The sequence below is a fragment of the Glossina fuscipes genome, unplaced genomic scaffold (genome assembly GCF_014805625.2).
Source record: "Glossina fuscipes isolate IAEA_lab_2018 unplaced genomic scaffold, Yale_Gfus_2 3, whole genome shotgun sequence".
In the NCBI taxonomy this organism is placed as follows: domain Eukaryota; kingdom Metazoa; phylum Arthropoda; class Insecta; order Diptera; family Glossinidae; genus Glossina; species Glossina fuscipes.
Genome location: NW_023998417.1, coordinates 6,323,795 through 6,395,883, shown reverse-complemented (window position 1 = coordinate 6,395,883; position 72,089 = coordinate 6,323,795). Strand labels below are relative to the sequence as shown.

At 31.8% G+C, this 72,089-nt stretch overlaps 3 protein-coding genes across 3 annotated transcripts; all 3 read right to left on the bottom strand.

The window, feature by feature from the left end:
* Positions 1-20,895: 20,895 nt before the first annotated feature.
* Positions 20,896-51,548, bottom strand: LOC119634509. Its single transcript, XM_038028730.1, has 3 exons — positions 51,338-51,548; positions 25,766-25,912; positions 20,896-22,720 (listed from the first exon to the last, which is right to left on the bottom strand). The coding sequence occupies exons 1-3, from the start codon at positions 51,526-51,528 to the stop codon at positions 20,896-20,898; spliced, it is 2,163 nt and encodes a 720-aa protein (XP_037884658.1). The 5' UTR covers positions 51,529-51,548.
* A 12,131-nt stretch (positions 51,549-63,679) lies between these two features.
* On the bottom strand, positions 63,680-64,637 carry LOC119635014 (transmembrane emp24 domain-containing protein 2). Its single transcript, XM_038029512.1, has 3 exons — positions 64,461-64,637; positions 64,059-64,393; positions 63,680-63,998 (listed from the first exon to the last, which is right to left on the bottom strand). The coding sequence occupies exons 1-3, from the start codon at positions 64,597-64,599 to the stop codon at positions 63,849-63,851; spliced, it is 624 nt and encodes a 207-aa protein (XP_037885440.1). The 5' UTR covers positions 64,600-64,637; the 3' UTR covers positions 63,680-63,848.
* Positions 64,638-64,708: 71 nt separating this feature from the next.
* On the bottom strand, positions 64,709-68,183 carry LOC119635013. The gene is made up of 3 exons (XM_038029510.1): positions 67,582-68,183; positions 65,624-65,756; positions 64,709-65,547 (listed from the first exon to the last, which is right to left on the bottom strand). Exons 1-3 carry the CDS (start codon positions 68,174-68,176, stop codon positions 65,286-65,288), a joined length of 990 nt encoding a protein of 329 aa, XP_037885438.1. The 5' UTR covers positions 68,177-68,183; the 3' UTR covers positions 64,709-65,285.
* Positions 68,184-72,089: the final 3,906 nt, after the last annotated feature.

Sequence of the window (72,089 nt, the reverse complement as noted above, 5' to 3'; positions counted from 1 at the left end):
CTTGCCAGTAATATTACCCAACGAGCCACTGTTGAAGGGGTAGTTATGCACTCACAGCGAAAAAGGAAAGAACTAGCGACGCAGGGAATTGCAGCGATGTCTGCAAATTTAGCAATATCCGGTTTAGCAGACAGGATTGAAAGAATAGTAGTATCGATGCGAAAACGACTCGAAAGGAAGGTAAACCTGCAACCCATCCCACACGTAGACCAAACTGTGGAAGGAACACAAGGAAAAGCCAGTTTCTTCCTAAACCCATTTTCACTGGTTGTGGATATTGTTGGAATTGTTTATGGCGTTCCAACTGACGAACAGATAACGCTTGCGGTTTGTGAAACGTTGAGGCTTTTCAAATCTCTGGAATTAGAAATTACCCTACATAACCTACTAGCGGTTATAGTAAACGACACCGAATAATGGAAGAAATGCGCTGGTTTTTGGTAGGACACACTTCGGTATATATCCATACGAACTCCTAATATCCGGCGAAGACAGGAAGGTAGGATGATACAATGAAAATTCCTTATCCGTAACATTTCATCTCGAGGAAATGCGAAAGCGATTCCGAGATGGCCTCCAGCCCAGTGTAGAGCCACTAGCTGGATAAGATATGGACATAAGTAAAGATATGGATATAGATATAGATATAGGTATAGAATAGCATGAGATTGCAATCGTTAGCCTCTCAATGTTTATTCGGCTGTGTACATATATATATATGTTTTTTTTGTTTTTTTTTTTGATGAATGATACGTTTCTGATAAATGTTTCTCGATGTACGAATGTATTAATTAACTTGAACATAACTCGCATTGTATAAATTCATGGGTACTCCCCGAAGTAACGGATCTGACAATTAAGACACAAAACATATACATATACAAATATTTTCACTTAACTATATAATTCACTTTTAGCAGAATATACTATCCCCAGCGATGTTCAATAGCGTCGATATTTTGTTTACGGTGAGAATGATCGAACCATTCAAAATAATCAGCTGTGTTTAATTGCAGACGGGTCGGCTCCTCCACAGTAGAATGCAGGTGGACTGGAGAGCACTCTAAAGTGGTGACTGTCGGACGAACTTCGACCTCTTGAACTTAATTTTTCAAATGATTAGCATGAGCTTTACAAAATGCTTTTTTTCAAATGTTTTTTTTTTCTTTACGTCAAATGTGTGTCCTTTCCATAATCGCTGTTTAGATTTCCTTACGTAAGTCTTTAATTTAATCGTTACAAATTCCTATCGTTGGACCGTGAATTTAAATATTCATTTAAATAGTTTTTTTTTTTTTTTGCTTTTAATTTACCTTGTGGTTCTTCCATGTTTTTCATATGTTTATGTAGAGTGCTTTTATTTAATTCCGCTTACGGAGATGTAAGTGTTTTCGTGTTAATTGCTATTTGTTTTGCAATTCGTAATTTGTTTTTAAATACATGAGCAGCAACAGTTTTTTAAAGCTTTTCCTCGCTTAGCACTTAATATAATTTTTCTCTTCAAATTTTTTCATTGAGCATCGAGCAAATGGATAAATCCGTCTTTTTAGATATATTTGCCAGCTATATAAAACAGTCAAGACATATCAGGTGATGTTGAAAAATTTTTGCGGTTTCGCGTATGTGTATCGGGCAACACTCACCTGGTTGCCTCAAACGAACAAGTGCTTCAAAGATAACATTTCAGCTTATATTTTTTATAAAGATAATTTTCTTACTCTTTGCTCGTGTAAAAGCTTCTATGTGAAGAAATACCGCTTTTTTACTATAAAAAAGATAAAAAGAAAAATTTGTGAAATATGCGGTGAGCATATTATGTGTGAACAAAGGACGCATGAGTGCTTTGCTCGATTCCATTGCGCAAATTTCGGTGAAAAGTCGATGGAATTTTGCAACTGGTGGAGAAAGACCGGCTCGAAACCTGTCAGGATATAGCCGAATCTCTGAACATTAACCACATGACAGTTTGGAATCATTTGAAAGGAGCAGCTTACCAAAGGAAGCTGAAAGCCGTGGGAACTTTTCAATATCTCCCATTCATGTATTCATCGTAAGTAAAATTTCCATGGAAATCAACGGAACAGCTTTTCCTTATGCGTCCAGGCATATGACTGACTATGCATGACTATGAAGAATTAAATTAAATGGGTTACTATAATGCGCAACAAAAGTTTCATTTTTTTTTTATTTAAAACTTTCATTTAATGCAATCAGGTATAGAAAGGTAATCAAGTATTTGTTAATTTATTTATTTAATTACTTCTAATGGAAATTTTTTGCTTAATTAAATTTTACTTATGAAAGATGCAATCATCATTATTTGAAATGTTTTTCAACTATCCCAACATTTTCCTTTTCCGTATGCATTCATGTATGCGAGCACTTAAAGAGATGTATGTATGTACATCGTGTGCAATAGCATATATGACTACTCATATATTAGTGTATGTAGGACTGGGCGCATGTAATGTCATTACAGTCTTTTAAAAATAATATTTATGCAAATATGCAATGTTTTGTGCAACGTAATTTACATAGACAGATTCAATGATGATTGAAAATGTCGAAAGTGCAAGATGAAATAATACATTTAAAGTTCTTTTTTTTTAAAAAAAACTCTCTTTTAAGAATTATGTCTTACTAAGCTTTAAAACTGAAATTGCAATACGTCAACTTCAAATACCTTAGTGTTAAACAAAAAGGTAACAACTTGTTTACAGAATAGCGAAAATAAATTGCAAACCAATTGACGAGAATAAAAAAAAACTTTCTTACCTGTAGCGGAACCGTCTCGCACGTATGGAAAATCAAGCGCATATAAAGGACGCGGTACGCACACAAACATAAAACAACTTTGACTAACAAATACAAAACTAAATTCTTTTTTTATGTAGTTTTTACGTAAGTGAAAATATTTGAAGAAAGACGAACACGCAGTTTACTGTAAATAGCAATGCGTTGATTTAGTTTTACAATAGCGTTTTTTTTTTTTCGTATCGAAACAAATGTGAATAAAAAGACAAAACTTTACAAACTTTTAAACTCATGCTCCAACGTTGAAAGTTTCAGATCAAATCAGCACTTTTCTAATTGCAACGTTTTTGTCAAGAAAATGTTAGGAACGTTACCTCATCTGCAATATTCGCCAACTATTATCTTCGCGGACCAAGTATTCCTTGGATAAAGTAACCAACGGTACCAATTTACCCAGCAAGTGCCGTCATTTCTTTGTGGACATTGATATATATATATGTATAACGACATCAGAACGTTGGTTGCTAACAAAATTTTATGCGCTCTAATATTGTTCATGATAGTGTGTGGGATGTGTACCAATAACGGTACATACGGCATGGCTATTAATCGTCAGTTAGTTTTTTACTTTCTAGGAAAGTGCTCGGCACTTTTGTACAGGCAAAACACTTGCTGATCATGCATACGCCTCTCCATCTCTTTCTACTTAGAGTCGTCAATTAGTCCGCTTAGTCTTGCTGTCGTGACCAAAATTCTAACTCCACCAGCTGCTGGTGTCCATAGGTCTATCGGAATACTGTAGACCAAAAACTCACGATATGTTCGGCACGACACCTCAAAGGAGAAAGAAAGAGGAAATGTTATTGTCATCCCCTCGAAACCTGTCTGTCACGATCGGTGCATTCGAAATCATCTGATATGTTTTCGAATACGATAGCCCATCTGGTTTTCGGTCATCTTACATTCTATAAGCTTTAATGTGAAGGAGTAACTCTAGATATACGATATATGAAAAACGGCTAAAACAATGCGGCTTTAAAAATCACTTCCCTGATGGACTCAAAAACCTCTCCATATGTGATGCATATGTGTGGTAGATAACACCCATCGCGTTACCCTTTATCTATCCTCCCATTACTTATTTGTCTAAGGCGCCAACGTCGAACTGTATGCTAGAGAAAGAAACAATTTTCATTTTTTGATGGTTTTGCCGTTGTAGACATATACTCCTTATGTTATAAAAATATTTATAAATTTTATTTGAAGCTGTAAGCAGTATTAAAAAAAATGTAGCTCTTAGATTCCTAGAATTTTCCTGCATGATCTGTACAAGTGAATTAATTAGCTTTTTAAAGCAATGATTTTTTCTTTCAAAAGTATTTGCAAGCAAGCGACTGTAAGTGCGTTCATCGATTCAAGGCTTCGCAATAATAAAGAGTACAAGATTTTCTGCAAACATGGAAGCGTTATTGGGATGCAATATCCTTCGAGTTAGGAAATTGAAAAATTGATTTATGGATTTAGCATACTTTGTGTGTCTTTTCGTCTGATTTTTGCTTGGTTACAAATATTAAGACAGAAAAGTTACCTTTGGTAATATGTTCTCTTGTCCAGCAGCAAACTATCATTTAATAATAATAATAGTAATAATAATATAAACCGCTGATTACACCACACACAACTACAAGGAGGAAGAAAAAGATCATATATACTGAACGAAATGTGCTTTCACTTTTCACTTTATCCGGTTATAATTTGTAGGTAATAGCCTTTAATTATACAAAAAAAAATTTACTAACTTGCATCTGTTATAATTCGCATACATTACAAAACTACGTTAATGGGCTTTAAAGAATATTCTTTTATATTTATTCATTCTTACTTTTATTTCATTAACATTCACACAGATATTACCATAGCTACGATAAGTACACTCACTCTCTTACCATAACTTTGTACTAAAATGCAATTACGAATGTTTTCTTTTAAAGCACAGCAATCAAGTGAGTTTTATGTACTAGACGAAGGTATGCTATCTGCGTTAGTTTGTTTGCAATTACAAGAGAACATACCATAAAGTACAAACGTACTTTTATTCAGTATGAAGTTCTGTGAGAACCATACCAGCTTCTGTTCATTTGCTCGCAGTTGAAGTTTACGAAATAGTGAATACCTTAGCTGGTCATTAGAATAATCACAAAAGAATAAAAGGATAAGGTTACAAACTGGGCATTAGTCGGTAATAGTTCGTGACAGAATTCGAATAATTTTCGGGTGTCGTCGAAAGAGATTCGACGCAATTATCAATTCGGGCCAAGTCAAAATTTTTGATGATAGGAACCATGATCAATTTTTATACTCTCATAACTAACAAACACAATTAGATATCTGCACATATCTGCGTAAAACGTATAAGGCGTAGAAGACAGTCTTAATTGATCCCATATACGAAGGTAAACGCGTGAATTGAATAAATGAAATATAAATATGACCTCTTGAAGGCTCGATACAAATTTCCACATAGTGTCTCCTTGAGATGATTTAAAATATATGTATCTCTCTTCTTTATTATTGCCCTTTCTTTTTTGTCTTTTCCTTGTGTAACTTAACTATTTACTCTCTACGCCATATGCGGCAACGGTATGTCAACTGTAATCATACGTAATATCCAGAGGAAAGCAAAGTGGACTCATCGTCTTATTTACGAATTGATTTAAAATAATCTCCCTAGTCAATTGTCCGTCCATTCGTTCATTTAAAAGTATAGAATTTATTCGCTCATTTTCATGTTCGCAGTTCTATTATTAATACATTTCGACAAGGATGAATAAAAAATATGATCTTGAGAGTCCCCTCCCATCTAATCATTTTTACGAAAAATTTTCTTTTATATGACGATCAGGTTTAATTTCAAGCATTTTATGAAAAATTGCTAATCGAAGAGACTAATTTGTCGTATATACGTCACTTCTTCTAAATTTGAAAGACATAGGTCTATCTTTTCTATCATTGAGGAAAAATGATACTAGACGAAGTAATAAATGAAATTTAATGGTCGCCATATTTGTTTGTTTGTAAGTGAATTCAACATTTTGCCAAAAGTCATTGCATTCGCTAACCAAAAATTTTCATTTATCTTTAGGACATTTAGTATTTAAATTAACTTGTGTTTAACATCGAAATGATTTATAGAAGCAGCTGTGCACTTCTGTCTCTGCATTTAAGTTGATAATCTATGCAGTCGTGTATAACATTTAGACTTTGCAATTCGGTTTGTATCGCAAGTAATTCTACAAAATGAACACAAATCTTTACCAAGATAATGCAATTTGAAAACGGAAAATGAATTTATACAGAGAGGACATTGAAGTACAATTTACACTTAACAAAGAGAATATTATACCTAAAATTATCTTTAATGAATGAATGGTACGTACATCTTAAACAACCTTTGAAGCATTTATAAAAACACTTCATTTAACTTTAATATTTTGCTAAAGTTAACAGAATTTCATATTTCTTAACTAACGTTGTCCGTATGCGTATATATAACTTAAACCTAAACAATTTTATTAAAACACTGAAATGTAATTGCCTATATAAATAATACTAAGGTAGAATTTAATCTAAAAGTTGAATTTATTTATACGACATGTTAATGTAAAATTAACCTTTAAAAAATTTAAAAGTCTAAGTTTTCTTGGATAGTAAGGTATTCATTCAGTTTATATGCGAAGAATATATGATTCACGAATACGAAGATGGTGTTATAAGGAGTGCTCAGTTGGTAAAGATACAACTCTTACCGCTTAGGCGACCACAGTGAATCCCTTCGTCCTTTTCCCCGCTTAATTCTGATCATTGAAATGACTAACAAAGCAAAAGTTCCATATAAGACTTTTGGATAGCAATTAATAAAAAAAAAATCATATTTCATTTGTCCGAAATTATAGCTTACATATTAAAACTCATTTCCTAACCTTTTGTTTACCTTTACAATTTTAATTCATTTAATTTGGATTTGATAGGAACCGATTAACGATTACTAATAAAAAAAAGAAGAGGAGCAATATAAGAAGTCTTTACCTAAAAAAGAAGGTATATAAGAAGTCTTTAACCTAAAAAATAAAAATCCGACTTTTTAGCTCACCTTTGCAAATTTTCGACCTCAGTCAGCGCCTTAATGCGCCTTATCACCTTTCTGACATTACAATAAATTCTTATGCGTACCATTACTTAATCAATATCTACCTTATTTTTCTTCTATATATATATAATCAACATAATACGATAAGAGATAACAGGCCGCGTTGTAAAAAAAGGTCATTCACTCTTCTTCTTTTTATTGCTTTCATTATTTGAAATGAAGTGAAATGATCTGCGATATAAGATTTTCCTTTCAATTACTTTCAACATAAGTTTTATTTATTTATTTATTTGTTGGTCAGCAGTCAATTAGTATATAACTGAATAACACTAAAAAAAAGGAAAAAACGGTCTATCCTAGAATGCTTATTAGTTTAATGGTTAAGAGTTTTAATTGCCTTAGAGATTTTCTGCGAGAGCAAATTGTTTTGAGGGGCAAGACCGCTGTAACCGCATAAAAAACAAAGTTTTTCTACCATTTTTTTTTTTTTTTGCAATAGAAGGAAAGTTAATAGAAAAATAATATTTGCATAGCTTTAAAAAACACCAATTGTTTGAATTGTTTTAGAAAAACGTTGAAAAACAACAACACAAGAACTACTTCCACAAGGCATTTTCAATTAAAGGAACTCCGCGGTCTATTTATTTTTTTGAATAAAAACAAATTATTTAACCTACATGCCTTTAGGCAAACAAGTGCTTAGGCGTTTTCAAAAATATTCAGCTTTTTATGATTGGTGAGCACTTGAGCGAGAAAAAACTCCTTTCGACCAAAAAAAAAAACGCCAGCCTTGTCGTAGGACTCTTTCGTACTTCGCCGGAGAAGTGTATTTTAGAAATATGGTTAAAAACATTTTTCAAGTCGCCGTATACTGCCTTAAAATTATGTTCTAAAAATCATTTTTGCTTGAACGTTTAAATAATTTTGACACATCCACAATTATTTCTGCATGTGACTCTTGATTATTTAAGGATTCACTTAAGTCGAAAAAAAACATTAATTTTTTGAAAAATTTACTATGATATTTACCCTTTAACAGCAAGTCGAGCAATGTGCAGTTGAAACGAAATTCTCTTTCTGTTTAAGTTCTCGGGCAAAGACATAAAGTGCTTTCAAGGATCTATGTTCTAATCGGAAATAATATACATTATATATTATGGTAATATGAAAATCAGAAAAACATTTATATGACTATTTTATAAATATTTACGGTTGTATTTATAAAAGATTTCCAGGCGGCAAAGGAAACTCAGATGCACTAAAAGCATAAAATTCTAAACTAACCTTGAATGTTTTCTTGAAATGAAAATTGAATAACCACGTTGTTGCTGTGATTCGCTTCAAGACGAAATTTGCACACATGAGCATATATGTGTATATGTGTAGCACTTACGAAGGCATAGAAGATGCTATTATTGAAAAACAAAAATCCTTAAAAAAAAAAATAATAAAAATCAATAAATTGATGAATGAATTAATAATAGCACCAACAATGCCCAAGAGAATATTTAAAAATTGTTAAGAATTTTGCAAGCTGACGTTGTATTAAATGCTTGATCCCTATGATAGGTTGCAAGATTGACGAAATATTCACTTCTTAAATGAATATTTTTCAACGACTATAATAACAAAACTCATACGCATACGAACGTACATATGAACTTAGAATCTGTATAGGCTGTGGCTTTATGCTGACGTTTATAAATATACGAATCCTTCCTTAGGTGTAAATGCATTAATTTAATTAATTCTTCATCTCTAGCTAGACTCTTTCATGTACTTAGAAAAGAAGGGAAGTTATAATAGCGTACTCTGTGCATAAGGTGAGCTGATATTTGCCCTATGAGATCGCAATCTATGGCCTAGGAAAAAACTCAACAAGTAGACAAGCAAAATGTATTGATACTGAATCTCTATGGAAGCATAGGGATAAATGAAATTTTTGCTTTCGTTTCTAAAATTCATACCATCAATGCAGTCTAAGAAGTTCGTGTTGCTTTCGTTTGAAAAGCTCCTTGCCGCAAAAATAGGGATAAAAAGCTCGAACTACCTTATACATTTACATATATATATACATACACATCATAAAATATTTATCAAAACGATACTAATCAATTGCACACTTTAAGTATTAGTTTACATGTAGCGCCACTGTGAGAAAAATATTTTCAATAAGCAATTATTGCTTAGTCATATCTTTCATATCTGAGGCAATTATAAAAATATTTGGTTCGTTTTATTTTTACAAATATTCATTTTATTAATTTAAAAATAATAAAAGTAAGACCGAAAAGACAACTCAGTCACTCGTAAATGATGAGACACATACTGATTTGACATTTGCAATTCAAGTCTTAGGGACTCGACGCTGTGCTAGGCAGAATAATTTTTTCTCTTCTTAACCATTATCTGCTTTACTATCGAACCATTCAAGACTATCGCCCTCTGAACTGTTTCGATCCCCAGATGTTGTTCTTTTAAGGCAATGATTTTCATATATTTTGGTAAGAAGTTAAATGCGCTTCAAGAAGCGCGTACCCCGTCGTTGCAAACATCAAATAGAATCGAATCGAGGCAACTGTTGTTTGGTGAGTAACCAGTATATTCTAGCACTTCAGACAGTTGTGTCCTTCTAACATATCGCGAAACGGTTTTACTGTAGAGGCAGATGGACAGATGACATATAAAGAAATGACCATGGGCTCCCTTTTTTAAGGTTTTGCTCGTCTTTTGAGCAGCGAATGGCTCAAATCGAGTAAATATTGTCGGCAACTTTCGGTACTAATCGTTGCGCCAGACTTTAGAAACCATTCACGCTCATCAAACAGAGAATATTGTCCGCGACTGAAAGCCATGCAGTCTCGCGGCCAATGTAAATGGTAATGCTTAGATCTATCCATAAATTTTTATCCTTGGGATTCTTCAAACTCTTTGCAATTCTATTGCGTTGACAATTTGAATTTTCCAGAGGCTCAACAAACACTTATCAAAATACTTTTTTACGAACAAATGTTTCCTTTCTTACTTTAATTAGGTTAATGAAAAAAGGAAATGTTCATTTAGCTTTACATTTTTAAAATTTTTAGTTTTTTTTTATTTAATTTTGAGGTTTTTCAAAATTTTTGTCTTTTCTGAAGTATGTTAGCCTAACTCAATTTATTCCTTCTTTCAATAATATTTACGTAAGAGAAAAGTTTATCATGTGAAAACTTGTACGATGTAACTTTTCCTTCTGTAAATTTTTTTTTTTTTCTTTCATACAAAAAGAAAATAATATAATATCATAAAATGTAACCAAATTGTTTTAAAAATACAAAAAAAAAAAAATTCCTAAGAAATTTTCCCCAAACATATGTATGTATGCTAAAAAGTAACTTATTCAAACTTATTTTAAGGGAAAAAAATTGAATGAACTTTTTTAACAAATATGTTAGTGTTTGTGAGGTATTGTGAAAGACATGCATACTTTTGCAATTGTTAGAAAATCTTTTAAACTCAATATTGCGTTATTTAAATAACAAAATATACATACAAGTGTACCGTGGTATGTCTTTAGCGTATCGCAGTCAATATGAGACACAATGTATGCCTTGTGATATATCACTGCATGTACATATGTACATGCATACGTAAAAGACATGCATGTCATTATTATTGCGATATGCATACATGCGTGAGATTACAGTATCGCATAAAAGAAATGAGCCAAGTTTTGCAGCAAAGAAAGTATAATAGTTAAGATAGATTAAAAAACATTTTCATATGGAAAAGAATTTTTTTTTTTTTTATAACAAGAATTTTATGCATTCGTGCACAAAAAAAAAGTGCATTTTTTTTTTTTGACGAAAAATTAAATGATTTTTATTGCAACACACTGTATGTATATTGTTAAATATAAAAGGTATTGATTGATTCTATTTTTTTTAGGTTTTTTTTACTATTTTTACTAAGCATGCTGGAGTACAAAAAATTGTAGAAAGAATTTGTTAAAGAATTTTGTAAAAATGCTTTTAAAAAGAATGAACTTATTGAGCATAGAAAAAAAAAAAATGAGCAAAATTTCTTCTTTACATATGAGAATTAAGTCTTTATATAAGGGTTACTTAAGTGCGTTTCAAGTGGACTTTTATCTCATTTATGTTTTTTGCTTTGTCAACAAGTGCTGACTTTAATCCAAAATTTGAACTATTTTATGATGCTCTGCTCTTAGATCGACTATTCCTCGATTATCTAACAAACTTCAAGCGTTCATACACATATGTAAATTTATTTTTGTTTTCAACTCTCTTTGACTGAGTAAAGTGAATTTATGCGAAATAAAGTATTTCCCGTTCGCTAACTATAAACTAAACTTAACTTTTGCAACTTTCATACTAATCGCATTAACTTGATATAATATTCCGTGTATGGCAATGTTGTTCATACAGATATATTTACGGTGTACAATCATTAAGCTGAAATCCTTTCCACACTCATGCGACATAGTAATTGAATTTTGTACACCATTGCGATTAAATCCCTTATCGTACGATTGAATGTTTAGTAAAAGTGCACTCTAATCATACTTTATGAGTGGGCGTTAATTGGAAACGTGTCATTCTCCGCATCTATATAATGGTAACATTGATTACCAGGCAAGCGTATTGAGCGTATTAGCTACGTAAAGATCAAGGGAATTGTAAGCGAATGCAATTAACATTCAATAACATTCACTTTAAGCTACATTTTATCTCTTTATAAAGTCATTAGCAAAGAATCGAGATAAACTGCAATTTTTAAGTTATTTATAAAATTAAGAAAGAGATACATTAAGCATAAAATTCGTATTTGCTGATTGGAAATGCAAAATCAAACAATGAAGCATATGTTGATACACGTTTGATTCTCCTCCGTATTAAAAGGCGACAAATCACACATGTTCATAAGCTCTGCTCCCTAAATAGTGCTACATAAGCATAATTTCTACACTCTCGATTTTTTGATTTTTTAAAACTATATCGAAGAAATTGTGCCGAGTTGAAAATGAAAAACATGTTAAGTGAACGTAATAAGCTCGCCATATATTAGGTTTTATACTATTGAAGCCTGTCCGCTTAAGATTTCATTTGAAGTCTATTTTCTTTTAAATTTTGTGTGTCGCGTAGAGGGTATACAACTTTCGTACTAACACGCTCACCTACTATCTCGCTCACCCTATCTGCAAGAAATTGTTTTTGAAAGGATTCTTTGCCTTCATTTATTTATGTATTTAACATGACATAGTGGCGTACATATTATATAAAAACTTCTCTTTTCCTTTTAAAATATTACTATTGTAACATATTTAAATATTCTTGCAATGGAATATAAATCTAGTAATTACTGCGAAATGTTTTAAAGAGAGAGAGAGAGAGAGAGAGAGGGAGCTAGCGTGAGAGAATTAAATTCAATATAAAAGCATAATAAAAATGCGTCCCGATCATAAACGGAAGGAAATTAGATTCATGTAAAATTTTTCAAATGTTAATCATTTTAAAATAATTTTATTAAAAATTTTAATAAAACTCTTTGGTCAGCAGCCACTAGACGAGAACCAAATAAAAGTGAGAGTAATTTAAAAAGAAAATTTTCCTCTTAACAAAATTTAAAGTAAACTTAATAGGATTTGATAGCAAAATGTGTAGTAATTCGAAGTTATTTGCCAGGGAAATGTAGAAAACATGCAACAAAGAGTTCAACTAACTCTGAAATTTTTTTTTAGTTTTCTAGAAATTATTGCAAACAATATTGACTTCAAATTGAGTTAAGATCTTGGAAGAAGAAGAATTGGAGAATTGGAAGAATTGTTAAGAATTGGAAACCAATGAACAATTTTAATAACAAATAAGTAAAAAGTTTTATTCATTTTAATAGAGAGGACCGTCATAATCGAGACGTTTTCTTACTTTCTTGTACTACAAAAAAACGCGGAGGCATACCAGTACAATACTAAGATCCGTATTTCCTCTTTTGATTGCTGCTATTGCTTGGTATGAAACGGATTGATCGATGACCCAGGGGTTTATCTCAATTTCTTTTACCACAAGAGCTATTAGTTTATTTGTTAGCCAGCAGTCACATAATTTGACCGAAGAACAGAAAAAAAATAGTCGACAATTCATTATTTTTAAGTTTAGGAATTTTCAATACTTTAGAGACTTCTCCAAGTTTAGTTTGCGTTAAGGGAGAAGACAAGACTGTAATAGTCTAAAAACAAGGGCTTTTGGACAATGTTCCTTCAATTTTTATTAGACATAAATTGAAATATTAAAAAAAAAAATTGTTTTGGGAAATTGTTCAGTAATGGTAACTCCAACGATATCTTCAAAGCCAAGTGCTCTGCTATCTAACTGAAAACAAGCCACTTAACCTACATGCTTTATGATAGCCAAGCTCCTAGAGTTCCTACAGAGATATTCGCTGGCAATTTATACCTGTTGTTACGACCCAACCTGACTATGATCTGTTTTTTACTTCAATTTTACTTTCGTTTTGGACTTAATTTTTGTCTTGGAAAACAAACGCAAAGACGGTTAAAAGAAAGATCAGGTTAAAGAAAGGAAGGAAAAGCCACGGAGACGAAAGAAAAAAGCAACAATAAATCGTGATACGCGCAAAAGAAAACGGGCGAATTGAAATATCAAATTAAGAAGGAGTTGAAACAAAAAATCATCGCAAGGAAAAGAAAAATTTACTGAAAAAACAGACAGAGAGACAAACAATGTGAACGAAATGAAAAGGAACTTATTGACAGTGAAACCTTAAAAGAGTTATATGTTTTTCGTAGTAGTGATGTCAATAGGCAGACATACCTAAATTGATTCACTCATTCTGTTCATATATATAATTACTATGGGATATCCTAAGCAAGTCTACGTAGAAAAGTCTAAATAGAAACATTTTTTTCACAGTTAGCGCAGCTATTGTATGCACGGTTTGCTTTTTAAATGACATGAGTCTAAATTTTAATCAAAACTGAAAAACGCATTTCATATACGTGTAACATGGTGACAGTCACAAAAGAGTAGGGAAGAAGAAAAAGATAGAGACTGGATGTCACTGATAATCGGTAAATGTTGTGCCTTTACCGACTGAGCATTCGCTGTGACGACGGTGAAGGACATGCATATGCATAAAGGATTTATAATGCACACTGTAAACTGTTCCTTTTTTACTGTATACAAAAACCTTCCTTCCGACTCCGAGCATCTTAGTAACCTATATACGACCTCAAGCTGAAACGAGTAAACGTACTTTTAAAAAAAAAAAAAAAAAAACACTTTTATAAATATAAGCCTACGTATGTATAGGTATTTGTGTATGTGTTAACAAGCAAGTAAGAAAGCACATTTACTCAGCAACATTTCCATAAAATCCAGAGTGTTCTTACCGTCATGTATTCACACAATAACCTTCCGGGTAGTTAATGATACTACAGTTTCACCACAAGACGAAAAGCTACAAATTGATGACATAGTCTGTGAAGCGTTACAATGATATAACACATATATATATATATATATATATATGTCTGAATGAGTATTCGTGTGTGTGTATGTGTGTGTGTGTGTGTGTTAGAATTGCAAGTCTACGGGGAGTATGTAATAAAATTGTTTCCGCAAGAAAGCAAACAAACGCAATATGCAGTATATAAAAAGTCTTCCAAAATGTTATTACAAAGTACAAAAAAAAAAAACACAACCAAAAGAAGCCAATAGGGAATGCGTAAAGTAAAAGCATACAACATATCCCGGAAATCTTTCTACTTATTGCGTACTTTTCTCAACGTGTTTCCTTTAATAAATTCTTTCCAACGGTACAAAGCAAATTGTATCATATCTTAACACTATTACTAAAGATTTTCTCAGATATTGTCTTGCATAATAGTTTGACTATTGACTGAACATGTTTGGTAAAATATAATTTCTCATTCTTGATCTATCAATATGTTTAAATATTGTATAATAGGAAACGTTGACCAAGAAGAAAATTACCATATAATTGTAATAAAATCCTTCAAATTCTCTTCATCTCTTATATATGATAATTTAAAGCAACCGTTTGCCTAACCACTATGAAACCAAAACCTCTCTCTGCGGTTTTTGCTTTAATTTTCCATTTTATTTTCTTTTCTTTTCTTCACTTATTTTTTTTTTTTGCTTTTTTTTATTGTGTTTTTGTTTTTTATTATAATCATTTTAAATGAACAAATGTTTACGGTTGACTTCATCTTTTTCTGTTCTGGCTGTTGCTATTATGACATTAGATTTAACTCACACTGCAATGAAATGTTTATGGAACTAGTTTACATATAATTCACTCAACTCAAGGGAAGTTTCTGTGTGGCAACTATTTACTTTATAATGTTTCCGTTTTGCTATTCTCCTTCTTCTTCCTACATTTTTCAACTACAAGCACATGTTTCTCCTTATTTTCTTCCTTTCAGTTTAATCTATATTAACGCCTGCTATTCTTCGTTTCCCAGCCCAAGTGCTTGAGATTCCTTTCAATGTAATCGCATATTTGTTGAATATATTTATATCCAGAGTCAAAGCATGGAGTATACTAGATATGTCCTTCTCTTTGTAATAATTTATAATAAGCGATCATTTAAAGGATCAATATTTTTTAATCGACGCCAGAGTCATAATCGGTTTGTGCATATCCGTGCCTGTCAGTACACCGCAATTGATATTCTTACGCTTTGCAAAAATGATGATAGAAAGCCTAGACACATACGCTGGACGTGTAGTGCGCCCACAACCATGCCCACAATAGCAGAAAGTGGAATTTATTTCTTATAAAACATATTAATATTAATAAGTAAGTAAGTAAAAGTCAGTTGAAAGGCAAGTGTACAGATTGTCTCGACCGACCAATTAGCGCGTTTACTGTCAATGAAATATTCAGTAAGGATAGTGATTTAGTGGCATCAAAGAATTACCATAAAGACAATATAACTTGCTTACCTCTTTAATACTCTTTCGGACAATACCTAAGATTTTGTTTTTTTTGATTCGTTTCGTAATGATACAACGAAGGAGAGATTACATCTTGATTACATTTAACTTAACATTGAATCTAAAGATAACTTATTGCTGTGTTCGTCTACCGGCTACAATTGCAAATGTAGGGAATGAAAAATAAAGCTGGAGCAAAACGGACTAATAATAATTTTTTACATTCCGCGCCAAATTAAGCTCGATCTTGCAGCAGACCCTGATGCAAACGCAAGAATATGTGACTAATATAAATATTTTCCTAATATTTAAACCTTTTTCTCCTTTGCCATAGTGCAAAACCTCTGCAATGTATTTCAAGTTTTTATCATTAGCTGCTCGACTAAACCAAATAATAACTGACACACTTAATGAAACTTTTATAGCTTGGCAATGTCGAAGAAAGATATTGTCAATGGTAGGCGCTATTATGAACTAATTAAAAATTAAAACTTTTTCTGAACGACTTACTGTTCATGAGAAATCTTATATAGATTGGCGTCCAAAAAATGGATCCGTAGTCTGCTTAATTGTTACTTTCATGAACAAGTTTTCATTAGAAAAACCTTAACAATCCTTACACATACAGTTTACGTTTCTTGGAAATCCTTATAGGCTGTGCTATCCAGAAAATAAACCGCAGCCGAACCAAATTTTCCGTGTCCCTATACAATGTGGCAATCGTACTATTAATACTCAGCGTGTTTTGTCGAGAAATTTTGAAAATCGCAATTTTTTCAATACAAGGCGTTATATAGGCAGTGTTTTAAAAATTGGACTGATCGGAACCATTTACAATAGCGTTCGTCCTTGGGTCAAAACAAGTCAGTAAAGATAAATTTCATCAAAATATTAAATAAATGACATAATGAAACGGGGGTCTATCTTAAGCCCTTGTGAGTGCTACATGCGTCCGCACAAACTTAATATAACTTGTACCCTGTAAGTGATCTAATTATGTTTTATATTAATTCACGCAAATTAGAGGCTTATCTCTGTAGCATTTTTTAATTCAAGTCAATCGTGGCTTAGCTATTTTCAAATGCATACATAATTAAAACTTTACTCTTTCACTAATTACAATACGTAAAGGTGTTTAATACGAATTTTCAAATTTACATTTCTCTTAAATAACATTTTTTTTTTTTTTTTTGTATTACTAACAAATGCTCCATGTTACATTCACACTGCTGCTACCGTATTACGATTATTTTATTAAATTTAATACTATTCGTTTGTCTGTGTATGCGTTTCTGAATTAATGACTACTCTTGATCATCCCGTCCGGTAGACAAGTATCCGTCCGTCCGCCTTGGTAAGAGTTTCTGCGCGTATTACTTGAGTGTAGCAGTCTGTAAAATGTTTGTCGGAGAAAAAGTGAACCCCTCTAACTATCGAACTGCGTAGCTTTATAATGCCACGTACGTTTATCCTTTACAACCTTCAACAGTCTAACCTTTTGACCACATTAATGTAATATTGCGTTACATAAAGGTTTCTGGCTTTGACTAGATAATTAAATATATTACTTCTGTTTTAGATATCTGTTTTAATGTGTGTGTGTGTGTGTGTCTGTGAGCACCAATAAATTAAGGAAGAGAGTTTCAATGTTTTGTAATCCATTCACTGGATTAATTAGTTTTACATTCATTTACATATAGTAATTTCATCATAATACAATAAATTGCAGTGTCCACGGACTTAACAATATGTTTTTAATTAACTGATAAGTACGTAATCGAACAATAATAGAACGGATTAATATATATGTATGTATTTATATATTATTATATATTGTTATGCAATATATATGTATGTATCTGTAGAACACCGAACTAAATCATTTACATGTTGGTTCATCTCGAGCAAATTTGTTAACCAATTTGATGAAATTTTTCTTCGAATTTAAGCCTGGATTCAATTCTTTAGATAGGCCTTCAGTTACAAAATTTTACGATTCTCTTCAATCAAAAATATAGTTGAACAAGCCTTTTACTTACGTATTTCTTTACAAGCTGAACGTTATGAACACATATATTATGCTAAAGGACTTCATTGTAATGTAAAGAAAAAAAAAAAAAAAAAAATGTACATTCGTTGCATTTATTTCAAAATGTTGCAAAAGTAAAGGAACTTTTTTTATATATTCGCAGTGTGAAATATGTTCAGTGTAAACGTTAGCGGAATTAAATAGAATTGCATTAAAATAATACACTTATCTCTCTGGTCGTCACACACCATGCCGTCCTGCCACATTTTGAAACACACTCTTTGCACACACTTAAAAGTTTTTGTTCCGTCTCCTTGGCATTCCATTGCTTTGAAAGCTTTTAATACAAGCATTTACACTGAATTTAATTTGAATTTATTCCATTTACATTTCCTTCAGCACAATGGAAAAAGGAAATAAACATACTGGCAAAAGCAAAAAAAAAAAAACAACAACAACAACAACAATGAAATAAAGCTACCTTTTATATAAATATTCCTTACGCTGAATGAGAAAGAAAAAAAAGGAAGTTTTTTTTATTTTCTTTTGATTTCTTTTTTTTTTTTGTTGTTTTTGTTTTTTTTCACTACTAACTTATGTATTATTCACATCGTATAACAGCAAGAGACATAATTCATTGGACTATTTGCCCTTTTATCCTTTGACATGGATTTATTAGGAATTGGTGACATTTACATAGATACGCTAAAATATACTTATTTACAATTTCCCGTCCCGGCTAAAGAAAATATATTTTATTTTACTTGTTTTTTTTTTCATTTCACATAATTTCGATTTTTTGCATCAGCAATGCAATACTAACGACAAGTTATAACAAGTAGAAGATGATGAATGCATGTAATTGTATATTTCTAGATTTGTTCAAAATTATATATATGTATATAAATATATATAACAAAATATCACACCAAGGATCAGAGCAGGGATAATAAGCGCATTGTAAAAATATGAATTAAATTTAAATTAAATTTTATTAAAAATTGCTTTTACGGATGTTATTTACCGTAGTAGGTTCGCATGTTTACGCTCACGTTTTGAAAATATCCGCGTGATACATATTTTTCAGGCAATGGACAAAAGTTATGATAATTAATTCAAAAAAAAAATTAGAGTAAATCATGATAATTGATAAAAATTGATCGTTTTCAAGTTTAACTGTTGCTTCGTAAATTTTTTACAATAACTTTTGCTTGTTGCGTCATAATCAGCCAGAGTATATTAATGCATTGTGCAAGTCTAGGGATTGGAAACTTTTCATTTCGTTTCCATTTTTCTCCAATGAACTCTACATTATGATAGCAAAATCGTCCGAGATTATGATTATTATTATAGTATTTCGATTACGTCCGCATGAATAGCAGAGCAGGTAAGAATCTTGACTGCCAAGTCTGTCTTGGCGGAATCATATCTCAATGCGGTAAATAGAGTTCACTTTGTTCGTAGTTAAAGTAAGTGCTCCGTTGGTAGCCACTTCCTTGTCTCTTTCTCTTACCTCATTTCTTTTTGGCCATCAAAATATTACACGAATAATGAAGTGATTGATTCATATTAGAAAAAAAAAAATGTGCGATGATGATTTTCTGGATATAATTTACATTAAATGCTTCACTTTCTGAACAACGCACAAACTGTATGCCTTTCTATGTTTTATCTATTATGTTTTAACGCAACTCTCTAATAATACTTCTTTCCACAAATCTAGATCCCACTCCGTAATACTTGTTTCATCTTTGGTGTGGGCCCCAGACTTGCCATTTTTTTAATTCATATATATATTTCAAAAATATATCTTTATTGATTTTTAAAAATTATACGCTGAATAATCCATCTGTGTGCTATTATTACATCATCTTCCTTCCCATTCCAGGAAAAAATTGTCAAAAATACGATTTTTTCAGGACGTTTCTCTTTAAGTAAATAACATTTTCCTTTACTAATTTTCTGTCAACATAAACGAAAGCTTCTTGGAGCACTTTCCAACAGAATAGCTTACCTCTATCAAATCTACTAAACGAACCTGCTATTGCTTTAAATTGATTGATTACAAAATTTTTTTTTTTTTTTTTGTTTTCTTAAGAGAGATTTTTGCATTTGTTACATGAGGCAAACATTATAATCATTGCACTGAACAAGGACTGGTTGCTTCCTTCCATTCTAAAGATAATCGACTGATTATTAATAAATATGGTTTTGACAATCCATCCTTAATTTTGTAACATTTAAATTTACAACAAGCGAGCAAACGCTCCTCTTCACTTTACAAATAAAGCAATTGATCCAACATGACCAGAATTAAGCCTAATGTAATCGAATTTTATCTGCACTGAAGCACTCCAATGCGTTTTAAAAGGTTAAGTAGAAAGCCGCTGTAAATGAAAATAGATCCCGTTATAATTTCACTATGATCAGATTTTAAGCCGCAGTTAGATGCATTTTCATTTATGATAATTTTATGCTTAACCCAAATGGATTTGTATAACATTGTTCAACCTTGTAATTATATCCCATTGCAGACATCGCCAATCTTCCAAAACCTATGCGTTATATTTCCTTAAAAATATAAATAAATATTTAAAAGATTCTTGAGTTTATCGCTGATGTTAAGTAGAACTTACTTACACGAACTTATTTTCACGACAATATTTTCAGTTAATATTTAATTAAATTAAACTTTAATTTCAAGGTAAATTTATATTTATATTAACCGTTTATCATAGAGAAGAAAATATTCATATAGTTCATGAAATTGAAATCTTATATATTCTTGCAATCATAATGGTTTTCGCTTTACTGAATTAACCCTTAAACCCGATGACTCTATACACATAAGGAGTAGATAATTTAATATTACATATTATATTACATATATATAAATATGTATATATATACTATATACACATGCACGGATATCGTAATGCATTGTACGCAGATGAAGCAAATACTTTACTTTAATTAAAATAAATTTATTACGGTTGCACGTAACCATTCCATAGAACTTGTTGCGTAGGTGAATAACAAAGTGATTGTGAATGCAAAGGTGATACTTTTCGCACCGTTAATGGTCCCGGAATATCACTAATCGCTTGGTGTTCCTGCTGCTGCATGCTTTGCTCATGATGGCTATGATGTTCATAGCAATGCTGTTGTTGTTGGCCTTCCATTCCATACATTGAACACAATTGGTCTTGCTGGTGTGCGCTTAGTGTATGTATTGTTGTTGCCGTTGCTTTTGTTGTCGCCGCCGTTAAAGTCGCATGGGTATGCTGTGATATTGAATAGAGGCAATTGAAATTGTCACTGCCGTGCGAAGGTGCGACTATTGGTGAATGATTTGCAATACTATTACATTTTAACGATGATGTCAAGGACGGCTCAACCAATGCCTTCGCTTGTAGTCCTGTAGTTTCTGATGATGGTAACATGTGTGTGTTATGGTGAATTTTATGCTGTAGCGACGATTTTGCGGAATTAGTTATATTTGCGGAGCCAGATGTTGATAACGTTGAAGCTAATGTAGTCATCGCCCTCGTGGAAGCATTCGTAGGTGTAGTATTTAACATTGTTGTAGTGGTTGCAATATTTCTATGTTCTATATGATTATTGTTCGGTACTGATGGTATTATTTGTTCCATAAAGTATTGTTCATCTATATCAACTTCAATGTCTTCATCATGCGTAGTGGTTGTGGTTTGAAGAGAGGCCGCCATCGGCGCCAAATAATCATTTCCATGTTCTGCGGTTGTATGTACTACCACGCGTTCGCTACTCTTTGTTGTTATCGGAGAGGGCATGTTAAAGTAATTTATCGGTTCGATGGTGTGTGACGTAGGCGATGAGCCACACTCAACATTGCTAAATATAACGGACGAAGAAACAGACGGTAAAGCATAACCACAACTTGAGCCATACGGTTGAAATTCTAAGGAATTTTGCGGTATATATGAACGATTTGCGGAAAATTGCATTGAATAGGAAGGTAGCTCGTCAGTCAATCTTTCAGACGATGATGCATTTATGCTTGAACCAAACTGACAATCATCCAATGTTATAAATTCTCGTCCCTCAATATTTAGCAAATTGTATTCAGCAGTTGAACTATCAACTATTTGCGGCATATGTGTCGTACGTCCCACCGACGTTTGACCTAAAAGGGAACGGGCATATGGTGTAGCTGGTGGGGTTAAAGGTTGACCATCTGTGGCGCTGGCACCTGTCGAGGGCAATGAACTTGTCGTTGAACAGGGAGAATCTAAACGTTTCGCCGCATAATCGCAACGTTTCCCAGTGGAATCTAAGCTTTCAGCGTTACCGCATTTTGGTAAAGCCATTAATACGTCATGCAAATCATGATTCTGCGTAAGTAAAGTGGCTTTACATGCACTACTTAAGTTTTCCATTAATGCTTCATTGTTAAGTGCACTTATCTCTGCATGTAATACATTTGTATTTCTATTCACATGTTGTTGTTGCAATTGTGTTTGCTGTCGCTGTTGTTTGGCATTTAATCGATTGCTAAGCAAGTGACTATCAGAAGTTCTTGTTCGAACATTTGTGCTATTACTACATTTATCCTCAACAATGGCTGCATTTTCTGTCACTGTTGCGTTTAATGTGTTTTGTGGCATTAAACTTGACTTTGAGCCGCCATTGCATTGAGCTGTAGTCGTCGCTAAATTACGACCTTTCTTCCTTCTTGGCTGGTATTTATAATCAGGATGTTCTTGCTTATGAGTTTTTCGTAGTTTTTCCGCAACATCCATAAAAGGTTGTTTGTCCGTATCCTTGAGATTTCTGCAAGTGCATAATAAAAGGTAGTAATAAAATACTTTGAATACTGTTTCGCAACTTTATTCGATATATATACAAAACATTTAAAACTCTTCTTAAACTTTTTTTTTTGATTATTTGTTAGCTTAGCGTAAATGTAACTTAACAATAACTTAAAGGTTTGTTAGTTTGTATTACATCATTATTTCTAGGATGTACTAGGGATTTACTCAATTTCCGAGATGTGTGATACATCAACCAAATCAAAAAAGGCTACCATTTATTCCATTATAATCATGGCAGATTTATTTTCTGATTCAATTTAACCACGAAATTTGATATACAAAATTATTTGGCGGACATTATTGACAATGCGATTGAATTGGATAAGTTTTATGATCACTCCCCCATTACCATGAAATTACCAAAAATTTTTTTAATAAAAAATCGACACAAATAGTGAGACGGACGCATCAAGTTATACAAAGTATGACAAGCTCGGACCCTGTAAGTATATTTTCTGAACTCCTATGATCCCCATGAAAGCTAAGCTTTTATAACAGGACTGTCCTGGCCAAAGAGATATCATAATCAACTTTCTTCGACAATAACGTTTTAATTTAATGTTCTATTAATTGAATTATTTTTCTGGCGAACGATTTAGTAGCGGAAAGAATTGTAAGAGAACACGCAGATCCCCAACGTCAATCGGCAGCCACCTCCTATATTTATTGAATTATATTAACATGATCAATAGTTTTGATAATTTTGAAATTTTCTCTAAGAATTTTATGAAAGCAAAGTACATTGCCCTTCGAAACTGCTTTTAAATAGCGAAACGGCACAACAGTGCCGAGTGAGTTTGGAAAAAACACACACAATAGATTTCTAAAATTAACAAATGATTAGATTCGCAGTCATGAAAAACTGTGAGTCTTACATGCTAGTGATTTAGTGTTAGGTCCGAAATTATCATCCCAGATATTCGTACAGAATCGAAAGAGAAAATCAAAGGAGTAAAACTATTTTCGGTTTGAATGTAAACTTCTTTGATATTTACCGTTAGGTTTTGTTAAAACCATAAACCCTTGAATGAGTTACAAAACTGATATGTAATGAATATAAACAAGTTATCGGTCACTTACAAATGAGGAGCCGAGCGTTTCTTGACGGTTTCAAATGCTGCTAAATCCCTCATTAAGTGAACTCTTTAACTTCCTTCAACGCATTTGCTCATTTTGAGTTTCAAAGTTCCCTTTAACAACTAGGCAATAATTGTATTGTATATATATATGTATAAAAAGGATTAGGAATTTTTTTTTATAAATTTGAGAACATATAAAAAATCTTTCTCTCTTTTTAAGGGTTAAGAGCACTGTAACAGAGCCAAAAAAAAGGGATTTTTAAAAAATTTTTTTGGGATGAAAAGAAAAGGAAAGATAATGGAATAATGTATTTTGACGGAGATATTAGGATTATATATGTATGTATTAAAAAAGCAAATTTTTTCTAAAAAATATTAAAAGTTTAGAATATCGGAGCCATTATCGCGGGGCATCATCAATGGAACGAATACAATATATGTCCGACAACATTGTTCGAAAGTAAAGGCGAACCAGGTTATATTTTATAAGATTTTGCATTAAAAACATTCGGCAGCTATAATATATATCCGCTACAATGCGTATAAAGCACACAGTTGCGATATACCACCAGCTGGGTAAACAGAATTCAAGAAATCAAATATCTATCATTCATGTTAAACGTCATTAGTTCATTGCAAGATTTCCAGTGCCATAGAGCGTCGTTGTAAAAGTAAATATAAGCCGATCTGAATGACTGCTAGGTGTGGAGAAATTGTTCTATTGAAAGCGTTGAATTTTGTTTTGTTTAAAGGTATTCAAGTAATTTCTTTCGCTGCCTCTCTCTCTCTCTCTCTCTCTCTCTCTCTCTCTCCCCTTCATCACTTTTTCACACTCGCTCTCGCTCCCCTTTCCTAGTACAGTATATATACGTATATACATTGCATATATATATATATATATATATGTATATTACTTTCATCACTTCTATGCACATCAGCCAACCTGATCGAAAATTTGCTTTCATCTTCTTTCACATTATATTTCCAGAAACCTTTAAACTTTACTTTTGACTGCAGCTTTTTCAGTTAATTAAGGAAAAGTATGCAAAAAAAAAAGTAGGTTGTTTGGTTAATTAAAAGAGTGCTATGCCTTCCTAGGCGTTTATTTACTTCCCTTGTGTAGATGAGCAAAAAAAAAACAAAAAAAAAAACAAACAAACAAATAAACAAGGAAGTAGCACTTCCCTTCAACGTACTCAGGTTTTTTGGGTCATTATATATATATATATATATATGAAGTGGATAGATATACTGTAGTGTGCTTAAGTATATGCACGCGCTTTCAAGAGCGTATATATATTTATGTAAATTACGAAATGGCAGGAAAGCGAGTATAATTTTGGGTCAATTTAATCTGAACAATTTTTAAAATTTACAAGCCATCGAAAATTGTAGTTTGACCTTTCAAGGAAATTGCTACAGCGCGGTGTAATAAAAAAAAAAAAAAAAAAAAAAAACACGTATATTTTTATGCATATATATATTTAAATATAAGCATACCAGCGATCTCCAATATGTTTACAAAAGGCATAATTCAAAAATGAATAAAATTAGTAATCAAAAGAAAAACGAAAAAAAAAACTAGAGAATCACTGATATAAAGATAGGCAACTTATCTTTCGTATAAATTTTAAATGAAGCGTTCGAATATATAGACACACGATTAACATATTCAAAATGTCTTATCTCCTTTGTTATGAACTGAACCATAAAATTTTAATTTTTTGAAAATGTCACGGGAAATAAAATAAATGTTTGCATAGAACACACAATATACCAAGACATTAAAAAAAAAAATAAATAAATAAATAAATAAAAAAATTTAAAGCAAAAACAAAAAAAAACCAAACAAACAAACAAATATCTAATTAAAAAGAAAGAAAGAAAGAAATAAAGAAAGAATAAATGTATGACTTCATACTTACTTCCATAATTTGCCTAAAGATTTACTCAGCTCAGAATTTTGTAAATGTGGATGTTGTTGAGACATTACTCGTCTGGCTGCCTGCGCCCATACCATAAACGCATTCATGGGACGTTTTATATGATCCTTTTTACGATCTGAAGGTTGTCTGCGTATCAAAGAAAAATAACAAAACAATCAAATAATTTTTTATAAAAAATCTTTTGTTTAAAAGAATTTTGCGGGTTGTAGGTGTTAACGAATCAAATGTTGACAACAAGAATTTTTTAAATAAATTACATTTCGAGCACTTATGCAGCTGTATAACACTTCAATAATTTTTACAACAATACACAAACTCACGTACACAAGTAATGCAACGCACTTAACAATAATAGTATGAGTGTTAAGCAACAACAAATTCCATAACCGCTCTTGAACACGTTAACTGTTTGACTTTGTTTATGATGTGCATACAAAACAACTTTTGCTTTCCCCTCTTTATTTATTATTATAATTATTGCTGTTTTATTTTCACAAAAAAAAAAAAAAAAAAATATAAAGCGAAAAACTCAGACAATTATTTTCATAATTGTTCCTTTTCCCTGCCATTTGTTCTCAATAGACAAAAGGGAAGAAAGACAAAATAAATAAATATAAAGTAACTTGCAGAAGTAAAAATCCTTTTAATTATCTACCAGTTTCACTCAAGTCGTTGCGATAATAAAAAAAAGATAATTACTATGAAAGTTTCCCGCTATCCTGATCACTGCGAACTGGCAAAATTATTGCCCTTATTCACAATTTGAATAAATTAGTTTCCAACTAATCCTGAATCAAGTCATAAAATTTTAGCAAGTCTTCTTCTTCTTCTTTTTTTTGTTATTTCTAAAAGCAAGCTTAAGAAGAAGAAGAAGGACCAGTAAGATCCTGCCTTCGCATTTAATAATAATTGAAATTCTCAGTTTCGCGAAAATGAACCCGGTCCCGGTCCACGATCTTTCATAGATCGTAGTACCAAACAGGCCTGATTAGTCGGCAAAGCCACAGACAATGAAATATTTTTGCGAAAAATTCGAAATATTTTTATCGATAACTTATCGATTATAACAAACTAAAGCAATGCCTAGTTTGAAAAACAAGCATAAGAAACTTGCCCTTTACCTACCGTTCCTCCTCTTCCCAGTAGCTTCGAACTCCCAAAGATTTGAAGCATAAAGTAAAGCTTTCTTTAATTACAGCAAAATGTCAAGTTGAAAAAAAGATGTAAGATACCATATGTCAACTACAGAATTCAAAATACTTTAAGAAATTGTTTTTGTTTTGTTTTTTTTCTTTTTTTTTATTTCATATTGAACTTACAAACTTTCTAAAAAGATAATAAATAAGTATTAAGGTAAGCTGAGAAAAGTAACAGAAGTTATTGTCCCCCATTGAAACAATATAACAATACAGATATGATGTTTAAATAAATAGTAAAAAGAAATTACAAGAAACTTAAACAAGTAAAGAAACTATAGAGGTTTACAACGTACAATCAAATACCCTGCACCGTTTCGCTTAAGACAACACTTTTTAAAACAAAGTTTTATATGCCAAGTTGTAAAGTAAATGTGTGATCCGATTAAAAGCATTTTCAAATCATGTCGGTGTGTCCACTTTCAAGTCAAATATCTCAAAAATTGCGAACTGTAGAGTGAATACAAGAAAACAAGACGGATAGATGTGTCATGCAATTGTCAGAAAGTAATTTTGAATAGATCGGTACAATAAAAGGTGCGTCTATCGCAAGTCTTTCTGCGTCTTGCAAGCATCCACACAAATTTTAGTAGACCTTTACACCACAAGTGATGCGGGGCACAACAATTCATTGAAATGATTTGAAGAACAAAAATCGATTGATTTTTAAATTGAAGACTACTCAGTACATGGTGCCTTTTCAATCTTCTTGATTCGTTGGATTCATCAACAGGAGATATTGTCAAGGGTGGTGATGATGGGCGTGATTAATCAGTCTGACAAGATATTTTGAAGAAGTTTTGCAATATTTTACGAGTTGCAAATAATATTATTTATCAGATCAAGGCAATCAGATAGAATTCGTCATATGGGTGCGTATATATAGTGCATCTCTCGTAGGATACAAGAGGACTACTTTCATCAGTTAGTTGGGACGTGCAGAGTGAAAAACATGACAGTAGATAAGATTTACTTAAGATATTACATTACATGTGAGCTCCACAAAAGGGAGCAATGCATCTCTTCCTTGCAAAAACCTATGTTACATGTTGGGTAAAATTTAAAAAATGTGGACCTGCCAAACTTGCGATTTTATTCTCAATCTTCTCGGTCATTATTGGAGAGCAACTCACATCTAAACACTAGAGCAACTGCAAAGGAGCTGGGCGTCGACCATTCGAGTAGGAGGACGTCAAACAGCTTGGAATTTTTTTTTTTTTTTTTTGTTTAGGAAATGGGGAACTTTCCTGCCAATATCACAGATTTTTAATAAGTGGAAAATTCAGGTCATCATAAATAGTCTTAGATTGACATTTTTTAAGTATTTCAGCATTAGAATTACTATGGTTTGGAATGTATTTGTTTAGCTGAAATTCTGGACGAATTGAAAAATGTTTTTTTTTTGAAATACTTGCACTTTTATTCGAAATACGCCCATGTTTACCAGAACTACTTATAAGTTTACTATACAACTTAGTACGATTTTTGCACACTTAGCAAAGCTTGCAGAAGTTGTTGTTATTTTGTCTTTATACCCAGTAACGAGGGATGGGAGCAAATTCGTATTGTCAAAACGTTTGCAACACACATTCTCCTGGTCGCAAAAACAAAAATATCGCCTTCAAATTGATTGGAAGTTCTCTTACGCAGCTTGATATTAAAGTTGGGCAAACAGGCCAGAAACCATGCCAGCAGTAAAACACAAACTGAGCACCCAGCTGCCTTCAGAAGCACAGGAAAAAAATGGTTTTTACTCGTTACTCGTGCACTACAACAACAACAATTTATATATTCTTTTTTAATTTAAGAGTAGCGTGCGTAGAAAATTCGGCCAAAGACGAATGCAATTTTCTTCTTTGTTGTTGTATAAATCATATTTCCTGTGCAGGCGAGCTATGTTTTTTAAATTGTTTGTTCATCGCAATCGAAGCTTATCAATACTTTTCGCAAAGAATTCATTTGTCATTTATCCGTACGTCCATCATTCATGCTGGCAATGTAAATCTAAAATCTGAAGGTCAACAGCGTAGGACCGTTTACAAACGTTAAGAATAACTTGAAATTTGCTCAACAGATTGTAGTAAAGTTATTTTTTATTGGAATACGATTTATCAACATCTTCTAATGAATTAACAAGTTTGCAAGGAGCATATAGAAAGAGGGGAGCTTACACTCAGATCAAACAAGAAATTTATTTACTATCGTGCCATTTGGCTTATTTTAGAAAACAGGGAAAAGATAGTGTTGCAAAAACTGAAAATCAAAGACTGAGAAGAATATTGAGAAAAATCTCTAGACACGATCAGCTATTAAGATAGCGAAAGTGATTTCAATTTGCAGTCAGACAAGATCTAATTTATTATGCTATTATGAAGAATACATACATTTGAAGAAATATTCTTTGCCTATATTCTCATGCGTTAACAAAAATAGAAAAATTTAATATACTTACGATATGACGAGTAGAGATAAAAAAAGCTATATATGTGCATAACATCATACATTTTGATGTTCTTGCAGGATTGCAGGATTTACAGTAATAAATGAAATTTAAGTTGAAAACGTGATGGATAATGGTTACCGAAAGTACCCTCAAAACGAAAATAAATTTCGTTGCTTTTCTATAAAATGTGTTGTTCGTTTGCAACTACATAAACAATTCAATTCATATATATATATATATATATATATATATTAAACTCAGAAGGGTCTTATAAATGAATTGAAGATCCAATTGGGAAACATTTTATTTGTTTGAAATTAAATTTTTATGCGTCGTCTGCGTTGGACGTGAAAACCATAGGAAAAAAATCTCTACAACGCGTAATAATTTTTACAAAATAAATTTTTTTTTTTTTCATAAATCTACTACAAAAGTTTGGAGTATAATTGCTTTACAATGCAAATGATCACATCCAATAATACGTTTAAGACATACATAGAGATCAACACAAGGTTAGAAGTCGTTGTCAAAATTTTCGTCTATTAGGTCCATCAGGTTGCAAAAATGAAGGAAAAAATTGCTTATGTTCATATATTAATGTAACTAATCAGCTTTAGCTGCAATAGAAACGTTCGCTTAGAACTTATAGCAAATGGTCACGATCGACTATCTGCCAACTACATCGAAATTGACAAAATAGGTATACGTTAATAAAGTCGATAAGTATCCGAGATTCGTCTCCTTGCCTTATCTAAGTTGACTTTTCCCATTGGCTTTCGACGATATCAAGGTTAATGTTGATACTGCTTTGCGTAGGTTTATGTGCTTTTGTGGATGGCAAACCACTCATATTTTGCTTTTGGGTTTATTAAATTAGAAAAGTTTCAAGTAAAGTTATTAAAAATTTGTATTTTATATGTAAAGGAAAAAAATTTCTGCTTTTTTTTTCCTCTCTCTCTTTCTTTTTAGTGGCCAGTAATAATTGAACTAAAGCAGAACATTATTAAAAAAAAAAAAAATTCGACAAAAAATTCATATATATATATATGCATTTACACTCCTCTGAGAAATAATTTAATGAAATTTTTTTAATGAAATCTTTAATAGTATGCAAAATATATCTTTTTACGAATATGAGATGGCAGATGTGTATGTGGCTTGAACAGAATCCCTCATTACTCGCGCCAATCGCTTATTAAGTGATAAACGAAATCATCTAAAGATAAAGAAAAGGAAAGACAAAAAGAAATTAAAATTCCCTCATAATACAAAAAATCCAAATAAATTTAAAATAAAAAAAAAAAAAAAAAAAAAAAAAAAAACATTTCTTCCGTTGTGCTCGCATTGGTCATTTTCTGCGATATGCAATTATAATGTGGTTCTCTTCAAAGATTTTATACATACACAACACAACACACACACACACACACACACACACGCACACGAATACACACACATATGCCCATAACTTGATTTTTCTCATTTCAATCTGCTCTTACAAAAACTGCTAAAGCAGAAGTCCGGGCTAAGTTGACGGACGGACAGACGGATTGACTGACTGACTGAATGACTGTCTGACTGCCTAACTACTTAAACAACTAGCAGACATATGACAAGCGAAGTGCATCATCATCATCGTCATCGTCATCATCATCATCATCATCATCATCATCATCATCATCATGATTTGCACAACTCGTCTTTCCATCTATTCCGGTACGAAGAGCTCGACAGAACGTCATATTAAATCCATTCGTATTTTACAAGCATCAACTCAAAGTAAATGTGTTACCCTCACATTGAATATAAGCTTGTGTGTGTAGTGCACGCTTGGTCTCATCCTAATCAGAGTCCATATAGTCGTCACTTTGTATGGCTGATGCTAGTCTTGTTCTTATTTTTTTAATGTATTTCTCAGTATGTTTTTCTTGTTTTTTTTGCTTTTTTTCTTTTCTTTTTTTTTTTGCTTTTTTTCTTTGTTACATTTGTTTTATTATAGCAATTATTCTGGTTGTTGTTATTTGTAGTAAATGAGACGAAAAGAAAATCTTATTAAACTGATATCTTTAAGTGCGATTGCTGTTACTCTTTTTGAGGTTGGGTACGCGTGCATTTACATATTTAAAGAAAAAAAAAAAAAAATTAAAAAATAATTTTTACCAATTTTTATTTTTTTTTTTTAATGGTCATTCATCCACTTGTTTATCTCTAGAATTGAATTTGTTAAAAAAAATTTAAAACAGGGGAGAGAATCTACTACAAACATCATATGTTTGACGCGTTCAGTTCAAATTATCTTTTGATAGTTTCTCAAGTAATTTAAATTACAATTGTCATTCACAATCTTATCAAAACTTTTAATTAGAAGGAGAAACGGATTCTGCAAGAAAATCTTTTTTGCTTTCCAACAGTTAATAAAATATTAGCAACTGAATAATTATATATGTGCTTGGCTTAAACGAGATAGCGATAATTTTAGATATGTAGCCAACTGCCTGAAAGAAGTAATTTTTCTAATTTTCTACATTTTTCTAAATTTTCTACTACACATAAAGTATCTATCTATCTTAACACAAATCAGTTTTTATAACGAATAATATTCGTGGCAGTGCACTTCACACAGGCTTACAGTTCGAAAAGAATGCCGAGTCTTGAATGAGGAAAACTGTGTGATAGGGGCAACTGTGCATACAATTCCGGATCTATAATTTCAGTATCTTAGTGTGTAGTAACTTCTTTATAAGCCATGAACTGAGCGAAGTTTTTCTTATATAAACTAATAAGAACCGTCAAAAACTCAAAGAAAATCTCTTTAGTAAATCAAGTTCCGCATAAACAGATTATTGCGAGGTCTTAAGAATCTGAAAAATAAGCAATAAAGAACAAGCATCATCTTATCGTTTCAGTTTTTATAACACCAGTACTTTCTGTGTTTACCGATCTGAAACACAAACTGGAAAAGTCCTATTAAGGACTTTCTAAAAAATACTCTTTGCTTGAATGGTAAATGAATGGAAATTCTCGCAAGATTTTTTCAGATGATATTCGTTTACATTACACTTATCTGTATATCTTTCTTTAAAGTCTATAAAAGCAATTTGGCTTAATATGCGCGATTTACGTATGTCGTACTTGAACTAAAATTTCATTCTTAATATACCATTTTTTACATAAAATAATATTGTGTTGTTAACGTGTCGTTTGCCGAGCTTATGCATGTTTGCAATGGTTTACAGGTTCACTTGCAACCTGGATCTATTCTTGTTGCGAGCGTGCTTCTGTGCTAGCTGTTTACATGTTTTTTTTATTTTTTCTTTTTTTTTTCTCTCTTTCTCTCTCTCTCTCTCTCTTTTTATTTATTTATACATGAATTATTATTTTTAACTTTTTTAATTTATTTTCAACTTACTTCCTTTCTATTGTAAAGTAGTTTTTAAAACAATTAGCATAAGATTTTCTCTTAAGATGCACTGAATTCAACTGTAAATTTTCTTTAGTTGAATTTCATATATAAATGGGTAAATAAATAAATAAATAAATAAATATCTCTTCTAACTTCGTCATTAAACAATAGATACTAGACTTTAATTTTTATTCCAGAATTATTTTTACCCATCAATCTTTAGTTTTTGTAAATTTTTAAGTAACTAATACTTGTAAGCAACAATATTGTTTTACTTTACTTTTTTGGATAATAAATTTGCCTCATCTTTGCATAACCGCTGAATATGGTCTGTAAAAATTCCTCTTTACCAAAAATATTTTGAAAAATGGAAATAATAAATTCCTCTATAAATACCCTAAACGGAAATTTACTAATTCTGTTCCTAGCAATATTTACGAGCGGAAATACACTTCAGAAAATCAATTTAATATGCAAAGTATTTTATATCCTTTGATTTCTTTTTTTTTATCTGCTCATTGTTTTGTTGATGTACAGAAAATAACAAAACAATGGAGAGTCCGTATTTTAAAGACTAGATTACACAACACATTTTGCATAAATCGTTTGATTTAACCAGCAATCATGCTATCTTCATATGTATACAATAAATATTTTCATATCCTGCGCCGCTTGCTTAATAGACTCACTTTTTCTTATACCGATCGATTGCGAATTATTTTCTGAATCGATCAAAGTTTTTCTGGTCATCTTTCGCTCTAAGTTTTTCTGTTCATCTTTTCGTCTTCTTTTTCTGCGTTCAACCTACAGGTCGCAATTTGCGGAAAATTTTCATAAAGTCGTTGTGTACGGTATTCAATGATGCGCCGTATCGTGCCGTAATCTTTTTATGTATTTTTTGATTCAATGAGGTTTCAAAGAGTTGAAAAAAAACAATTTTTTTTTTCATTTTTAAATATAATAAAATAATTATTCGAAGCAAACCTTTAAGCATCAGAAAGGGCAACATTCAAAAATTATTTTATAAAATTTTCATATAAAAATTTTAACAATTCAATCCTCGATATATGATTTTTGGCTACCTCTTAGAAAACGTAGCCTCGCACCCTGACCAGGACAAGTTTGGAATTCAAGAGTTCAATGCTTTCGATTGTTAGGCGGATTTAGAAAGAATTAAATCTTATATCTTAAGCGGGGATTGTATGTAAAAAAACTATAATATTTGATAAAATAGAAAGAGTTTTGGGGTAAAAGCAATTTAAGTTCAAAGTAGTACTAAATTGATGTACTAATGGAAGTAATAAGACTTCCGAAAAAATTTCCCACCTAAAGTTTTACTCTGATTGACGCGATACTTTGGAAATATATATTTGACCTGCTGTGCTACTAGATAAAAATATTTTTTAAAAAAAATTGATTTTTTCTGGCTACTATCCTATCTGTCTATGGCTCTATCTGCCCATCTATCTTCGGTCTCCCGTTTATATACCTATCTGTCCAATCGTCTGATCTCTGTCCATGTGTTTTTGCATTTCTCTTATTGGCCACAAAAATCGATTTATTTTGCTGACCCACTTACCATACGACGCCGTATTTTAAAAAATCCGTTATATGAGAAAAAATTTGCCATTTTCTCAACAGCCAGCGATAAATGGAACTACCATAGCATTCAATTTTTTATTTAATATGAGACTTTTATTATGGAGTGTAGTACAAGAAGCTTGCCTAAGAGGGTCGGCTATGCCCAATTATAACGGTTTACCGTTCCTCACCTTCTTCTACGTTTCCCCCAAGTATACTAATCTACATAAATAAATGTTCACAAATTCTAGTCAGATTTACTAGAGCTAGCATTCCATACCAGAGGATGGTCTGACTTTGTGGCATTTACTTTCAGAACTCAAAAAACTGTAGAATGTAACTTACAACGAAGAATGCCGATCTAAAATTTTGCGACAACTTGTAGAGAAAGAAATTATTTTAAAAATCTCTTAGACATCGTTGTCATCCAAGATTCGTTACGAATTGAATATTAGTCTCTTGTAGATCGTTATTTGTTTTCTGCTATTACAACGAGTCTGGCTTTTCAAGCTTTCACACATGAGAAACTTAATAAAATCCATTTATTCTTGTGGCTTATAATAAAATTTTCATACGACAGGTACATGTTGCCATTTTTATATACATGTCAAGAAAGTTATATTAATTCTTGTATTAGGTAGGAATATGTATATATAGATATCGATATAGAAGTTTTGCTTGATAACACAGAAAATATTGAGCCCAATACCAATAAAAACTTTTATTCAACTATTGATTATATTGACTCGAGTATTTTGGTATATCGTGAATGGCTTAAAAATTCTACATGAAAAGGTTATATATTATCCAGCCTTTAATTTAAAAATTAAGAAAGAAATCGGAAACATTACATTTTACTTTATTCATGTCCAATATTTGAGGAAGTATATACAGTGCAAAAATCTACACAAAAGTCTTACGTAAGGAAATGATAGAAAACTCTTCTATTCAGAAAAACTTTCCCTAAATTGCTCAAGCATGGAGTAAACTAAAAGAAACTGAGATAATAAAAAGAAAGTCGACTTAAACTGAATATAATGCTCTTTCAGTTTTTTTCTTTTTTTCTTCTTTTACCATAAATATAATAAAAACGGCCACTACGTAAGTTCATGAATAAATAAAAAAAAAAAATTATATTTGTAAGCTGTGACATTAAATTATAGGCGACAAAGTATCAGCAGCAACAGTAGTAAAAGAAAATACCGTAACTAAAGTGTTTACATATTTACATGGTTGAACACATCTGCTACCGTATGAACAAATTGAACTAAAGTGGTAGTAATAATGTGAAAGAAAGAAATTCTTATTACACTCACATGAACGGTACATAAACGAAAAGTATTTATCCGTTGGTTAACTTCTGTCTTTTCATGTATAATATTTTTATTTGAATTGACTAAAGATTTAATTTTTTTTTTTTTTTTTTATGTAGATTTTATTACTTATTATATTTTATTTTTTTTTACTATTTCTTTATTTAAGAGATTTAGAAGAGATTACTCGACTGGGTCGAGGGTAATGTCAACAAAGACATTCTTTTAGAGATTTATGAATAATGAACTCTGCTGTCAAAACGCATCAGCTCAGCATATCTGCTTGGACTTAGCAGGCCGTGAAACCCAACACAGTCTGAATGCTTACAAGACCTCAATCCATACTGTTTAAAAAAAATAATGACAAATTCAAAAGCGAATTCTGAGCCGTAACACATGCTATTATACCACCCTTTATATTGATCTATACTTTGCCTTACTTGATAAATGGCTTAAAAACAAATTATGTTTTGTTCTAGTCTCTGCCTTCTAAAGTCAAGTTTATGTTGTACATATGTCTCGGCTTCTAGATAAGGAAATTTTTTAGCAATATCCTTAGTTGACTTTAAACCTAAAGACCCGAAAACATTGCATCTTTTATCTGCTATTATAATTATTATAGGGTGAAATGTAGGGCTATCTAGTCAGTCATTCCCTGCTTGCACATAATGATATCCTTTCTCGAAAAAGAATTCTTAATATTTCATTGTACCATCTCTATGTCTGCTTCTTTTACTTTAAGCATCATCTTGAGAATTCTTAACTTTATCCCATAAGGAGAGAACAACAATTCCTTTATTCTATTATTACGATTACAAGGTGAACGGGTAGCAAATGTTTGCACCGAAAAATGTTCAACAATAAGTGTACAAAGTTTACCTACACATATGCAGGTACATTCAATCCCTGACTTACATGGATAATATATATATTCTTAGGAAACTTTTCAATAGACGAAAAAAAAATGTTAAGTAAATAAAGAAAAATATTCAACAAGGAGAGGTAGAGATGATGCTCACGAAGATCATATAAAAGCAAACAAGAGCTTCAAAGACAAAAAACAAAATGTAATTTATTAGTTTTTATATTCATAATTACCACAAGACTATCAAGTAAGTCATTTTGATTCTTTTTAATTCGCAAAATTCCAAAAAAAATTGTTCTAAGATGTTCGGCCCAAAATCTGATCGGTTGATCGGTTCGCTAGTACGCCAAAAGGCAACCTTGACGGGCGCCGTAAAGGAACTTGCTCCAAATAGTCCCTGTCGAGGGACAGACGGGTCCGTTCGAATAGAGTAATCAGAAAAAAGGTGTATCAGAACAAGAGTGAGTCAAGTATGGTCTACGCATAAGTTAATTAGTTAAGTTTAGGCTATGAGAGAGTGAAGACGAATATGCTGATTATGATGAATCAATCGTTTTGGTCGGCTTAACTTTCAATCAGCAATATTACCAAGCGCTTAAAATTTAAAATGAAATTTAATTAAAACGCAAATTGTTATTATAAAATTTGAAATTGCTAATTATATTTCTTGAGATAGTGCAAAATAATTTTAAAAATAAATTATTGTGAGCTTTCGTTCGTTTTTCCATAAAATATGAAATTCTTGTGAGTCAAAGGCTGGCGCCGCTGAGCATACCCCAGCACCAGGGGGGAATGGGCGGAAGCTCTCACAGTACGTAATAACATACTATGTATACATTATGTAATATATATACATTATTGTTCCTTCTTCTTCTTATTCTCCATATTAAATCAAATCACAAATTGTTTTTTGACTTACAATTGAAGCGATATATGTTAGACGACTTAAAACTACATAGATAATTTTTTACAGTGGTGACCAGTGGTGGACCAAATAAAAAATGTTTGCCTAATTTTCTCACAAATGACAGAAAAATAACACTAGTTGTAGGCGTGGGAATGCTTAGTACATGAATACTTGGTTACACGCACTTCAATGTATGACATAAATATATGAAAATAGCTTATGGCAAATGTTTAAGTTTTTATAGTTAAATGTTTATGAAAAAGACATATTAGAGGATAAAAGTAGTCTAGTTTTTAAACAAAACTAATTATGAATTAATAAATATTTGTTTTATAAATTATGTATAATTTTATATAAACATTATTTGCTCTTATAACTAAAAGTTTAAAAAGTGTTTCGATATATTTGAATATAAATTAATAAATTAGACTATGCTTTAGCGTATTTGAAAGGAAAAATGATTAAAATTCTATCAATAAAATAATAATTTTCCCCTCTCTTAGGAAAGCTTTTATTATTATTGTTATTATTACTAATTTCGCCAGAGATTAAGTCGTAAGATTCAAGTTTTTAAAGCACTAGCAACTAAGGCTTTACCGAAAACTCTACCGTACATGAGATTTGACCTCACGACCATTGAATTGCTAGTCGAGCCGAAAGGCTTAGATGCTAGTTCTTTAAGACTTTAGTCTTAGAATTTATTCTCTGGCTAAATTTATAATAATAACTATAATAATAGAATTTTTTTTTAAATCTTTCGAAAGTAAGGTAAAAAAGCGAACAAATGTATTTATTAAAAGTAATTTAAAATGTTGGCTAGAAAATCGCGTAATTCGTCGAGTTACGTAAATCCCGAAAATCGTAATTCGAATTTTAAAGGTAATCCGTTTCAAATGGAAAGAACCAAAGCAGCAATGAATTCGCAAATTCCGAAAATACACTTTCAACACGAATCCTTTTAAAATCTGAAATTAAAATGTTGAAGAAATTTTTCTTTACCAGCAATTAGCTTATTAGCTTCAAACAATTTTAGAGGCGTGGCAGAATTTGCAATGCTCGCCAAGTTCGTCTCAATGGCTGTATTCGGAAAATCGAGCATTTAAAACGTTTCGGTCCTCGTTAATCCTGACAAAATAAACCGCTTTTAACACCATTTTTCAATTTGGAGAATATTGAAAGAGACAAAAAATAAGTCGCGGAGGGTATTAAAAATTCGCTTAAAACCTTTTAAAACTTGTTAGAATAGATTTCCGCAAAACAAAAAAAAAAAAACCATAAAACTCTCGCAGTTGTATAGATAGAAAATTAATTGCTTTTATTGCATATCACTCAATTCACTTTGGCCTTTAGGTTAAATAGAGGACACAAGATAAGTAACTGGACATAAGGATAAACGTTTAATAACAATATATTTTGGTAAATTTGCAAACGTTAGGTGTGAGCATACATACGCAGAATTTGCTTTATCTAGCAAAAATTATTTGCTTGTCTTTGCATTTCCATTCATTTTTTCCCTGGGGGACAATAAGGAGGACTGCACATATAATGTACACATTGATTATGATAAATCAAAAATGTGTACAAAAAAAAAAAAATACTATCATGAATACTGAAATAATATTTATACATATACAATACAATGTTATCATTTTAACAACAACAACAACAACAACAACTATGAAATGAAAGTTTACAAAGTAAATATCATCAACAATGAATTGATTTTATGAATTTATTTAATCTACAATCTTCTTGTAAGTACCAAGGGGCCATTTTCACTTAATTCAAATGAATTTTTCTTGAGAAATTAATGTTTTATCTAAGTGAACCAACCCAACATGTAATTATATAGTAAATGTTTTTATTACCACTTCTAGAACAAAAAGATACTAATTAATAATAGAAGATATATAGATCGATTTATTTAATTTCGAAATGCAGGCATAAAAAATTTTATTCAAAAAAATTGCTATTGTTGAGAATGCTTTATATGTAAATATACCAGATATACTCAAAGCTGAATCTATATAAAAATGTAAATAAATAAACTAATATCGATTGCGCTTTATTTTCAGAAAGAATCCCACTAACGTGGATATAAAGTTATTCCAATTAATTCCAAAGTGAATGTACTTGACAAATAAAATAATTGAATAAACGCAGCCCAGACTAGACTAGAATTTGTTCGGTTTCGAGATAATATCTGCGAACAGCTCACCGGTGTTTTCCACGGGTTACTATGAAAACGTAAGCTTATCGTGTTAGTTATCACCGTTCAATATTTATATGTCGATGAGATTACTTTACCCTGAACTTTATTGAACTATAAGTTTTATTGTCACGTATCAACATAACGGACTTCTTGCTTTCTTTTTAATCCAGGGCCATACATATTGAAGACATTTTCGATGAGATCGCTCATATATAGCCGAGCTGGGAGAAACGTTTTTCTTTACGTGCGTATCTCGTTATAGAATAGAAGATTATATGAGTAATAGTGATCAAAAGACTCGGCCTAAGAGCAGCATAAAAACTATTACATCTTGAAATTCTAGTAAACACTGTTTACATCAATGAACATAAATTTTTGTGCCTTTCTTTATAACTTTAACACACACAAAATGTTTAATAAATAATGTCAACCATAAGTTTTTGAGTAAACTTCGAAATGAAAGAAAATCAAAAAAAAAGAGAAAGAAAATCTATGAAACATTCGACTAGACACATATAGGTATACAGCAGGTGATAAATGTACATAAAAGTATTTTAAAAACAGATTGTTTACACAATTGTTCTATGCATATGTGCCACGTATGCAAGTTTGTCTGTTGTTAAACATATCAAACCTTTTTATTAGAACGTTTTGGCAGATTTAAGTAATATAGCTCCGATTACACATATGTAAACATAATGTCACGCCAGCAATGGAAGAAAAAAATTATGATTATCATAAGTAATTGTGCACAAACAAATATTCACGGCACACACGCAACAATGATAATAGCATTAAACATCCTAGTAAGCTAAGTTTTGCCATAGGTTTAATTATGGTCTGTTTGTTTTGATGTTAAGCATCAGTTTTAACATTTTCAATATGTTACAATACAAAAATGCCTTCCTTTACGTTTACTCTTGACAAAATTCTTGAATTACTTGAAAGAGAAGACTCAAAGAAATGTTAGCTAAGTCACGAACACCAACTACTTACCCCAATTATACAAGACTTTATGTTTCTGCTAACTTTAAAATGATCAGAAAATTAGAAAATCAATTCCACATTAAGGTTTTATACCCTACCACTACCACTTGCGGTGCAAGTGTTTATTAGATCCGTGCGGATATAAGCAACACCCCGAAGGATATGAAATAGATCCCTATTTTATTATACCAATCGTTGCAAAAAATGTTTCTAATCTAGTTTTTGCCTCTGTGTGGCTTGTTTTCTTTTAACGTGCTATCAAAATGGTCCGGATTGGAACACTCTTTCGATCACTTTTAATTTCTTGCAGTGAAAAGTCGTTATGTAAATTACGGTACACTGGTTTAGGGTATTTAGTGGTGAACGGAGAGACGAATAAACCAATGCATGACCTAATAGATAAACAGATGAATGTCCGAATACGTTTAGGATTTGTACAATGCTACTTGCGTGAATTCTTAAAATTGTGATACGTAAGTCACATGATTTAAGTTTTACGCCAGCTTTTAAAGAACATAGTTTCATGTGGTGAGGAGGGGGATTTATTATGTTAAGAGTAAACGCTTACACCCTTGCTTTGTGTCGACTGTAATGGAGTATTGCAATGCATTCGAAAGTCTGCCTGATGCAAGAGCTGTTCCTAATATCAGACCACAATAAAAAGCCTGGATAGTTTTTCTAATCAGATTTTGTAGCCAACGACTTTTAAATGCATTCAAATTTGGATGGATGCCCATAAAATGTAAGTAAGTCTGTGTTGAAATAACTAAGGGAAGACGGAAACATACTAATGAAGCTGTGAAAACGATTTTAATGCTATCCAATGCGAATGTAGGTACATTTTTGGAGCAAACAACAAGCAAAGTAATACTATTACTGCTTTCGTACTGAATATGAGAAAATAAACAAATGACAATTGCTTTACTATTAAAAAACAGTTTTCGTTCAGTTTCAAGTATTGTAAGTATATTTAAGCGAAATACTACTGTTTAAATATACATTCATTTCTTTATACTGTTAGCAACATGACAAAGTCAGGCATAGAGAACTAACTCGATTTTTGATTAATACAATGTATGTCTGTAATAAACCAAACTTAAGGAAATCCTTGGAGTCTTCGAAAATTTAAAACATTAGCTGGAGATTTTTGCATATCATTCGTGAAATGGTGTGAAATCACACAACCTTAATGGGAAAAAAGTATTTTGAAAATTTTTTCGTTGCTAAGGTTTACTTTGAAAATTTTATCACGCCCTCAATTATGCAAAGAACTTAAAGCAATTTCGCCTTAATTAGCTGATGTATTCCGTTGAAGGGACAGCAATGCTTTTTTATTTGTTTTATCATAATACGCTTGAATTATTTCGCAATAACGCTTTGAATTCGAATGCTAAACTTATTCTATATTATATCATAAGCAACGATTCTCTGTTTCTGCCTAACTGTCAGATTATGTGAATTAAGTGTGCACATAGCTACGGAATATGTACATATAAATATATATGCGTACATGGAATCATTATTATATATATGTATATATATATATATATGGAACTATTATTGTATATATATATATATATATATATATACAATATAAATATATATATATATATATATACACGTATATTTGCGCATTTGTAATTTTTTTATGATTCTCCCTTTTTAACATCAATTTACACTTTGACAGTTTATGTACTCTTGCGGTGGTGGGTATATTTATGTTTAACTGTTTGTTGATCTTTGCGTCAATTCCTTCTTGTGGTTAACAAAGTTTTTGTAAAGCATTCAGTATTTGTATATATTTTTATATGTATATATATACAGATTTACTTCATCGCGCAAGATTTGTCAGTTAGTTATCATATTCGATTATTATAAGAGAAACAAAACTGACGTTAATTACCTGCCAAACGAATGTGTAAACAATGATTGAATGACGGCGTTAGTCATTGTTTGATTTTCAAATTAGAACAAATAACTGATAAACAGAAGACAAGAAAAAAAAAAAACGAGAAAATTTGAAAATAGACGGGAAGAGTCTTACGTCAGGAGGAGTCTTCTACACTTTATCCGCATACGGAGTATATTAAGTCATTAAAAATATCAATAATATATGGGAATAAATTCTTGATGTAGGCGCCAAAGTTTTTTTGTTCTTGAAAAATTCCCCTCATTGTGATCAGAGTGCATTTGAATTGGTTTTTAGTTTCGCCTATAAACATGAAAATATTAATTGATGGAAATGGCGACACTACACTTCATGTATAATTATATCACACAATTCAATCGCCATAGTTGACATAGCATAGTCAAGCTGACCAAGGGGCCAACAAAAAAAAAATCTAGCATACCTCATTTTTCAGTAGTGATTACATCCCATACAAATATGCACATATAGTGTCCCTACAACTCATACGCGCTTAAAACCTTAAAAAAACGTGACGACGTATTTCTTTATATAATGTAAAGGTATTTTATTCGCAATGAGTATCCATATCTGGTTCTGCATTCATACGCGTGCCGTAAATGCAATTTCGATGGACGCGCAATCAGATGGGAACTTTATTCCATTTTTTATACGTCCCACCGAAGGATGAGCGTACAATCATTTTATTAAAACATTTTCAACGTGCAAAAGAACGCTACGTAGATGTATGTGTGCATTCTTCATAAGTACCAGGGGGTACGTCTGTCCACGTGTCCCCCTCTCTCTGAAATGGCTGTGGCATATATTTTTCTAGTCATAAATGTGCAGACATCGATAAGAACTTTGGAAGGGCGGTATTGCAAATGGACCAAATTTGTTAAAGGACTAGAGGCTCCAGTACAACCTAAACGTAGTTTTTTGAATAAGCAAAAAAGGGAATTGGGTTTTTTCTTGTTAAACTAAAGCAAAGGAAAATTTGTTTATTCTATTTTAAGATAAATATGGCCGGGTAGAGAAGATTCGGCCCAAGCTGAATACAATTTTTTTAAATGTTTTTTTTTTTCTTTTTATTTTTCATTGCAGTTTTTCCAGAATTTCTTCCTACAACTGCCGGAGTGAGTGCAAGGATGAATTTTTTGAAAACAATGCATGGATAAGCAATTTGCGTATGCAAGTACTAAGTAAACGTAAGTTGTAACATGTACGCTTAACTACGTGAATATTTTATTTTGTTCTCTACCATCGATAACTGTACTTGTGTACAATACGAATATATTTATATAAATAAAAAAACAAAAAAAAAATAATTAAATTTCATAACTGAATGAAACTTTTGCATATGCACGTGAAGAGGTTACGTTACGAATGCATTTATTTATCCAATTTTTTGTATATTGAAAGTTTTCTAAAAAAAATATGTTTTAGTTATTGAAGTTTCCCGATATGGTTTACCGATCTTTTAAAATGTACGCCTCGACGTTGACACATACGATACCATAAAACTATGTATGTACTGAGACATTTCATAATTCATTGTTACATTTTCTTGCAAAAGCATGTCTTCAAATAATTCATCCATTGGTTAAAATCATTTCTTATTTTTTTTCAAATATTTCCCACTCACCCAAACAAAGGTCGTTAATAATTATGTTATTCACCTATCATAGCAAAGCAAGTTGAATTATGTCGAAAACATGCACATAACTGACATTGAACAATCAAATCATCCTTAATTCGGTTTCCAAAATGGGTTTCAAAATCCTCTTTGAATTCACTCATACAGCCGCGCCGCCACTACTACTACTACACAAATACTGCTAAAATTTTATTGACGATATGAGTTTTTCGTTTATATGCCCAGCACATACCCGCATCGATTCATTTTTCACTCAATTGCCCACAAAGTGTTGTGTTCCTTCGGACTTGTTTTGTTTATTGACGCTTCATAAAAAAGGCAAATACAAGCTCACTTTAAGCAATCGAGCTTTCGCACGATTTTTATACCCACCACCGCACCATGAGGGATACATTCATTTTGTCAGAACATGTGCAGCACCCCCAAGAAGGCTTCAGTCACTCATCAAGTATATATATTTATTATTGTCCGTCTGTCCATCTATATAATGTCGGTTGTAAACGTTCTCAATGAAGTTATCGGCTTCAGATTTAGTACAAACATGGAAGTTCTTCACATTAGCATGTGAAGTGGGAATGGCTCCGTCTTCCAAAAAGAATTGGAAATTAGTCTGTTGGTTATTACTCATAAACTACAGCAAATAAACCTATAAAAATTTGAACTCATATCCTATGAGCGATGCTACAATACCTGTGCAAAAATGGAAAAAATCGGCCAAGGCTACCTAATTTTATTTATAATTTCAATTTTTTTTTTTTACAACATATTTATTGCGCATAGAAGCAAAGTGTATAAATTCTTGGCTAGTTTCAAATTCGAAATGCACTTAAGCATGTCCGTCGGTCCGTGTGCTCAACCCCGTAGTATCTGTGGTATAGATTCTCCCGTTAGCGCAATTCAAGATATCGGCTAAGAATATGCGAAGTAATTTGAAAATAGTGCAAGCTGATCAAAGGAGACGCTTACAACACCCACTCGACTATGCAACAGACATTGAAAACATCTTTGCTTTCCATGTTTTTTGGATACTTATTCGTAAAATACAACAACAACTACAACTATAATTTCTAGTTTTATTCTAAAAAATAGAATGTCGGCCACACACACCCAACATTATGAAAGCCATACATACTCTCCATTTTTCAAATGAATTTTGTATAAACAAACTTAAGTCCAAATAAAAGTAAACTTAAAAACTTAAGAAAACTTGAAATATATTTATAGTTCAATTGACATATTACGCCATTTATCAAGGGACTGCACAATTGCTTATATATATATATGCCTTATATTATATTAAATTTCTATTGCACATTTTAAGCCTCTCGAATACTTAATACTTAATAGTGTTCGACTGTACCTACGGTGCTAAATTAAAGGAGACTTGAAATAAGTGAAGCAAAAAGCGAACCAGGTATTTTGTAGTTTAATGTGCACAATAATGGACACCTAATAATGTACATGTTGATGCAGTGAATACCCAAAATCCCACAACAACAATGTACGTGTGCAATTCCGTTTGATGAACATTTCTCCCCTTCGCTATTATTGATTGTTGTCGTTGCCAATCGGCGGTTCGATACCTTTCCAAATGTTAGCCATGTGAAAGTGTCTATGTGTTTCATATAAAGTGTTTCCTATCGTAAAACATTATTAAACTTTCCGTTATGGATGAAATGCTAACGTAAGGTTCAATAGCCGAAATAGTGTTTATATGCATTTTAAGTATATTCACACGCGTACTTTTATATACACAAAATCAATGATAGGAGTAGTGTGTGGAGATGATCGCTATTCCACAACAATATGTTTTTCAACCCCCCCCCCCCACCGAGAAGGACAGTAGAGAAAAGTTTAGATTTCCAATTTCTAATATAATAATGATGTCACACACAATGAACGTGAACGTGTATGCAATTTGTAAAATTGCCAGCTGAGTACTTCACGTTAAATGTCATGTTTTTCCAAAGAACATTTTTTCTCCCTTTTTTTTTTTTTTAATCGAGAATTAAATGCAAGAACAATAATAATATATTATACTGTTTATATATTTTCTTTTCAAACAAACGAACACTAAAGGACATTTAGATGCGCTTTAAATAACAATTACTTACGTGAACTATTTATTTTAAAATGGATTAAGTCTACATATTTGAATCAATATTTCAAAGGTTAAGCCTTTAGGTGTTACATGAAAAATATACGCCATTAGTTATTAAATATTATCGAAAGATAATTTTTAATTAAAATCAATCCTTATCCACGTTGTCCAAGAGAAATAACTGATCATTTCAACCTATGACGTTTGACGAAGAAATTGAAGAGAAATACCTAAGCCTAGATCAATAGACCAAAAGATTTCAGCACCTTTAACGTATTGCTTCAGATCGTCTTTGGAACATTCCATCGCGATCTCACGTCGAAAACGTACTCAAGTGCTTGTAGAAAACACTACAATTTCATAACAAATTTTTCGTGCAAATTAGAGTTAATATCGAAATTTCCTGCACTATCGATATATGGAGGCGTGTTCAAAAAAAAAAATGCGACTTTTTATTTTTCTCAAAAAATATTTATTTATTTATCAATGTCTAGTTTGTACCCTTCAAAGTAATCCCTCTTAGACATAACCCACTTGCGCCAGCTCGTGTTTCAATCTGCGAAGCCCTTCTGATATGGGCTTCTTAGTATGGCCTTAAGCTCTTCCCGCGGTGACCACTTTATCTCCTTAATCGTGGAAAACCTTCGTCCTTTCACGGGTCTTCCCAGACAAGGAAAAAGTCGCAGGAGACCAAGTTGGTTAAATACGGCGGCTGAGGCCTTGATTACGTTATTGTATTTGTTCTACAATTCCAAGCATTTTTTTCAATTTGCTTCGCGCAAACCGTGCACAATTTCAAGATAATCTACCTTTTTGAGTTCCGCGCGGCTTTCTGTCAAAAATTCACGATGCACCACTCCATTGTACTCGAAGAAAACATTGAGCAAAACAATTATATTTGATCGAACTTGTCGTGTGGTTTTCGGTTTTGTCTCTTCTGGTCACTTCCGCTAGAATGATTGTGGTTCGTAGCGACGTCATAACCATTCTCTTTCGAGCAAATGTGGATCGTCATTGACATCATTCAATATCTCCCCACCCATGATCATGCGACGGATTTTTTAATCAAAATTTGACAATTTCAGAACAAACTTTGCTGCCACAGGATTTATGCCCAAAACGTCAGAAGAAATTGCATGGCATGAGCCGTCCTCAGTAACTTCTTTAATAGTGATTCGACAAGTCTTCGCAACAATTTTCTTCACCGTTTCAACATTTTCATCGGTTGTTAACTTGTTGGGGTGTACAAGGCAGACAATTTGCCATTAAGATTTTCTCGACTTTTGTGAAGAACTTGTACCTGTAGCCATATTTTTTGCCCAAAGTCAACTCACCAAATGTCGCAGTTAACATTTTAAGTGAATTGTATTTTTCGCACAAAATTTAATACAAATTCTTTGAACAATTTATTTCGATAGGAGAAGAGCGCCACGCAAACCAAAACACATTTAACCTCTATATCTGTCAAAAACAAACAACAAAAATAAAAAATGGTTGATAATGTCAAGGTATGTCAGGATTATTGGTGTGCGCACCAACACCATAGTCCATGAAATTTGAAAAGTCACTTTTTTTTTTTTTACCACACCTCGTGTTGTTGCCTTTTCACTAAAATTAGATAAACACATCCTGTGGTTTTTACTAACATTTGAAATAAATGCCTTAAAAGGGCCAAAGCCGAAAACATTTTTAAACAATAAACTTAGGTCTCTTTTAAGGCAATCGATCGGCTTACAAAAAAAACCTTTAAATAATATCTATTATTAAACGATGAATAGATGCAAGCGATTTTTAGACTACTACACACAAACATAAATCATGTTCTTAATCTCTATACCAATTAACGTAGTATTATGTGCATGTGTATGTACCTTATGATTAGCCCTTTTTTGTTTATTGCATTAAAAGAAATCAATAGAACGCAACTCTGAACTGTATGTGTATTCATTAAGCATATCTCATTGCCTTTGTAAATTTATTCAATGAAGTACTTAATCACAAACAAATTCTGTAAAATAAGCACGAAATTTATATAACGGTTTAGTATACATTTTCATGCAACAGAGCAGAATTTATGAAATTCGCTGTTTTTTTTTTGCATTCAAAGTGAAAGCTAAACAAGAGTTTTTGTGAAAATTCGTAAAATGGCCTTGAACGATATCGAGCAAATATGACTGACTAATTATTATCGAAAAATGTTTTAAAAAATTTTGGATTTAACAAAATCTTTTTTCAATTTTCTAACTATTAAGGGATTTTGGGAATTAATTAAGATACTAGTAAATGTGCCAGAGTTTCACCTTAAGAAATAACACTGCCTTCTATGAATAATTTTCGTCGAGTTTATTTACGAAAGATCAATCAATGCATTGAAATAAATCTTTTACAGATGTTTTCCACTTTTTTTCCACAATTTTTGAACAGTTATTTAAGCTAACGACATAGCTGGTGCAACAAAGATTCTTTAACAACATTTTGGCTACACTTTTACAAATCGTAAAAATTCTTTCTAAGACAAGAAAATTCAAATAATTCTTAAATTCTAAAGGTAAAGAAAAGTGATGTCGATCTTATTTCTTAACTTTTTCAAAAAAAAAAAAAAAAATCAATTAAAAATAATCAATCAATCAGTTACAACGAAATTGCAGCTAAAAGATGAAGTCATTTTATTGAGAATTGAAAGCACTCGAAAAATGTAAATTAGACTTTTTGAATCATATAAGACATTCGACTCGCTATAAATCCTTTTAGATATCGTTCTTTAATGTGTAAAACAATTTTCCAAAAAAAAAAGAAAAAGAGGAGACAAGTAAAAAGACTGACTTGGTACATAGCCCACGGTTACTTACTCTAAACAGTGATTCACATAACGACTTTTCAACATATGGCGTCATAAGCGGAGTTGTCGAAAAAGTGTTCCGATTCTAACTATTGTCAATAGTCATTCGTTCTTGGGTTAAAATCCGCCAATGTATCAAATTTCATCAAAATATCTCTAAAATTGCGGCAGTAGATTGAACAAAAGTATAACAGACAGACGGACGGACAGATAAGCTTAGCTAATAAAAAAGGCGGATCTATCTCAAGTCCTTCTGGATATCGTTTGCGTTCAGTCCGTAGTCATTTAATTGAAAAAGTTCGTCCAAGAGCAAATGAAGAGATTCCTTAAAATGATCAATGGCCGTAATAATGGAAAAATCCTTTGAAATATTTTGAACTTGATAAGAATATTGATTTTTTAATTTTCAAATTATGTGCATCTCAAAGGCATTAGAATTTGTGAACAAACTATAACATTATTACTACACACATTACATTAGCTGCGGAGTAAAGCTAACTTGTGTGCATTGATTTGCTTTCTAGGAATCAAAACACTTTGATTTCAAGTGCGTGCTTTCAATCACTGATGATTTATAAGAGAACAAAAAAAAACAGAACGCGTGCCGGTCTTTTGTGAACTTGCACTAATAATGTTGCGTACCTCATTCTGCTACTGCGTACTCGCACCATCTGATTACATTTTAATTAAAAGTTTGCAAAACTCTTGAATTAGTAAAATTTTCTTCAATAACAATAAACTGAAATCGCCTTTAGGGCGTTGCTTTACAAATAAAATCTAGCACAGGAAAAACAGGTAACAATAGTGTCATCTGTCATTGGATGCCCTACAGTGCCATTACCAAATTAAACACTGCACTGATTTTAATAATAATATATGAAAAAATTATACCTTTTTATTATGTAATAGCTTACGTCTCATAAGAATCCTTATGCAGATCGACATTGTTCAAATTAAGTCATCATAAAATAATAAAAAATTAAATAAAAAAAAAAACACAGGAACTGACATGAGATGGGCAGGCAATCGGAAAGACAAGGAGACAGAAAGACAAACGGACAGACAGACATATAGAGAGATAGATAAACAAATGTAAATCCCATCAGGAGATTGTTCCGTATCGGCTGGTAAGTTGATCCATCTCAAACACTGTTGGGTGTTGCACATATCCACTCTCGCTCGCTATGCTTCGTACTACAAGTGATGTGAAGTGAAATAATTAGCTAAAATTACAATTTTATTTTTCATATTTAGCCTGCAGGGCAAAAAAAAAGCAAATGGAAAGAGTTTTTGAAAAAAAAACGTTTATCTTGAAATTTACGCTGAAAAGTTACGTTAAGCTAATTTTACAAAGAAATTAATTAATTTTACAATTTAATGTTTAGAAAATAACTTAAAAAATTGCATGAATTTATTGCGAGTCACTTTCACGATAAATAACTTTATTTATGCTAGACTGTAGCTGCCTAAACCATTAATTAATGCTTTGTAATGAACTCACATAAATTATTTATCTAATTAACGCATGGCTTACGAGGTCGCAGAAACCTTTTTTGTGCATACAATGCATGAGAGGAATACTGTTAGTATTTAAAAATTCTCAAATGCATTACTTTCTGACAAAATAATTAATACAATAAATAGCGGTCATTAGCACACCAAAAAAAAAAAAAAAAAAAAAAAAAAACAAGAAAACGAAAACAAAACAAAATAATTTTTAATTAACTCCTGTCCACTGCAATGTTACAATTTCTTGTAGTTTATTAGTAAACGCAATAAGCCAAAGTAGCACAAAAACAAAACAATTTTCATATTAAAGGATTATTTTTATACAAGTTAAATTCCTTCTTTTTTTCACTAGCGATCAAATTAGTAGAATACATCGCAAATTTTACATACGTTACGATATAAACAAAATTGTCCAAAATATAAACAAAATCGTACAAAACAACCGCATCCGTTAATCCTGTGTAAAACAAGCAAATATTCTCTCCTCATGGCTGAATGGTATACAATCAGTCATAAGCACACATATATACATACATACAACACATACAACACATACATACATACATACATAAATTGAGGATATATGTATGCATGGTGAATAGGTTGGAGGATATGTCATGTTTTGCACTTACTTGGCGGATGCCTGAACTAAATTCCAGTCATATCCTTCTAAAACTTTCATAACCGCAGTCGTAATCCTTTCATCTTCTTTGCGACCGGCACTGTTGTCACCATTCAAACGTTTTTGTTCCGCTTTAAATGCAATATTTGCCAAAACCAGTGTTTCAACCGGTTTAATGCGGTCTGATTTTTTTGCTGCCATTGCAGTTTTGGTTGCTGATACGTTTATGTTTGCCGACATTGAAAGCTATTTTTTTTTTTCCTTTTTTTTTTTTTTTTCTTTTTTTTTCTTTTTTTGCTTTTCCTGTGGCCACACTAATGTGATCTCTCGCAATGGAAAATTTCTTTTAAATATTTCTCTATTATAAAATTTTAATTTAAAAAAAAAAAAACCGAAATGAATAAATGAATAAATAAACACTAAACTCTTCAAAAAAAAAATGAATTTCAAAAACCGTACGATCGAGAATCTTAAAGCAGACTGTTTTCTTAGCGATCCCGCAAATCAAAATTTTGTCTTCACTTAACAAACCGATAAACTCAAATACTATGACACGAACATAAAAACGATGTTAAGATTTTAAAGTTTACTTAAGCCGAGTATTCTATGAGGCTCATGATAAGAAACGCATACAATCAACCGTAGTAGACGACGATTAGGGAAAATATCGTTTTAACTTCAGCAGCAGGCTCAATAGCAGATAAAAAGAGAATCATATTTTCAAAGGGTTCACAAACACACACATACACACATACACACATGCACACATGCGCACGCACATGCACATTTATGCATGCACGTTTAATACGACAGAAACACATTGACAACGCACACACTTGCGAGCATAGCAATTTGCGATTGTATTTGTTAGAGAATTTCTGATTTAAAGAGAAATTAAAATCACTTTACAACCACATGTTGACTTTTCAATATATATGTATTTCAAACTTTATGCACTTTATGCAATAACTTTAGAGCAAATTGTTGTTGTCACCTTACATTAGTTTTCGATTCTACTTATAACAAACAGCAAAGGAGAAGATTAAAATTGAAAAACTTCTGAACAAGTTCAGTAGTATTCTTTAAGTGAGTCCACAAAAAAACAAAAAAAAAATTTTACAATTTTAAACACTTGCTTATGTATGTGTAATGAATCAATTCTTGTCTTCGAGATAGTGGTTATAAACTTATGCTATATTCTATCTAAGACTTAGCACTAACTATAACTAATTAAAAGAAATAGTGCAAGGCGATACAAAAAAGTCTTCACTGCCTTCTTGCCCTGATTCCGGTCTTGAAAATACAGTTGATTTCCTGATACTCAATTCTTCCAAGCTATTACTAGTAACTATTTATTTTCTAAAAACGGGATAAGTACTGAGAGGGCGCACTAAATTTCCGAAATTGAAAGCAAATGTACGAAGAGTTATTTTGTCTACTCCCTCTTTGGGTCTGACGTGACAATAGATATGTGCGCCATTCACTGGAAGAATGCAAAGAAAAGCTCACCTGAAAATTCTCGAATGGCAACAAAACCAAGATACTATGCTAAATGAAACCCAGCCAACCGATAACGTGGACGATCCCATTAGAAGAGCGTAATATATGATCAACCGACCTTCCATGACAACTACTATTGCTAGTGAATCGAACATCAAAACATGCAGAAACCCAGACTGTCCGCCTATCTATTCGTCTGAAGCTTATTCATGTACTATATTTCTATATTTAACCTAAAGGTGAAATATTTTCACCAAATTTTGCTACACTGACAACTTACCCTTGCTACAAAGAGGTTTGAAAGTCCGAACAAAAGATATCTAAAATTCCATAGAGTTTAAACCGTGTGATTTTATAGTCACTTATCTTAAGACCTATTTATAGGTAGCGACTGCAACTACCGACACGAGGCAAGACCAGTAGTTTAGCAAGACATACCGGTGTAGTCGTTTTCATAACAAACAACAGACCATTCCAGTAAATGTGCGCAAGCTTCTTATATTTTACAAAGAATTTTGAAACTTTGTGTTTTTAGAAAGAAATTGCCAGAGCTTACCAACGCAGTATCAGCAAAAGTGGTTGCTTCACCCTACAAAGGTTAGTTAAACACTTTAGCTTTTCTTAGCTATCTTCTAGTGTTAGTCTGTGAGTCTTTTGGTCGTGTTTGTCTTTCTTTAACCAGGATCGCAAAACTTGAGTTCCTTGCAAGTACAGCCCCAAGTACAGTCTGCAAAATCGCTCTCTGTAAATTTACACAATCGATAAAATAACTTCTAATAAAAGGTCATTGACATTGTCGCTTTCTAATCATGCCGGACCAGCAGTTTTGATAAAGTATTAGTAAATTTTGAATATGCATATAATCTAACGATTGAAAGATTGTGAACCAAAACACTCGATATCGGGAACTGTGAACTGGCGTAAGTTTTCAAATTGTTTATTCTTTCCGAAACACATATTATTACAAACTTTCATTGGATTGTAGTTCAAGTCCATGATTAGCTCAAATTTATGTTAAAAAAAACTTTTAAAAAAATATTCTCGTTCAACAGAATCTTGGAGGAAAGAAAAAAAAAAAAAAAAAATCCGCATTTCATAGGAGAAAGTGAAAATTTTTACTCAGTTATTGTAAAGTAATTTGATGCGCATATTACTAATTATACCTTCAATTGACCAAACACTCTCGAAGCATATCTTGTTTCACAAATAATTTCAATTCGAAGAAATTTTAAATAATGTAAAATTACTTATGTAATATTGTTGCATAGTGCTTTACAAGCTATTATTTATGTTTGAAGTAAATCGTTAATTACGTATAACAATTATTATTAACATATGTTTGCATTGCGATGGGTACAAATTTCTACATTTTACTACATCGGAAACCTTTGATCTTTAACGCATCATTAAAAATTATATTTTTATGTCTTTTTGCCGTTTTATAATTTATATATAAAAAGATTTACATATAAAACTCGTGATATTTTCTGTCAAATCAAATACAAAATACGTAAAAGTAATTGCAGTCGCTTAAAATACGAACGAAAGAACATCGTGTATACGTAAGTGTGTGTGCGTGTGTGTGTGTTTATATATGTTTGCTTTTTTTTTTTTTTTTTTTTTTTTTTTTTTTTTGTTTAATTTTATGTACACAGCACATAAAACATATTTGATTTACATTAAAAATATTGAGAAATTGGAAAGATTTCATAACGAATACTAATAAATGGAAAAATGTTTGAAATTAAATCCGATATGAATTTTAATGCCACTGCATGTAACTTGCCCGACGCTATGGAAGTATCATCATTCGTACAAATGTACACGTTTCCTAACACAGAAGCTCTTCATAAAGGTTTAAATGGCTTATATAAATATATATACATATTTATATATAAATATATATACATATAAAATATAAATATATATGTATAAATATATGTATATATATAAATATATATACATATAAATATACTCTTTTTTTTTTTTTTTATTTTGTAATATCAGACGTTTGTAGACTGTGGGCGCTGACTTATTCAGTAGAAATTACAAACATTTAGTATAAAAAGTCAAACCTAACATCACCCCTTAGAGTGTACAGTGCTCTTTAGCGAGATCGACAAACTCATCGCTTTATATTACATATTTCAGACATATATTGATCCTCCCAAAAGGCCTTGAATTTTAAAAGTGTGTCTACAAACAGATAGATAAGACTTGTAAAGCATTTGAAAAGTATAAATTTTCCAAAATTTTAATTTTTAAAAAAGTTATTACCAGAAATGAAACCATTTAATCGACTCTCCACTATATGCATACATGTGTGCGTTTGTTTTTGTAAACATTTGCATATTTGTATTTATGTATATATGCATATAACTACTGCAAGGGTCAGGCACAGAGCTCCATCCTTGCTTCCTTTCTTTAAGAAATCTCATATCGTGAAATCTTAACGGGATGCCTCCGAGTACCAGGCGAGCATGATCATGAGAATTCGATAAGTGATGCTATATTATTCAAATTTTCCACATTCTTTAAATATGCCAAAGAAGCTTTAAACTGAAAATTTTTTCATTTAACGCCTTCTTTCCATTAAGATCTTATATGCGAAGTAGCTGTAAAAGGGATACGATTCCAAACTGTTTTCACAGAAGCGAAACATTCAGTGCACCAGGCTTCGCAAAAGTGGTTAGTTGTAGATTGAACACAAAGGATATATGGATAGAATACAACCGTACTCTGAGGGACAAATAAACTTAAGTCATTTCAGGAAATGATTTTTAATTGGTTAGTATACTAAGGAGCGACTCTGTCTCAAGTGCTTTTTAGAGTTGCACACGTCCGCACATTTGTGATGTAGCCTATAACTGATCTAGGGTGTAAAAATGGCATATTAGATGCGGAATATTGCAAAATAGTTACTTAAAAAAATCGAATTTTTTTTGTTTTTTTATTAAGTCCTCTATGATCAGAGAAGAGGACAACAAGACTGACTAACATCTCTAATACAAACATTAAGATTAACAATAGTATTTCAATAAAATGCCTGCCGCTTCACTTCAAAGCCTATACATCGGAAAGCGCAAATACTTAACGCACGCACACACATACGAATTCAAATCTAACAACAATTTGTCGAACACATATTGAAACGTTTATCAGTAAATAAAGATTTCTTTTCCTCTTGTTCTTCCATTAATTGCTAAAACTTGCATTCATAGAAAAGTACGCAATAACTTGTTTAAATATAGAAAAAAAAAAAAAAAATTTTAATTGATTTAAAAAAATAAAAAAATTGATACATAATACATAAGTAATAATAGTGATAATAAGAATGCAAGTGAATCTTAATCAAAGTAGAACGCACGCCAGATGTCATTAAAATAATTTAGAAAATTATTTTTGATGTACAAAAATAACTACATATAAATAAATTCTGACTTTCTATGGACATGTTTTTTATGTAAAATTTTTATTAATTTTTTTTTTTGTTGTTGTCTATAAATAAATACAATCGCAGCCTCTCTTATAAAGTTGATAAAGACTAAACTAAGCTAAAATCTTATAATAATTATTTGTTTTTTTTTTTTTTTTTAACAATAGTAACTAAAGCCCGAATTTAAGAAATCTTTCAAAGTCGATAGCATTCATGTTGTACTAATATTTAACCCCAATGAAGATTATACTTTAGCTTTTTTTATTTTGACGATTGATCTACGAAATGTTTTCAGATTTATATACCGATAGATGCATTGGTTTACTTTGACAATGATCCGTCTCGTAGTTTGCGCAGACTAATCTGTGGTAATCTTTACTCTCACCCTCCTCCTAAGGATAGGAGAATACACGTCAGTTCTCCTACCATCTGATTAATTAAAACGAGCGAATTCTAAGCTCCATTCAGCATTCGCAAAGAGTTGTTATTTCAATTTATTTGAAAATGACGGAACAGTTTCTGTCGTTTCTTGAATAAGTTCTGAAAATAAGATTAACTAATATTTTGCCATATTTTCTAAAAGAATGGCAGTATTTCCACCTGATCTTTCAGTACGTGAGGGACGCAATCCAAAACTTAGAAAAGTATTTCATTAACGTTCTTTCACTAAAGTGTAAGCAATGAATTCGTCGGGTTTTGCTGACTTATAATGTTTACTTAAAACTTTTCAATAAACTTTTCAGAAAAGATTGCCGATGAATGCAGCTTCTCGAGGTTGTAATCAACCCTGTGAGCATTTCTCAGAATGTAACAACAATGGTTATTATAATAATCATTATAAGAGTAATAAATGTAATGCAAATTAAAGAAATCGAATATTCGCGTTATACAATTTCAAAAAGATGCCGCAACATCGGAGAAAAAGTATCGAAGATCAAAAGTATTAAAGATAGGCTTCTCTTATAATTGAAGTAAATAGTAAAATTATTTGACCCAACTTTCCCCCCCCCCCCCCCCCCTCCCCTTTAAATCTTCCTCTCTACCTACAATCTTAACTATAGGACTACCATTATGCCCACACGTATATAGAGGACATACTTTGAATGCCTGGTCATAGAGAAAAGAAAAGAAAATCAAGTTTAATCAATTAGATAGCTTAAGTGTAATAGGCACCGGTAAGCTCATTACTTTTTAAAAGACTTACGACAAGTGTTTTTTCATCCATAAACGCCAAAATATATGATAAAGTAATCATAACTTATCGAAAGCTATTCTCTGATGAAATGGGTATAGAAAAAATTCAATTTAAGCCGAATCGTAATTCTTTCTCATCTTTTTCTCTCCGCTTTTTGATCCAAGCCGCTTGCTTTTTTTAATACATTCACTCAAACGTTTTTCAGAAAGCTAAACGTTTCTTAGATCATAATATGTATTGGTTTGAAAAGTGCATTTGCCATTTCTAAATGGATATGCGTGCGGATGTTTATGTGTACATATATATATAGTTACTCTTTTTCCCCTTTTTTATTAATTCACATGTGAAATTGGATCGTCTTGGCTTTTTAATGATTAAATGAAACCAAATGGTTTTCGACGGAATGTTCTGATATTCGTATATTAAAATCTGCTAATAACGAATGCATCGACAATAAAGCTAAGCCTGCGTTATTGCTGCGTTATTCATACACTTTACTTCATATTTGTATGTATTCTTAAGATACATATCTCTAACTCTCAAGTATTCGCGTACTTTTGTTTATTTATTTTACTTTTGCGATACTTTTGCCAAGCAGGCCGGGTCACATTTGCTTAGCGTAATATAATATGATGTTCGACCGGATTAAGGAAAATAAAATTTAATGTATGTTTAGATGTTTAATTTATGGCATCGGAAATACTTGTACACTTATTTATTTATTTATTTTTTTTATGTGTGGATTTATAATAAAATAAACACAAACTTGATGGAACATATGTTCAAATATTAGGTAAACTAAAAAATATTGCGCTTCAAAATATTTACATTTATAAAAGTATTATTTTTTTTTTTTTTTTTTTTTTTCCAATTCAAAAATAACAAAGAGCAGGGTCTCGCTCTTAGGTTAAAAATGTAATCTCAACAATATTTTGCGATTAATTTTTAACGTAAATCTATGTTAGCGAGAATTAATTTTTGGTTAAAATTTTCATTGGTTGTTAGTTAATCATAAAAATGCCTAACAAGATTTATTAATTAATTTAAGGACCGCCTCAAAATGCTTCTCATTGGTTTGTTCTGCGAAAAAAAAAAAATATAAAAAAAACGCAAAACAATCTCTCTTGTTTAGTTAAACACAAATCAAACTGACAGGGTTTCAGCAGCAACGAGTCTGAGACGTATACACGTATATAAATAAATAAATAAATAAATAAAGAATACAAAACAATCATAAAATGTGTAAATGTTTTGTGCGACATTTGTTAAAAGAAATCAATTAGCGTTCGCCTCCGCTAAAGAGCAACAGAAACAACAAGCAAAGATCGCACAAACACATACAAATGCAATTATTTACCGCTTCTCTTATTAAGCTAATTGTTTTTACACATAAAAAGCTAAATATCGCAAAATTTGTTTCTATACCTACCACCCAAAGTGCATAGGTATGCTAAGTTTGTCTTCCTATTTGTAACATGCAGAGGATATAACTGACTATCTCTTCCTATCTCTGCCTTCTATAATTATAAAATATAACTAATTTGAACTTGATTTTGAAGTGGACTTAATCGAACAAACACATAAACCTTTGATGAATTCGAAATTTTTGTTTATTTGTTTGAAAATTTTATGGCTTTGCTGTAGATATCCACTTATTCCTATCGTGAGAAGGGCTCACGTGTTACCTGTGTTAGTCTGCTGGGGTGAAACATGTTCGCGAAGATGCTATGCAGAGCGAACTATTTTGTGAAACTTATGTTGAAGTTTTTTTCAAAACAAAGGCAGTATTCTTAACCTAAGCATTACACCACATACCGATCTAAAATTTTACACCAAGCAGTAAATGGCATGCCCACAATTAATAATAAAAATAAAGGAAATTACAAGTGTTGCAACTATGACAAGTATTCAAGATTCGTCTCAAGTCGAATATAAAATTTTCGTTGCTTTTTTATATGCATTTATTATTTAAGCTGTCAACTTGTCTTTGTGCGTTAGTGCGTTCTGTCATTTTGTGATAGTGCTAATGGGTGTTTGAAAAAATTTCCCATCATCTTTATTTTGTATTTTAATTTTTTTTTTTTTTTTTTTTTGTGAGAACACAAAACCTATAGCGTATCGAAAAACTTTGTGAAAATTTGAAATAATTACAAAAGAAATTAAATGATTTTTGTAATCTTGTATGATAATTAATGTTTTTGCTTAATAGAAGTAAGTTAATAATTGAATATCTAACAACATATATACACAAACTTGATCATCTATCCATTTATTTGCTATATTCATAAATAAATTTTTGTCAAGTGTACATTTCCAGTTTATTCGAGAAGGCGGTTAGATGGGTTTGGTTTGTTCCAATCAAATAAAACCATCCAACAATAACTGACGCAATTTTCAGAGATGCAATATGCAGGGAGTCGTCCCCGTGCAAAAAAACTTGCTCAGGAAATATTTTGCAGTTTTAGTTTAAAATTCCTTTCATCTAAGTGACAAACGTTTCAATAGATGACTTATTCTTTGTTCAAACAACTCCGCCATTCTTAGGACTATACTTAAATACGGGTTCTTTTGCTGATGACAGCCTTAGAAGATCGATTACATTTCGCGCATGAAGTTCGTGATATACGTTTGCACATATGTACGATTCAATGAAACCCATAAAACGCCACACAAATCCATACATATCCTCAAGGGCGGTCGACTTGATGTAATTGAATAATAATTTTTAAGATTGCTATTCACTATCTGGACGCCTGTATGTATATGTTGTTTTGTTTTTTTTTTTTTAATTTTTTTTTTTTTTTTTTTTAAGATTGATTTCACACGTTCTTCAGCTTAGGATGAGGACAACACTTGGTCACAAGGGTTAAAAGTTTCTATTACGGTTTTATTTTAAGCAGGATCGTCAATTTGTAGTAGTAGTAGTAGTAGCGTAAAGTTAAAATATTAAAATATTACATATTTTTATTTAAATTCAAAAGAATTGAATGACTTTAAAATGTATCTTCATTAACTCAAAATCTTATATTTAACACCAAAAGAATTAGAAGTAGTAGTATATATATATATTTTTTTTTTTTTTTTTTACATGCAAAGATAACAAGACACTCTATATAAGAACGGGTCAACCTTGTATGAGAAAATATTTTTAATGTTTTATGATGAAAAGATTGTTCATTATTATTATAATTCGATGGACCAAATTTCAATCAAATGGGAATATTTCTTGGACCACATTCTATATAGGTAAGCCCTTCGGAAAAAGGTTGCGCCCTGAAACTTGAATCGGATGTAAATTGTTTGTGACTTTTCCGCTACATATAAGAATAATTAGGAATGCAAGGAAATTTTTATCAGTACTTCTATTATTATCATAATCCTATTTATATAACACATTCGAGTTTTTCTTATCTACCCCTTAATTCATGTTTCATTAGGAAAGTTCAAGTCTTTAGCAATACGAATACGAAGGCGATAAGAAAACTGTGTTACAAAGTAACATTTAAATAAAAGCACCTGGCCATAGAAATAACGACAACCTCGTCGTAGTTTCGACAAATTAAAATTAATATTTCTTTCTTTACTAGTGATCTTAATAACTTACTCGAAAATGTATTCAATATTATCGTTAAAATCTGAGTACAGTAACAGTTCCTTATTCGCGCTTGCTTTATTCGCGATTTCCTTATTTGCGGGTTAAAAAAATGCGATACAATTCCTCTATTCGCGGCTATAAATTTCTTTATTCGCGGATTCCGTATGAGTACATATATAAGAATGAAAGGATTCTAATAGGTATCCAACACAAATTCCATATTCGCGGCACGTATCCCCCGCAAATAAGAAACTTTTACTATATATTCTTGCAATTTTTTCTAATGAATTTCGATTACTTTTGTGTTTATTTCTAATAAACACTGAATAAAATTCTTTCAAGACAGAAATGTGGCGCTAACTGAAAAATATCTTATTAGAAGGAATCGTCAATTTGATAAAAAAAAAGAAAATATTTTTGACAATAAAGAGAAACAGAAGACGAGAATATCGACAAAACATCCATCATATTATCCGTAGTTGGATTCTTCCATCCATATTCTATATATTTAATATATACTTTAATAAAAAAGTATTCATTAAATTTTAGTAAATTTTCTCATATAAATAAAATTTTAAATAAAATAAACAAACAAACATTGACTTCGCAATATTAATGCAAGTATTTCTCATGCTGAAAAAGTGTAGAAGACCAATCCACAATTACACTGACATTTCGATTTCATGAAGTTTGCGGTAATGTATACCCTTGTACCGCAAATTGTTCATCCTTAGATTCGTTCGTGTTCGTTAAACGTGTTGTTGGACGGCAAAAAACGTTGTTAGATAAATGTATGGCAATTGTTTAACCTCTACACTTAATGTTCATTGTGTTAACTGAGAATGAGACAAAAATTACATAAGAAGAAATACAAGTTGATATTTTCATTGAAACGCGCGTGCGCATTACAGACGTGGTATTGCTTAAACTCATTATTGCTGCACGTAATTTGGCTATAAATGAATCCAGCGTTCTATAAAAGGAAAAACCCCCACATATGGTTCGACTTTTATAAACACATTCAAACACTCAGACATTTTGCTATGTTCATATGTCTTGAACACCATAGTCGTGAAAGCATCTATTCGATATAATTGAGTCTCGCTCGCTATTGGAATTGACCAAACAAATCACTCCAAGAACTAGCAACGGATTTCGAAAAAATCGAATCGATCAAAAATTGATAACAGTAATGCTCCAAGCAGTAATCTTTAAATAATGAAATATTCAATGAAAATATTAAATCACTCGAAAACATTAATCGTAATCAACGAATAACGAAATTTTAAATAATTTGACATGCAAGTGGAATTAAAGACACGAAGATTTTGAAAAAAAATATATAGACGTTTCCTTACTGACTTATATATTTAGATATAGCTAAGGTTCGAATAGTGACAGCAGTTTACTGTTAATGGACTCTAAACTATAGATTTAATTAAACATTTTAAAAACTTTCCGCTGAACATTCCAATGCTATGAAGTTCACAGTATAATCCAAGTAACCTTTTTTTAGTTGTTAGCATTACATTTGTAGTCTTAGTTAATGTTGAATGTGATTTCGGAATCGCAATACGTACGTCTTTCGATGTACGCGGAGGCGAGTTTGGGGATTGCATTGTTTGACATAGAAGCCCTCGTTGCTGCAAAGTTGCATGTTGTTGCTACGTCTGCTTTCATTCCGCGTCGTATTCTCGAATGGAGCATAATATTAACATAATATTAAAATTACCGTTACCTCTTCTCTTTTATTTGACGACTTCCAAACACCAAAGCTTCCTCCAATACGCTACATCGACTTTTATATATTGCACAGTTATCTTTTTTCTTGATAGAATATAGATAGCAAAGAGATCGCTTCACTTGAAAATCCTAAATTTTCCAAGTAGTTGCTCGAAATCCAACAAAATACACAATTCGAGGATCCATGATTATGTACTGAAAAGCAGGCTTCTGCAGTTTTCATGTCCATTAATTTTCAGCTTTTGTCCTCACACTACTCTACTTTATGAAATAAGAAACATTGTAATCATTCACAACGGCAAGGAAATGCTCAGTCTCTAGTAATGTAATCAAGTAAACACAGAATAACTTATTAATAATTACAACGTAAATAAATAATTGTTGGACAGATCTCTCTTTATAGAACCTTTACTCCAGTCATGTCTTTTAAACTCGTTTTTATTATCATCCAAGGCATGCTTTTATTAAAGCTAAGCAAAGTTGCCTCAGTGCTACTTACTTGGGCCGGTTCATTGATGCATTGTTCAAATTTTTGATCCAGCAGATTACACACGGCTCCGAAATTTGTGGTTTCTTCCCAAGATCACATTTGAAATTCTTATCTCAATTATTTTGTTATAAAGCGTCATAATATGTAACATGCCTTTCTTCCAATTAGAATACTTATATACAAGATATATGTTAGTCGCACAATATGAAAGATATATTTTATTGCAAATAAGTGCTACGGGTTTCGTCAAAGGAAAATAAGGCTCATCATTCGGAATAATTTTACTATATAAAGTCTAAAATTTCTTCGCCATAATTCGTATGCGCTTTAAGAAATTAATCTACTTTTAGCTCTAACATGACTTCAAATAAATTAAAAAGAAATTAAGCCGAATTAAAGTGTGTATTGAGATAGTGTTCATATATTATATGTAATATTACAATCGATTTACCTACGAGGCAATAGAAAATGAATTAATTTGTTGAAAAACAAAAGAAGCAGGAAATGAGTTTTTGGGATAAATTACACAAGAATTTCTTATACTACGATATGATCCGTTAATCTACACCACGCGTTTCACTTCGAAGAAACGCTTCAAGTAGTACACTTGACCAATTGTCATTAACACTAAGACCAATGCTTCAAAAGTTGACCATAACACAACACGAGAATTCGTGCTTTCATTAATTGTGCGATGAATTTTATCACGAACCTTAAATGAATTTAAGAAATGATAACTAAAATGCAATCAATTCATTCAATTTTAACTTACGTGCATATACTCTTGTTCATGTTTCACGCTGGTTAAGGTACCAGATAATTCACGTATCATATCTTCTAATTTGGTATGACCTACTTCATCTTCGCCCGGAGCGCCTGGTGCACGATGTGGTGATTCATCTACGTCTATTGAGAACATAACTAGTTTCGGTGTCATGCTACTCTTTTGATTGTCAAAGCAAACAGTATAAATGCCGGCCGTAGCAGCGACAAAAGCCAATCTACTCGAAGACTCTTTCTCGCTTTCATGTATTACACCGTGATCTGGGCCAATTATTTTTATGTCAATATCCAAAAATCCTCCTTCAATCACCTCAAATGTTATACCTGAGAATAAACTTTTGTATTGTCTACAAATTTTTGAATTTGATGAAAAACTCATTTTATTTCTTACTAAATTTTGTTCCAGTTTCAATTTTCTCGAAAAAGCATTCCTCATTGTGGGCATCAACGTTAACAATGAATGCTTGAATATGCTGCAAGAATTGCATTAACGTTAATAATAAAAATATGAAATAAAGTTCTGTCTTCATTTTTCAATTTCTTTTATTATTCGATGCGAATTTGCTTATAATTAAATATAATTTGTTATGCTTAAGAAATAATTTTTTTTTTTTGTTTTTTTGTTTTACAGCCACGTATTTTGTCAAAAATTTATCGAACAGTATTGCCGTTAGTTGGGAATAATGTTGCATTTCCTCAACGTATTAGCTTAACAACTCTGTTTTAAAGAATGCTCACGATACAAAGAAATATTTAAAATAACCGGATATTAAACACAATGTAAGTGAAAAGTATTTTTAATATTCTTATAATTTTATTTGACAATGGGGGCACAACTTCAAGAGAGTTAGTATACAATTGTAATATAAATTGAAAAATATTCAAATTTATGCAACACTCTATTCACTCTATAATATGCAGAATTTTCTAAGCAATAATTAACAAAAAAAAAAATAAATAAATAAAAAAAAAATTGGATAAAAGGAATGAGAAAAAAAATTTTCAAGATTTGGATCGTTTCTCTTATGACGTCGTTTGAGTTTTGTTTGCACAAGGCATACATACATACATGTATCAATATAATATTAAAATGCAAAACTTTAAAAAAACACATGTGAACCAATAATCTTTCTTTCCGTATTCACTTAATCAACAGCATTATTAATATATTTATTTTATTGTATTTCTTTGGCATTTCGTAACTAATTGTTAAAAGTTATTCCCATTTATCAGTAGCGTTAAGCAAGTAACTATCGTTCCAATTAATATTTGCTTCATCGATATCCTTGCTACTGCTCTCATCAATATAGATAGATTTTTGTTCATATTGTAATGATTGCGAACGTTTACGCGAATTGAGAGCAGATTTATAGTCAACGAATTTCACAATTTGATTCGATTTAGACGGAGATATATCATAATCCTCTGGATTTTCTTGAAGTTGTTGCAGCAAATCTTTTATATAGCCAATGCTAATTCTGTAATATAAATAAGATAGCCAATGTAAAGGCGAAGGTGAACTAAATTAAAAAATGACGCATTAATAAATTTTACCGTAAAGTTTCAATTTTTGAAAATTTTTTCCCATTTGGCTTAGATATTGGCAATTTGGAGCGCAATAGATCGTATGCCCGGTTCATATCTCGCATACGGGTGCGTTCACGGTCACAAGCAGTCTTTTTATATTCTGCAATCGCAATATCGCATTAATTAAGATACTAATACGAAAATAGACTATATACGATAATTTAATGTTCAGATTGTCGCAATGCTCGCAGTGCCAATTCATTTTTTTTTCTTAAATCCTTCCTAGACATTTCCGCGGATGCGTAAATGAATCTTTCTTTTAGTATATTTTCGTTTCAATTTTAAGAAAGAAAAATATTCTCCTTTTAATACGAATTTTTCTTTTAAGTAAGCAATCGTATAAGTCTTTATGGTCATCTAATCAAACGTACATCTAGATTACTTTTTGAATTTTACAGGCTTAGATAAAAGTTGTCGATATATTTTGAAAGAGGTTATCATAGGAAAGGTTTATTATAATCCTGAAATAATCGGTTTTTTTTATAGATATGCTGCCGGATAGCCGAACAGACAAGAGCCGCGATTACCTAGCCGGTGGATACGGGTTCAAATTTTAGTCCGGCTTGACCATATTTGATTGTAGCTATAGTGAGTGCCTAGCCGATAAAGGCTTATCTATAGAGAACACGCCTTCATTCTTTCCGTTTTCCCACTTCTTTCTCACCATCACTGTATTGCACGTATAGAGAGTTTTGTTTGAACGGCTGCTCTATTATGTAGTGCTTGCTTGGCGGTATTAAACAAAACATAAAAAATATGTTTCGTAAGATATATATAAAGTTTTTCAAATATTTATTACGTAGTCTTCAGATGTGTATTCCACACATATACATGTCTACTTATGTCTATCTGTCAAAATCATAATTGTAGCCTAAAAAGTCTACCCAAAGCGATAGCTTAGGTACAAGATTATTTTTATCGTCATCTACTGGAATTGGCATTTCAAAACTTCCTATATAGAGATTAGAGCCGTATGTATAGAAAGACCACATGGATGGGTGTGTGTGTTCGTGGATGGCAGAAAGCTTAACATTAGTTAAAAGCTTGCAAGGAGGTATATGAATGGAAGGGCGTGAAGATAAATTCGAGTTTAACTAGTAAAGACACCTGCCATTTCTGTTAACATACCTCTGTTAATGACTTAACATTTTGCTCATTCGATAGGTACTTTTATATAATTCACGTGATATAGGTGAATATAGGCGACATTTTCTGGTTTGGCCGCACTAGAGTGTCAAATTTGGGTGTTCTTCCATATCCATGTTCCGCTAACATACCAAATTTCATATACCGTTAAAAATAGTTGCCATAAGCAGAATTTGAATTTGTTTAGTTTGTTTGAAAGGTAGTTTTATATGGATTCACAAAATGTTCACAAAAATATTTGCTTTTTTTTAATATGGACGGACTAGGCTTTCAAACCAACTCTATCTCAATTGTAATTATTTAACATGAGCTCTGTTAAGTTGTTAACGGGGGTATGTTAACAGCAATGGTAGGTATCTTTACTAGTTCAACTCGAATTGATCTTCACACTCTTTATGAATGGACATACACAAAATAGACCAGCAACCATGGTCCGGAGATAAAGTTTTCACCTCATTATTCTCGCACTCGGCAGAGGTGAAGTATAATCTTTCGGTAATTAACAAAAACTTGAAAACTCCTGCTTCTTATATTATTGTTACGGAAATGTCTCGAGCATGTTTCGTTAAATTATTCCACGCATGTACCATATTATCTTTGTATACGTTACGTTTTGAGAGCATACTGCGACATTAGCATAAATATGACAACGGATTTGTATGCGCGTGAACTATCGTGGATGTAACGTTATTGTAAGAAAATGCTACTTCTATCGACGATTATTAACAGCATTTACCTGCACTATTTGTGTCTTATATTGATTGATATGAGTTCACTACCTTTTTCACTTTGCAGTGCTCTTTCGTTCCTTGAAGGATTAATTTCTTTGCTTATAATATGCTCATGAGTGCCCGCATACGATATATATGTCGGCAAAGGGACCATTTCCTTTCTTAATTTAAATTTGACCTCAATTTGTGACGATATCGCCTGTGTACGGTTAGATGAGGGCCAAGAATACAGAGCGGGCGATAAGGGAACATCGGATTCGACGGGAACTATTAACGAATTTGTGTTGTTAATTAAATTCGAGTTTCCTGATATCACAGATGGCGTGGAAGGTGATTGTGGTGACGTTGACGATGATGGAATTGGTGCAAAACTGCTCCCGCATAAGCCAGTAGTAAATGCAGTTTCGTTTCTTGTAGATTCATAAGAATTCAAAGTTTCTATTGGATACTCGTTGCTATAAGAGACTGATAATTCGGTTGTAGATGCCGAACATGTGCCGAGTTCTAAAATGATAGGCTTATCCGTCTCGGTGATTAGGTTATAGTTATTATCAGCACCGTCGGCTATAATTGTCGTAGCAGTTGGTATAAGAGCCGTCGGTGTTTGTTCATTAGTTAAACTTATTAACGGTTGATCTGTCATATTCTGGCACATGCTCGGCAAATATCATAATACTTTTTATTTTATTATCGTTTTTTAAATTATTATTAAAACATTTTAAACACTTTTTTTTTAAATTTACACGAATTTACAATGGGTTTTTTTTTTGTTTTAAATTTTTCAATATTAAGCTCGAATGCTTTATATGCCAACACCAAGATTTAAATGAAATTTTCATTTTTCCCGTAAGACACTTTACGTTATAAGAGCGAAACTTTAGTTCTAATTGCATATGACGCTGATATAAATGTTGTTGAATGGATTAAAATGTATATATGAATACGTTTTATGACACTCAGAGCTAAGCTCAAACCGATCGGCAATTGTTGAGTTGTGCTACTTGGTGCTGTTGGTGCTTCGTCTCAATCATTCACTCAAGAAGTTATTAACATAAAATAACCGGCTCACATTTACATGCACTCATACGCATTTTATTTATTTAGTTAGAGTCACGTGAATACGTTAAACAATCAAAAATGGTCGAATGCTTACTTTCTCAATTATTGTCACCTGTGCCTGTATCTGTGCCTTAGGAAAGTAAATCTATATTTAATAAATAGATATGCAATTTGTCTGTCTGCACATAGAGACCGATTAAAGAAGCTATGATCCGTCCATGGTTAACGGAAGATGTCCTTAAAGCCAAGCTGATCAGAGCTTTGAAATAAATTTGAAATATAAATTAAATTATTCGAATGTCAGGAGCGTATTAAATACCTCTATGGAGAAATATTGATTTTCTCGCACGTTAGTGTGTAAAACTTGGAAAAACTTGTCACGGAGACGCACTGTATCACTGAATCGACGTCAATACTGAAATCATCAATACATGTTTGCCTGCCTATTGCCGCTTGAAATGGCAACAATGACTGCAAACGAAACGAAATTGATCTGAAAAATTAGTCCAAATATAGTCCAAATCATCGGCTGCGTTTAGGAAAGAAACCAAAAAACATTCCTTAGACTCTCCGATTTTTCCGTATTAATAGCTTTGGATCTCGAGAATTGAAGAGAATGTAGATATGTGGAAGTCTAGGAGATGTTATTCGTATGTAAATAACATATCATAGGGATTTAGCTAAGTAACAGATGATAAAGTTGGATAAAGATGGAACAGAGAGTCCACCTAAGAATAAAGTTTGTATATTATTTATATATATATATATATATATTTATAACTTACGATATGAAATAATTTATTGAAGAGTTCCCTTCTTTTTCAATACAAGCTAAACTTTGAAAACGTTTGGCCAAATTGCATATAATTTTTTTCTACTTAATATAATGTACAGTTTTATTGTTCATTCAAGAGTTACGAACATCCAAGAACACTCAATTTCAGTACCAAATATCAAAAAGAGTGAAATATATTAATAGCACTTGTAAATATGAGAAAGAAAGAAAACTAGTCTAGAGAGCCTAAAAGGTATGCGCGATTTTGAATTGTTGCAAAAATTGTCGATATTTTTATGGCAGATAGTCCCTATTTATAAGCAAGTGGTCGTTTTTTTACAAGTTCTACTTGTTGTTGTCATCATTTATAAAGGATTTTGCATTATATATTTGAACATTGGATAATAATAACATTAAAGGCTTTGGTTGGATATTTTCCGGGTTCAATATAAGTGCAAAAAATATGCAAAGCTTATGTAGGTATTTGAATATACTAAGTACTTGATTATATATGAATAAAATACTGAAAACTTAAGTTAGAAAATATTAAATTATATTGAGTTATAGGGAGTTAGAATATTTATATTTGAAAAAGTGCAACAGTGGGATACGGTAATCCATTAGTGTTATATGGGAGTGTGTTGCGATGCGAATCATTTTCAATAATATTCGTCCTTGAGCCAAAATGTGTCAGCATTTCCAATTGTCATCAGAATATTTCCAAAAATTGTGACCTGACGGTTGAGGAAATAAAACAAGACGGACGGATGGACAGCCAAACAGACAAGTTTTCACTTTCTGATTCGCTTTTTGATAGGTATTCTGAATAATAGGTGTCTTCATCTCAAGCCTTACATCCTTAATACATCCAAAACTGCAAGTTGTCTTAAAATTTAGGAAAAACGTTAAAAATCCGTTATTGGCGTACGAGTGGTATCGATTGCCTAACTAAACTTTTTTTTTTTTACATGACCATTCACTCAGTGTGCGACTCTATACGTGTAACACTGTGGTCGGAGAGAAAGGTGAAAAGAGATATAGAGAACAGTTGCGCTAGGGAGGTGTATCGGTAAATATTACCGCCTGAACACTCACTCTACACTCACTCTACGATCACATATCAAGTTATTAAAGTATAGTTTACTGCACTGAGGATTAAACCCGGTAGACATTCACGCTCCTTAGCTACTTGCGTATATCGCAGCCCTAATCGCCTACAATTGATAAAACAGATTAACAATTTGAGCTGAAGAGTGTAACTCAGCCTTTAAATGATAACTAGCAACTGACGGCAAATAAGCAGACAGACTTATGAATCATGGCCAAAAACTAATCTTTACATATAGTCTCTGATGTGTGGTTTGGGACGTTGTAGACGGAAGGGAAAATGAAATATTCTTTGGTAGCAGACACAAGGATCCAGTGAAAAGCATTCGGTATCTGATATAAAATTTGAGCAACAGATTTATTATCATGATTGCATACGTATCAATAGAAAAGGCAAGACCATTTTTGCGCCGAACCTTAAGAGACACATAGTAAGCATTTTTAGATCATAGAAACTGCTATAGACTTTTAGATCTCAATAGCACTATTTAATGGTATCTTCTTTGTTTTTTTTTTCTAAATCTAAAAAGGGCTCTTTTCTCAACTTGACAAGTTTGAGAGACTCACTGTACTCGGGCCTGTACAGCCGCTTCTTGATTAACTCTCTCTAGGTTACTTCATAATGTTCTTTATTATATTCGGAGTGAGTATTAAATGAAGGCTTTTCTTAAGATGAATGGAATAGTTTTCTCCTACTTGTTTGTGTGTCCTCTCTCTCTCTCTCTCTCTCTCTCTCTCTCTTCCTTTCTTTTTCTCTCTTTGCCCTTTTTCTTTTCCATTATTCTTTTTTAGTAGCTATTGTTAATTTCTAATAAATGAACTGAGAATATTATACAAAAGTGACAAAAATCAATATTGTTTCACGTTCGAACACGAGACTATAACAATTGATGTGATCTTATTTTATACACTAACATATATAAATATATTAATTATGCGTGTTTGTTGATTAAGTACTGTCCACCATTTACAGGAGATATGCCAGAGGCAAGAGTAGACTTTGCAATGTTGACACAACAAGACGTGTGTCAATAGAGTGATGGTACAGAAGTTTTCTATGACACACACAATCTTACCAATACATATATAAATGAGTTAAACAGATATATACCTTCGAAGGTGGATGGATATGTAATGAAATAAAAATAAAAATGAAAATAAAAAAAAAAATGTATTCTCTTCTCTGTATAATAAATAAAAGTTACAATTCCATTTGTAACATTTACAAGATACGTGATAGAGAGAGCATAGCATGTCGAAACGCTATTACTAAGTCCATCAACAATTGAAAGTTCATATGTGAAGATAATTGTTTTAAAAATTTCTCCCAAAAAAAAAAAAAAAAAAAAGAATAAATAAAAGTTTACTCAACAAGTAGCGGAAATCCCATAATATCCGAAAGACGATCATTTTCCAAATAATATTTCAAAAATACCGTTGACACCAAGCAAGGTCAACTATATTAATGTCTTTTCCTTACATCGGGCACCACTAGACCAGCCATGATTCACAAGATCCTTTTCTTACCCGACTTGTCAAATGCCTAATCTCGGACTCTGTTAACGGCAGAGTAACATATTTCGCAGACGAAAGCGCTTCCGTTTGATTTCTGCTC

Bases quoted from the DNA above. Each gene is read 5' to 3' on its own strand.
- LOC119635014 (XM_038029512.1), bottom strand. From the start codon at position 64,599: ATGAAGACAGAACTTTATTTCATATTTTTATTATTAACGTTAATGCAA. The intron at 64,394-64,460 runs GTAAGAAATAAA...GTTTATTCTCAG, and splicing joins TGAAACTGGAACAAAATTTA to GTATAACATTTGAGGTGATT. The intron at 63,999-64,058 runs GTAAGTTAAAAT...AATTCATTTAAG, and splicing joins ATGAACAAGAGTATATGCAC to GTTCGTGATAAAATTCATCG.
- LOC119634509 (XM_038028730.1), bottom strand. From the start codon at position 51,528: ATGGCAGCAAAAAAATCAGACCGCATTAAACCGGTTGAAACACTGGTT. The intron at 25,913-51,337 runs GTAAGTGCAAAA...TTTGATACGCAG, and splicing joins TTAGTTCAGGCATCCGCCAA to ACAACCTTCAGATCGTAAAA. The intron at 22,721-25,765 runs GTAAGTATGAAG...ATGCACTTGCAG, and splicing joins TCTTTAGGCAAATTATGGAA to AAATCTCAAGGATACGGACA.
- LOC119635013 (XM_038029510.1), bottom strand. From the start codon at position 68,176: ATGACAGATCAACCGTTAATAAGTTTAACTAATGAACAAACACCGACG. The intron at 65,757-67,581 runs GTAGTGAACTCA...TTGCGATTGCAG, and splicing joins AGCACTGCAAAGTGAAAAAG to AATATAAAAAGACTGCTTGT. The intron at 65,548-65,623 runs GTAAAATTTATT...TTTATATTACAG, and splicing joins TCAAAAATTGAAACTTTACG to AATTAGCATTGGCTATATAA.